The sequence below is a fragment of the Nomascus leucogenys genome, chromosome 10 (assembly GCF_006542625.1).
Source record: "Nomascus leucogenys isolate Asia chromosome 10, Asia_NLE_v1, whole genome shotgun sequence".
Lineage (NCBI taxonomy): Eukaryota > Metazoa > Chordata > Mammalia > Primates > Hylobatidae > Nomascus > Nomascus leucogenys.
In genome coordinates, this window is record NC_044390.1 from 67,674,698 (window position 1) to 67,746,786 (window position 72,089).

The 72,089-nt window shown below is 38.4% G+C and overlaps 1 protein-coding gene and 1 pseudogene across 3 annotated transcripts; both read left to right on the forward strand.

Moving 5' to 3' along the window:
• Positions 1-520: 520 nt before the first annotated feature.
• Positions 521-55,251, forward strand: GAS2L3 (growth arrest specific 2 like 3). 3 transcript variants are annotated; one of them, XM_012509866.2, is made up of 10 exons: positions 521-622; positions 18,701-18,813; positions 21,839-21,886; positions 27,357-27,525; positions 28,627-28,742; positions 38,910-39,051; positions 44,673-44,736; positions 45,381-45,519; positions 49,235-49,342; positions 50,515-55,251. In XM_012509866.2, exons 3-10 carry the CDS (start codon positions 21,869-21,871, stop codon positions 51,841-51,843), a joined length of 2,085 nt encoding a protein of 694 aa, XP_012365320.2. In that variant the 5' UTR covers positions 521-622; positions 18,701-18,813; positions 21,839-21,868; the 3' UTR covers positions 51,844-55,251. The 3 variants fall into 3 exon arrangements, with proteins under 3 accessions (XP_012365320.2, XP_030677124.1, XP_003269955.2); XM_030821264.1 differs by lacking the exon at positions 18,701-18,813 and adding an exon at positions 19,338-19,413; XM_003269907.4 differs by lacking the exon at positions 18,701-18,813.
• Positions 5,460-7,038, forward strand: LOC101177651 (annotated as a pseudogene).
• Positions 55,252-72,089: the final 16,838 nt, after the last annotated feature.

Genomic DNA, 72,089 nt, shown 5'->3' on the forward strand with positions numbered 1-72,089 from the left:
CTGAGAAGAGGGGCCTCTCTCTGAAAGATTTCTGCTGAGGACCCCATTCCTGCTGGGTTCCAGGCTGTGTCTCTGGAAACCATGGCGCCCTCAGGTCAGCCAGCTCCCGAGTGGATGTGGGATTGGGAGCGGCTCTTAACAGACCAGGATAAAACTCAGGGAAGCGCCTTCAGCTGCACCGCAACATTCCAGGACGCTCAGAAGCAATTTTTACAGGCGAGGTTCATTCACCTCTCAGGCCTCTGGGAACAACAGGACGGGCTGTGGCTTTCGAACTGGCTGTCGCTGAAGGGCCAGATCGGAGGACCTGCACTGACTGAACCACTTCGCCTTTCAGTGAACAGAGGGACTTGGCCACCGAAGCTCCGAGACGCCCAGAGGCGCAGCGCTGGACGCTCTGACAGGCGAGCGCTCACGGGTCGCGTGCTTCCCGGCAGCCTGGGGGCGGGGCCTCAGACCACGCCCCCGCCTTATGATTGGTCCCTTCGAAACAGGCGGCGGCGAGCGGCTACTGACCCTGAGGCCCGGGCGGCGGCGGCGGCGGTTGGTCAGGGGCGCGTCGGCCCCGCACAGATTGAGCCGAGTTGTCGCCCCGCTGGGAGAAGTGACCCTCCTGCGCCTGGTGAGTACTTCCCTGTTTGCCTTCTCTTTTCCTGGCGAACTTTTACTCGCTATCTCGGGGCCTCCGCGCCTCAGCCTGAGGGCTTCAGGAGCCCCCAGCGCTCAGAGGCCCCGAAGTGGAGGTTTGTTGGGTCCCCGAACTGCGGGAGCCAGGACGCTCTGCGATTGTCTGGCTGCCGCAGTCGCGTGCTCTGATTGGCCCCTGGGGCCGTCAAGGTGACGTTGCGCCTGCCTTCACCTGTCCACCCAAGTGCGGAGAGAGGGGCGACAGGTGTGCGGGGCGGTTGGGGCTGCTGGTGTGGGCGAGCTCAGCTGGGGAGGAGGGATCCAGCCGCTTCCCGCCCTGCTTTAAATCCAGAGCGGTATCAGAGCCCGAAGCTACTGTAGGGTCTCCAGGGGCACCCTCATCCCTAAGCGCCTAGCACTTAGAGGGTCCCTTTTTTTCTGCTCATCATCCTCAGAAAGAATTGATGAAGTCTCTGGCCTTGCAAAGAGAGAGACAGACAGTTATTCTTGCCCTCTAGCAAGGTTTATAGGCTCTTTCCTGTTTTTTCTCCCAGTCCATGCAGGGTCTAGAACGCCCACATGTGCGGAACTGGGGAATAGAGCTGGAGACCCTGCGCGATGCCTTCCGCCCACAGCCCTCAGTTTGGAGGACTGCCCGGGGAGAGGCTGGGAAAAGAAAGGGAAGGCTTGTAGAGTGCCTTGGAAGTCAGAGGAAAGTTTTGGAGGGCGTGCTCCTCTATGCAGTCACCCCTGGTTCCTTTCCTAATCTTTTCACACCGAGGGATTGAATGTTGTAAATTTAGAGTGCTTTGTGGCATGGCATGGTGGAATAGCTGATTCCCAGGCATTACTAAGAGATGATTTTAGGTCAGAGCCTGGGTTTTGCTTAGCTTGTGTGGAGAGCAAAAAACAAACAAACAACAACAACAACAACAACAAAACCGCTTTGTGAATTGCTATCTGATCACCTGTCTTGGAACTTAAATGATTAGAAATTGAAATTCTCACCACCTCAGATTCCCTTTGGGAACAGATTGGAATTGTTTCAAATGACAAGTGGAAACTCTAGTGATCTGGTGTAGAGCCTGATACCTGTTGTCTGACTCATCTGTTTCAAAATCTCATTAGAAACCAACTGTCATTGAACAGTAGGTGTTTGCTATCTGACATTATTGAATTAGAAGTAGTAATTTTTTTTTTTTTTTAGCGTGACAGAGTTGCTAAGAATGGGGACTCTGAAATCAGACTTCATTGGATATCTGACTTTAGACACATTATTTAATCCTTGTAAGCCTAAATTTCCTAGTCTGTGAAAGAAGGTTAATAATAGTTCCTACTTTATTGAGAGGATTGTTGTAAAGATTAAATGAAATTCCACGTAACTAATTTAGCACAGTGCCTGATACATAGCTATTATTATTTCTCTGCTGTTTAACTTGCACAAAAAGTTTTGAGCTGTCCCCAAAGGGTGGGGAGAGGTAGAAGGTGAAGGCAATACCAGAGATAGGGATAATTATTGTTCATTGACTAAATTATACATGTAAAGCATTTAAAACAGTATCTGACACACCATAAACACGTGCATTACTATTTATCAAACACATCATTATATACCAGGTATTGTTTTCTTTACTTATATTATTGTTAAACCTCTTAGTAATCCTGAAATGTAGTTCATGTTATCTCTCTTTATTTTATTTTATTTTTTTTTTGAGACAGAGTCTCGCTCTATCGCCCAGGCTGGAGTGCGGTGGCACGATCCCGGCTCACTGCCTCTGCCTCCCGGGTTCAAGCGATTCTCCTGCCTCAGCCTCCCGAGTAGTTGGACTCCAGGCGTGTGCCACTACTCCCAGCTAATTTTTGTATTTTGGTAGACACGGGGTTTCACCATGTTGGCCAGGGTGCTCTCGATCTCTTGACGTCGTGTTCCGCCCGACTCGGCCTCCCTAAGCTCTGGGATTACAGGCGTGAGTCACCGCGCCTGGCCGTTATCTCTGTTTTATAGCGGACAAAACTGAAGCTCAAAGAAGGGAAATCACTTACTAGGGTTCACCTGGAATTCAGTGCAGGCTTTTTTCTGTGTTACACATCTTTATATTCCTAACATTAAGTAACTTTCCTGCACTGGATTGTCAGTGTGACCCAGATTAATTTCTGCCGTGGGTATGGGTTTATTTTGAATACATTATGAATTTTAAAATAATGAGAAATAACTTGTGATGATAAATCAAAATGTGTGACAAAAGGATAGTGTCAACAAAATGCATGCTATTAGTAAAAAACCAATGATATTTTGGAGTTTTCATGTTTGGAGAATGGCCACTTCAGAAATGATGTTCCTAATTTATATTTTGATAAATAGAAATGATGTTTGGAGAATTGGTTATTTCAAAAGTAGTATCTCCTCATTTATATTTTCTCATTTATTTTTCGTTTGTTCACTATGTTTTTACTAAGCTACTCTTCCTTTTTTTTTTCCTATCAATTTAAGTTTGGAGATAATAGGAAAGGTTCAGTTATTTGGATAGATTACTAAAGAGCTTGCTGTTGATGAGGAAAGTAAGAGATTAAACTTAATTTGTATTCTTATGTTTTACTTTCTCACAGCAACGTGTGTGTATTTTACTTCTTATTGTTGCTTTTCATACTTTGATATTAGATATACCACTACATATCTAATGAGTCATACAATGGACATAGAATGATATTAGATATACCTTTACATATCTAATGAGTCATGCAATGGACATAGAATCTGAGAGAATAGGAAACTTGAGTCTGTTGGCCAATTTGTCTCACACTGAGTTTCTTAATTTTTAATTAGAGTTTAGTTGTCATAGAGAAATGCTTCAGAAGTAATGTTTATGAGATACAGACCATAATTATAACTGTATTTCTTTAGTGTTTCTCTTAAAAACTAGAAAGTGTTTTCATTTGATTACATTGTTACAGAGTAGGTAGGGTATTTTGGTTAACAGAAAGCCACCATGTATTTCATAAGCTTGTTACAAATTTGCAAAGAACTAGAATGTAATAAAATGCAGCAGCTTACTAAATGTAATGTCATCTTTGCCTCTGTAAGCATCCTAGAATTTATAGTATTATGACCATCAGTCATGTGCTGGATATTGCTGAAGTGGTGACTCATAGAGACTTCTGCTTACTGTCATACAACGTAAACCTTTCTCTAAGAAAGTATAATATTAGCTATGGTGAAGGGCTCACTTTATATAGATAGTTAGCTGTTGAAAAAAATGTTTTATGTTCAGCATGTCTTCTTTGTTACACACACACAGAATTTAGAAAAGCACTGTGATCCCAGTAACATTACATATACTGTTCTACAGGTTGCTTTTGTTCACATAACAAAATAGACATCTTTTCATATCAGTGCATATAGCTCTATGTTATTCTTTGAAGTGGTTAAATGAGTCTACTGTATGAATGTCCCAGTAGTTACTTGAGCAGTTCCCTGTTCATGGATAGTTAGATATTGTTCTTATATTTTTTATGTTAGTGTTTATGTATGTTCCATACATTCTTTTAATCTATCATGTGTAAAGGCAAACTGATCTTAAGTTCATTAAAAAAATTGTATACCACAAAATTTTTGACAAACTAAAAATTATATCTAATATAAAATTAAGTTATTCAGGTTGGATCTCTGCCAAACATTTCAAAAGGAAAATTTAAAATAAAAAAAGATTCTCAACAAAGTCTCTATATTTTTCAAATAACATGTAATGTTTTATTAAACTGTAAAAATTTTATTTTTCTCTTAAAACTCTTTTATCTGCAACAGAAGCATCTGTTGCATTTAGGAGTAATTCTAGTACTAATTTTAACTCTGATTTCTATAGTGACATAGAAGAAATGAAGACTGTTAACCACCTTAAGGATCTTATTTTTAAAAGTATAGAGTGCAGCAAAATAGAAGCATGTAATATTGCTATATCCCTAAATTGGGAGATGATTCAGGGAAGACTTTGGAGGAATAGAATCTGGACAGGTAGGGGTGAGTCTGGAAAAGAGGTGCAAGAAGAGCATAGCTGGATCAGCAAGTGCGAAGACCTAGAGGTGAAAGCATGGCACTCAGAAGGATCTTTAACAAGTTCACTAAGGCTGACGTGTAAGAGTCAAGAGACAGGGCTGGTGGGGATCCTACAAACCTTTGTTAGCTTGGTTAAGGAGTTTGGGCTTTATCCTGAAAACACTGGACAACCATTAAGGGTTTTAGCAGGGTAGTAGTAAAATGTCCTTGGATCAGAGTTGTGAAAAATCATTCTGGCTGTGGTTCATGAAGAACAGGGTTGCAAGGCTGGATAAAAGGTGACTGTTTCAGTAAACCTGGAGAAAGATGACGGTGGCTTGAACTAGAGGAGTGGCTGTAGGTATTGAGAAAATTTAGAGGTAGAAGCAGCAAGATATGGTCGCTGTTCTGGCTGAGGAAAGATGGGGCAGGTAGAGGTGTGAGAGAGGAGGGAATTAAGAATGTCCTGGTAACTTAGTGAATTTTAATGGTGTTCGCCTGAGATGGTAAACACAGGCAGCCTCGGTAAACATATAAATGAATGAATGGATGGATGAATGATAGATGTACAAAGGCAGGACCATTTGATGAGGAGGAGGATGATAGTAAATACATAGCACTTGCAGTAGGTTTAACCTATCAGTTTTTTTCTTCTTTTGCATGCTTTATATAGCTGGTGCTCCTTTCTTCATTATTTCAACAGATTAGGTTTGCTGCATCTTCTAATTGTATATCATATTTTGGATACATATTACTTTCTCTAGGTCAAACGTCTTGGCAAATCTTCCTTTCTTCACGTAAGATGTGTATTGGCGGCAGCCGCGGTAGGTCCAGACACAGGTGGCCATGGAACTCGCTGGTAATAGAGGACACATCTCTTAACTGGGTTGCTCTAAGAACTGATGCCTAAACCATCTCAGCGTGGTGTATAAAGGAGAAGGTGGGCATGGCCAGCCTCCCTCAGCTACACTCTCTCGGGTTAGCCCTGGAAGTCTTTACACGCATAGAACCCGTACCCACAATGTATGTATGGCATCTGACTTTTTCTACCCAAATATGGGAGGTGTGGAAAGCCACATTTACCAGCTGCCTCAGTGCCTGATTGGAGAGTGTCATCCGTGCTTATGGAAATCGAAAAGGCATCCATTACCTCACTAATGACCTCAAAGTCTATTACTTGCCTCTGAAAGTCATGTATAACCAGTCTATGGCTAGGACCCTCTTTCACAGTCTGCCATTGCTCAAGTACATATTTGTTCAGGAGACAGTCACAATAATCCATTCACATAGTTCATTTTCTGCCATGGCCCATGATGTTCTCTTCCATGCCAAGACAATGGGGCTTCAAACAGTCTTAACAGACCATTCCCTTTCTGGATTTGCTAAGTCCGTTCAGTGCTTACAAACAAACTTCTAACTGTGTCTGTTTGTGACACAAGCCATATCATTTGCATTTCTTATACTAGTAAGGAAAATACCATACTACGAGCAGCACTGATTCCTGAAATAGTGTCTGTCATTTCTAATGCTGTAGATCCCACTGACTTCACTCCAGACCCATTTAGAAGGCATGATAGTGTAACTGTTGTTGTCAGCAGACTTGTTTACAGAAAAGGAACCAATTTGCTTAGTGGTATTATACCCAAACTCTTGTCAGAAATATTCAGATTTAAATTTCATAATTGGAGGAGAGGGACCAAAGAGAATCATTTTGCAAGAAGTTCCGGAAAGATACCGGTTGCACGACAGGGTGCATCTTTTGGGAGCTTTACAACACAAGAATATTAGGAGTGTCTTAGTTCAAGGACGTATTTTTCTTAATACCTCCCTTACTGAAGCATTCTGCATGGCAATTGTGGAGGCAGCCAGCTGTGGTTTACAGCTTGTAAGTACCAGGGTTGGTGGAATTCCTGAGGTGCTTCCAGAAAATCTTACTATTTTATGAGAAACTTCAGTAAAATCTTTGTGTGAGGGATTGGAAAAAGCTATTTTCCAACTGAAGTCAGGGGCATTGCTGGCTCCAGAAAATATCCATAACATAGTAAAGACTTTCTACACCTGGAGGAATGTTGTGGCGAGAACTGAAAAAGTGTATGACCGAGTATCGGTGGAATCTGTGTTGCCAATGGACAAACAACTGGACAGACTTATTTCTCACTGTGGACCAGTAACAGGCTACATCTTTGCTTTGTTGTCTGTTTTCAACTTCCTCTTCCTCATTTTCTTGAGATGGATGACTCCAGATTCTATCATTGATACTGGAATAGATGCCACTGGGCCAAGGGGTGCCTGGACTCATATATGTTCTCACAGTAAAAGGGGGTGAGAATATTAAGATATCTAAAACCAGGAAGAAGAGAGCCTACATTGTAAGATTTTAAACAATTTGTAATAGTTGTATTAAGACTATGGAAAATAACCTTGCTTTTTGGGGGCTTTTGTTTTTTATTAGTTTTTTTATAAGTTAATTTAGTAAGTTATGCTACTTCTGTATCATTCAATGTTTTCTTTTGAGGAAAGATAAAAACTTAGGCAATTCCTGAGTGTAGAAACCTTGCACTTATTTAAAATTTAGAAGAGAACATTTAAACCATTCAGGTATGAAGTTTTTCAGACTACTGAAATCCCTGTAGCAGAGATGTTTTAACATTATATTTTGAGAGCTTTGGGCGCTGAAGGGCCAAATGTTTTCTGGGCATTTTTTTGGCCAGTTTTTAATGTTAGACATTAAAATATTTTAATGTTTATGTTTTAATATTTAATGTTTAAATGTTTAATGTTTTAATGTTTAATGTTTTAATGTTAGACCATTAGTTAGACACTCACTAGATGTTTACAAGTTTTCTTTAGGGAAGTATAACAACTATATGAACTATTTTAAGTCATGTTTATATACATTTATTAGAAATCTAAGTCATGCCTTTAAACATTTATTAGGTTCATTCAGTAGGTGTTAACATATAATTAACAGGTTCCTTGAGTAAGATAGTCCATCAGTTACCAGCACATTTTGAGCACCTGCTATATGTGGAATGTTGAACTAGATGCTTCCTACTGTTAAGGACCAGAAACGCATTCACTCTTTATCATTCAAATGGCTTATTTCATCATAGTCATGGTTGATATAAATAGCCAACATGCCAAAAATGCTCATGCCAGTTAATGCCAGGAAAAAAATCACCGACATACTACTAGTACTTCTTTGATCCTGTTCTATGCATTCTCCTAGGTAGAGCCTTCATCTTCAGTTGTGTTGATGAAGATATTTTTTGCTTTTTAAATACTAGGGACTGATATCACTCTTGATAGTGCAGAGAAACCCTCCATAATTAAGTTTTCTGTAAAAGCCTTCATGTTTTCTGAGCAGAATGTATGAGGTGTGCCATCCCAAAGCCAGCTGCTATCCTGTCCTTTTAATGTAAGTCACTCTCCTTTGCTGTGGCCTCGCTGATGTTTGATAAGTATTGTCAGTGTGCAAAAGGCTTTATTTCAGAATGTTTTATTTATAGCAAACCAAGTCCGAAAGTTTTAAGAACACAGTCTTTGTGGGTGGATGTTATTAACTGTAATTGTTGTTGCCCAGAGCCATGGATTTTTTAACCCCAAATTATCCACATGGTGTGTATTATTCTTTGAACTTTTAAGGTTTTTGTGAGAAAAGGACTGTGAAATCAAAACAAGGAGGCACTTGTGGTTGGTGCACTAGATAGATTCTGTCAGTATTGTGATTCTGTATAGGATTTTAAAAAAATGACAAAATTCCCAAAACTTACTACTTTTTAAAAAGTAACATGTCTATTAACTGGTTGTACTGATATAAAAAGAAATATATTTGTGTTTTGTTTGCACTAAAATGCAAAAGCAAGAGTCCAATTTTTAATATCTAGAAGTTAAGGAGTTCTTTTGCTGGAGAAAAATGGACTGATCTAAACCATTCATTCTTACTGAGATTTTTATGCATAGGAACTCACATATAAACATGAAATAACCACTGCCAATATTCATGGTAAAGTGAGAAACTATAACATTTGGATTTTATTTATTTTACTCAACAGGTTTTAAAGGCACACTACGATTTTTTCCTTAATTTTTAAAAATTGTCATTTAATTCTTAAATTGTTATTTATTTGAGATGGAAATGAGATTTAAAGTTAGTTGCCTTTGCATGTAAAATATATAACTTGCAAATTAAAATATTTTTCTTTTTTTTTTTTAAAGAAACAAGTGGAAGTAAATTTGTTTTACATAAATCTTAATTTTCAACTTTCCTAGATACTGTCACGTGTGCCCATGTGAAGAGACCACCAAACAGGCTTTGTGTGAGCAATAAAGCTTTTCAATCACCTGGATGCAGGCAGACTGAGTCTGAAAAAGGAGTCAGCAAAGGGAGATAAGGGTGGGGCAGTTTTATAGGATTTGGGTAGGTAGCGGAAAATTACAGTCAAAGGTGGTTTTTCCCTTGCGGGGCGGGGGCCGGGGTTACAAGGTGCTTGGTGGGGAACTTCTGAGACTCATTGTCCAGGAGAAGGAATGTCACAAGGTCAATTGATAAATTAGGGTGGGGCAGGCACAAATCACATTGGTGGAATGTCATCAGTTAAGCCAGGAACTGGCTATTTTCACTTCTTTTGTGGTTCTTCAGTTGCCTCAGGCCATCTGGATGTATACGTGCAGGTCACAGGGGATACATGATGGCTTAGCTTGGGCTCAGAGGCCTGGCAGATACCTTAATTGTAACTGTCAGTGTTGCACTGGTCAGTATTTGGAAACACATTGTTCTACCCTGCTACTTACATTGATTTGAAAGTTAATTTACAGTGATGAGGAATTTATGAAAAATTTATTTCTTTTGATGTTTCAAAACGTTGCCCATGACAAACTGATTTGTTAAAACATGCTACATGTCCAAAAATAAAGACCAGAATGACGAAAAAACCCAGATGTCTATTAGCTTCTAGTTACGGCTATAACAAATTACCACAAGTTTAGTGGTTTAAGATGACACAAATTCATTATCTTACAGTTTAGCAGTCAGAACTCAGGGTCTTTCAGTGCTAAAAGGTGCTGACAGGGTTGTGCTGTGTTTGCAGCCTCCAAGGGAGAGTTCTTTTCCTTTCCCAGTTTCCACTGACACCTGCATATTCCTTGGCTCCCTCCTCCATCTTCACAGCCTGCAGCGTAGCACCTCAGATCTCCCTTTGACGCTCTTCCATCATGACTTCTCCTCCTGTCTCTTTGCAGCTGTCCTCACATCACCTTCAGTGACTCTGACCTTTCTGCATCCCTCTTGTTTTTCTTTACCCCCAAGAGAGGGTTCTTGGATCTCATGCAAGAAAGAATTCGGGACAAGTCCATAGAGTAAAGCAAAAGAAAATTTATTAAGAAAGTAAAGGAATAAAGAATGGCTACTCCATAAGCAGAGCAGCTCTGCATCCCTCTTACAGAAACTCCTGGGACTGCATTGGGTCCACTAGGAAAATCTCCCACCTCAAGATCCTTAATTAATCTGAAAGGTCCCATTTGCTTTGTAAGGTCCCATTTGCTTTGTAAGGTCACATATTCACAGGTTCTGAGGATTAGGATTTAGACAACTTTGAGAGCCATCATGGAGTTTATTTAAGATGTAAAAATGTTTATGTCCGCTGGGGCAGTCATATGAACTCCTGAGTAGCTCATTTATCAGAATTCTTGCCCCTTGGCAGAGCTGTTGTCCTGTTAACTTGGAACCTCTACCTACACAGCAACCTTAGTCTTGTCTTGTCTTGTCTTGTCTTGTCTTGTCTTGTCTTGTCTTTTCTTTTCTTTTCTTTTCTTTTCTTTTCTTTTCTTTCTCTTTCCTTCCTTTTTGAAACAGAGTCTCACTCTGTCACCCAGGCTGGGGTGCAGTGGTGTGACCTTGGCTCACTGCAACCTCTGCCTCCCGGGTTCAAGCGATTCTCCTGTCTCAGCCTCCCTAGTAGCTGGGACTACAGGCGTGTGCCACCGTGCTGACTAATTCTTTTGTATTTTTAGTACAGACGGGGCTTCACTGTGTTAGCCAGGATGGTCTTGATCTCCTGATCTCATGATCCACCTGCCTTGGCCTCTCAAAGTGCTGGGATTACAGGCATGAGCCACTGCGCCCGGCCGTCATTTTTTTTCCTAGTAATTCCTCTGGTATATCAGGCAGCTCACTTGACCTGCAAGTACCTTGACCGTAATCACTGTGCATATTTTACCTGGAACATGTTGGGTGAGAGGCAAAATTATGTATCAATTCAGGTCACGTAAATAATATTAAGAAATAATAAATGATATCAAAAAAGGTCCCCCGGCAGATGCCATTCATTATGTGGCTGCTTCTAAACTTTACTGTCACATTTCATCTATAGCAGAAACATTGTGGAGAAGGGAGACAATCAGTTTTTCCTAGGGGTTTTCACATTTCTCCTACAAAAACTGTTTTCCTAAACTCCAGGCTTGAATACTTCTATCAACACTATTTCCAGTAGCAATCCAGGAAAACTTATGCTTGGCTAAGCAGTGTACAGGAATAGCTCAAAATAGTAAAAGGCACCATACAGGCAAGTAATAGGGAGAAATGTGAATACAAGGGCTGAAGATATAATCAGAATTAATTCAGGCCAATCAGGAACGGCTACTAGAAAGAGATGAATCAAAAATGTTACAAGCCTAGATTAGTTAAGATCATGAAGCAACTCTCCAACTGTTTCTTCTCTGTCTCCTTTGCTGACTCCTTTGAAGTGTAAATGTTGGATTTTCACAGGTCTTGTTCTTAGACCCTTGTCACTTCTTTCTCCATTTCCCTCAGATGATTTCATTCTTTCCAATGGCTTTAACTCCCAAGTATTTGATGACAATTTTTATCTCCTCCTCAATTTTTTTCTTAGTTCTAGATTCATATTTCCAACTGCCTACCTGACATTCCTACTTGAATGTCTTTTTTTTTTTTGAGACAGAGATCATTCTGTCACTCAGGCTGCAGTGCAGTGGTACAATCTAGGTTCACTGCAACCTCCACCTCCCAGGTTCAAGCAATTCTTCTCCCTCAGCCTCCCGAGTAGCTGGGACTATGGGTGCCACTGCCACGCCCAGCTAAATTTTGTATTTTTAGTAGAGACAGGGTTTCATCATGTTGCCCAGGATGGTCTTGATTTCTTGACCTCGTGATCCGCCCGCCTTGGCCTCCCAAAGTGCTGGGATTACAAGCGTAAGCCACCATGCCCGGCCTCTACTTGAATGGTTTTTTTTTTTTTTTGAGACAGAGTCTTGCTCTGTTGCCTAGGCTGGAGTGCAGTGGCGCAATCTTGGCTCACTGCAAGCTCTGCCTCCCGGGTTCACTCCATTCTCCTGCCTGAGCCTCCCAAGTAGCTGGGACTACAGGTGCCTGCCACCACACCCGGCTAATTTTGTTTGGTATTTTTAGTAGAGATGGGGTTTCACTGTGTTAGCCAGGATGGTCTCAATCTCCTGCCCTCGTGATCTGCCCACCTCGGCCTCCCAAAGTGCTGGGATTACAGGCATGAGCCACCGCGCCCGGCCGTACTTGAATGTTTTTAAAGGTTTCCTGAAACAAACATAACCAAAACACAGCACTCCTTTTTCTTCCCCCCAAGATGGAGTCTTGAGTCTTGCTCTGTCACCCAGGTTGGAGTGCAGTGTAGCAATCTTGGCTCACTGCAACCTCTGCCTCCTGGGTTCAAGCAATTCTCCTGCCTCAGCCTCCCAAGTAGCTGGGATTACAGGTGCCCACCACCACACCTGGCTAATTTTTGTATTTTTAGTAGAGATGGGGTTTCACCATGTTGGCCAGGCTGCTCTTGAACTCCTGACCTCATGATCCACCCGCCTCGGCCTCCCAAAGTGCTGAGATTACAGGCGTGAGCCACCACGCCCAGCCAACACAGCACTCTTGACCCATGTGTGCTGTGTGTCCTGCTTCAGTTTGTTCATCACCCTCATCTCAGTAAATGCTGCCTCTGTCTCTGCTCAAATTCCCTAAGCCTGAAACAGTAGTTGTTCTTGATACTCTGCACTTATGTTCCTCCCCATCATCTCTGACAATTGTCAAATCCGTTTGTTCTTAACTCCAAATATATGTCAGATCCATCTCCTTCTTTCCAGTGGAGAGTGTTAGATTCTAGCTCAGTCACCATTGTTTGTCACTGAACTACTGCAGTGGACTCTTCCCTCTTCCACACTACTCTCCCATCTCATTTCTTATACAGTGTTTCTTTGGCTCTCACCATTTCTACCCCTACTTGTTTCTCCTTTTCTCACTGTTTCCCCTAGTTCTTTTTCCTACATCTTCATCCACTTTTCCCCCCATTTCTCTGTTAAATACGTCACTGTTTCACTCCACTATTTCTCTCTCTTCCTTAGATTTCCTTTAAAACTGTGAATTAGATCATGTCACTACTCACTTAGTTAAAATTCATTAGGGGCTTCCATTGCATTTAGGATAATATCTAGTGGGGGACTTCAATAAACCACTGACAGCACTAGACAGGTCATCAAGACAGAAAATCAACCAAGAAACAATGGATTTAAACTATACCTTGGGACAAATGGACTTAACACATATATACAGAACATTTCATCCAACAACAGCAGACAGAATACACATTCTGTTCGACAGCGCATGGAACTTTCTCCAAGATAGACCATATAATAGGGCATAAAACAAGCCTCAATAAATTTAAGAAAATTGAAATTATATCAAGCACTCTCTCAGACCACAGTGGAATAAAACTAGAAATCAACTCCAAAAGGAACCTTCAAAACTATGCAAACACATAGAAACTCAATAGCCTGCTCCTGAATGAGCACTGGGTCAAAAACGAAATCAAGATGGAAATTTAAATGTTATTTGAACTGAACGACAGTAGTGACACAACCTATCAAAACCTCTAGGATACAGCAAAGGTGTTGCTAAGAGGAAAGTTCATTGCCCTAAACGTGTATATCAAAATGACTGAAAGAGCACAAACTAATACTCTAAGGTCACACCTCAAGGAACTAGAGAAACAAGAACAAACCAAACCCAAACCCAGCAGAAGAAAGGAAATAACCAAGATCATAGCAGAACTAAATGAAATTGAAACAAAAAAATACAAAAGTTAAATGAAACAAAAAGCTGGTTATTTGAAAAGATAAATAAAATTAATAGACCATTGGCAAGATTAATGAAGAAAAGAAGAGAAAAAATCCAAATAACCTCACTAAGAAACAAAACAGGAGATGTTACAACTGACAACACTGAAATATAAAAGATCATTCAAGGCTACTATGAACACCTCTATGCACATAAACTAGAAAACCTAGAAGAGATGGATACATTACTGGAAAAATACAATCCTCCTAGCTTAAAACAGGAAGAACAGACCAGTAACAAACAGTGAGATTGAAATGGTAATTAAGAAATTACCAACAAAAAAGAAGCCAAGGACCAGATAGATTCACAGCAGAACTTTACCAGACATTCAAAGAAGAATTGGTATCAATCCTTTTGACACAATTCCACAAGATAGAGAAAGAAGGAACCCTCCCCAACTCATTCTATGAAGCCAGCATCACCCTAATACCAAAATCCAGGAAAGGACATAACCAAAAAAGAAAACTACAGACAAATATCCTTGATGAACATAGATGCTAAAATCTTTGTAATTGACAAAATACTAGCTAACCAAATCCAACAACATATCAAAAAGATAAACCACCATGATCAAGTGGGTTTCATACCAGGGATGCAGGGATGGTTTAACATATGCAAGTCAGTAAATGTGATAGAGCACATAAACAGAGTTAAAAGCAAAAATCACATGATCATTTCAGTAGATGGAGAAAAAGCATTAGGCAAAATCCAGCATCCTTTATGATTAAAACTCTCAGCAAAATTGGCATACAAGGGGCATACCTTAATATAATAAAAGCCATCTATGGACAAACCCACATCCAGCGTAATGCTGAATGGGGAAAAGTTGAAAGCATTCCCCCTGAGAACTGGAACAAGACAAGGATGCCCACTCTGACCATTCCTCTTTGACCTAGTACTGGAATTCCTACCCAGAGCAGTGAGACAAGAGAAAGAAATAAAGGGCATCCAGGCCGGATGCGGTGGCTCAAGCCTGTAATCCCAGCACTTAGGGAGGCCGAGGTGGGTGGATCACAGGGTCAGGAGATTGAGACCATCCTGGCTAACATGGTGAAACCCCATTTCTACTAAAAATACAAAAAATTAGCCACGCGTGGTGGCGGGCGCCTGTAGTCCCAGCTACTTGGGAGGCTGAGGCAGGAGAATGGCGTGAACCCAGGAGGCAGAGCTTGCAGTGAGCTGGGATCGTGCCACTGAACTCCAGCCTGGGTGACAGAGCGAGACTCCATCTCAAAAATAAATAAATAAATAAATAAATAAATAAAGGGCATGCAAATCGGTAAAGAGGAAGTCAAACTGTTACTGATTGCTGACGATATGATTGTTTACCTTGAAAACCCTAAGGACTCCTCCAGAAAGCTCTTAGAACAGATAAAATATTGGGGGAAGCCGCCCCCAATATTTCAACGTTAGGTTCTTTCTATTTTCCATAAGTGTCGGCTGGCTGAGAAATAGAGAGAGACAGTACAAAGAGAAGAATTTTACAGTTGGGCTGCCAGGGGTGACATCACATATGGGTAGGACCGTGATGCCCGCCTGAGTCTCAGACCAGCAAGTTTTTATTAAGGGTTTCAAAAGGGGAGGGAGTGTAAGAACAAGGAGTAGGTACAAAGATCACATGCTTCAAAGGGCAAAAAGCAGAACTACTAATAAGGGTCTATCTATGATCAGCGGTGCACGTATTGTCTTGATAAACATCTTAACAGAAAACAGGGTTTGAGAGCAGAGAACTGGTCTGACCACAAATTTACCAGGGCGGAGTTTTTTCCCACCCTAGGAAGCCTGAGGGTTCTGCAGGAGACCAGGACATATCTCAGTCCTTATCTCAACCACATAAGACAGACATTCCCAGAGCAGCCATTTATAGACCTCCCCCCAGGAATGCATTTCTTTCCCAGGGTATTAATATTAATATTCCTTGCTAGGAAAATAATTCAGCGATATCTTTCCTACTTGCACATCCATTTATAGGCTCTCTGCAAGAAGAAAAATATGGCTCTTTTTGCCTGACCCCACAGGCAGTCAGACCTTATGGTTGTCTTCCCTTGTTCCATAAAAATTGCTGTTATTCTGTTCTTTTCAAGGTGCACTAATTTCATATTGTTCAAAAACACATTTTACAATCAATTTGTACAGTTAACACAATTATCACAGTAGTCCTGAGGTGATGTAAATCTTCAGCTTATGAAGATAACAGGATTATCTTCATAAAGTAAAGACAGGCATAAGGAATTATAAAAGTATTATTTGAGAACTGATAAATGTCCATATTAATATGAAATCTTCACAATTTATGTTCCTCTGCTGTGGCTCCAGCCAGTCCCTCTGTTTGGGGTCCCTGACTTCCAGCAACAATAAAAGAATTCAGCAAGGTTTCTGGATACAAGCTTAGTGTACACAAATCAGTAGCTTCTCTATACACCAACACCAACAGCAACCAAACAGAGAATCAAATCAAGAACTCAACCCCTTTTATAATAGCTGCAAAAAAAAAAAAAAAAAAAAAAAAACGAATATACCTAACCAAGGAGTCAGAGACCTCTACAAGGAAAACTACAAAACACTGCTGAAACAAATCATAGACAACACGAACAAATGGAAATACATCCCATGCTCATGGATGGGTGGAATCAATATTGTGAAAATGACCATACTGCCAAAAGCAATCTATAAACTCAACACAATCCCCATCGAAATACCACCATCATTCTTCACAGAATTAGAAAAAACAATTCTAAAATTCATATGGAACCAAAAAAGAGCCCACATAGCCAAAGCAAGACTAAGCAAAAAAGAACAAATCTGGAGGCATCACACTACCTGATTTCAAACTATACTGTAAGGCCATAGTCACCAAAACAGCATGGTACAGCTACAAAAATAGGCACATAGGAAATGGAACAGAATAGAGAACCCAGAAATAAACCCAAATACTTAGAGCCATACGATCTTTGACAAAGCAAACAAAAACAAAGTGGGGGAAAGGACACACTTTTCAACAAATGGTGCTGGGATAATTGGCTAGCCACATGTAGGATCCTCATCTCTCACCTTAGACAAAAATCAACTCAAGATGGATTAAGGATTTAAACCTAAGACCTGAAACTATAACAATTCTAGAATATAACATTGGGAAAACTCTTCTAGACATGGGCTTAGGCAAGGATTTAATGACCAAGAACCCAAAAGCAAATGCAATAAAACAAAGATAAATAGCTGGAACCTAATTAAACTAAGGAGCTTTTAGTTTGTATGTCAAAAGGAACAGTCAGCAGAGTAAACAGACAACCCACAGAGTGAGAGAAAATTTTCATAAGCTATACATCTGACAAAGGACTAATATCCAGAATCTACAACAAACTCAAACAAGTCAGTAAGAAAAACCCAAACAATCTCATCAAAAACTGGGCTAAGGACATGAATAGACAATTCTCAAAAGAAGATATACAAATGGCCAATAAAGATAAGAAAAAATGCTCAACATCACTAATGATCAGGTAAATGCAAATGAAAACCACAATGCGATACCACCTCACTCCTGCAAGAATGGCCATAATCAAAAAATCAAAAAACAATAGATGTTGGCATGGATGCGGTGAACAAGGAACACTTCTACACTGCTGGTGGAAATGTAAACTAGTACAGATGCTATGGAAAACAGTGTGGAGATTCCTTAAAGAACTAAAAGTAGAACTACCTTTTGATCCAGCAATCCCACTACTGGGTATCTACCCAGAGGAAAAGAAGTCATTCGAAAAAGATACTTGCACATGCATGTTTATAGCACCATGATTCACAATTGCAAAATCATGGAAACAACCCAAATACCCATGAATAAATGAGTACAGAAACTGTGCGTGTGCTCCCCCCCATATAAATATAATACATATATGATGGAATATTATGCAGCTGTAAAAAGGAATGAACAGCATTTGCAGTGACCTGGATGAGATTGAATACTATTATTCTAAGTGAAGTAACTCAGGAATGGAAAACCAGACATTGTGTGTTCTCACTGATATGTGGGAGCTATGCTATGAGGACACAAATGCATAAGAATGATGCAATGGACTTTGGGGACTTGGGGGGAAGAGTGGGAGGGGGGTGAGGGATAGAAGACTATAAATATGGTGCAGTGTATACTGCTCGGGTGATGGATGCACCAAAATCTCACAAATCACCACTAAAGAACTTACTCATGTAACCAAATAACACCTGTACCCCAATAGCTTATAGAAAAATAAAAAAATAAAAAATAAAATTATGTATTCTTTTAGGTATTTGCTATTTTCAGTCTTCTCAACTGCTGGTATATTAGCTCCATAAGGGCAGAAACATGTCTTTTATGTTCATCACTGTGTCTCTTGCCTATGGCGTCTAGTTCGGTAAAGGAGGTGAATGAATAAATAAGTGTATACCACATGAAAAAAGATTACAGCGCAAACAGTTAAATAGCCCCAGAAATAAGTATAACTTTTAGAGAGGACATTGAGGAGACAGGTTGGAGGGAATGAAGGGTCTATGTTAAATAAATTCCTAAATATTTATTCTAGCAAAGTGAGTTGTCAATCACACATTTTTATCTGAGTGTCCTGCCAATTATGATGTGGGTATTTTAAAGCTTTTACTCTCATTTATAACTATATTTATTTTTGTGTTAGTAAAAGAAGCTTTCCAAATTATGCCTAATGATATCTGAGTATTACTAGCTTTGTTTTCTTATCTTTTTAATTAGATAAATTATATCACATGAACTACAATTATGTCTCATCACCATATTCATAATTAATTTGTTAAGTGCTATCTATGTATCTGGTACTTTATACATATCGTCTCATTTAATTTTTACAGCAGCCATAAGAAGGAAATGGTCATATCTCATTTTACAGATCAGAACTCAGAGAAATTAACTACTCCAAAGTCATATAGCCAGTATTTTCTGGAGGTGGAATTCAAATCAGATGTGTTCAATACCTTCTACTACCCCATTGCTGTCTTTATGGTGAGTTATTTTAGTATACATTAAGAAATACATGAAATATGATTGGTATAGATATAGTATTTCTATTTTCTTTATTAGGCAGCTAGGAAACATTTAACTCAAAATTTTAAAGTGAAGAAACTTTTTTTTCTGAGTAAATCAGAAAGGATGTATTCTTCAACTATTTTTCTAAATGAAGCATTAAAAAAGGATGAAATATTTTGACATACAGAAAGGCGTACAGACTAGTATAATAACACCTTTGTTCTTACCACTTATCTTGAAATAAAATCTTACTGGTACAGTTGAAAGGCCCTTGTGCATTCCTCCCCAGGGTCATTTTCCTCTCTCTTCCTCAGTAGTAACCGCAATCTCAACTTGATCCTATCCTTGCAGCTTGGGTATCTTGGCGATAATCTGGTGGCTGAGTGCTGAATGGATGTGTGGCATAATGGCAATTAATGTTATTCTTTTTCCCGAAGAAACTTACCTTATTTCTTTGCTTTTTTTTTTGTTTGTTTGCTACTCTTCCTGGTTGACTTCAGATTTGTAACAGATGGAGCCATGACATTTTGAATTCTCCCCATCATACTGTATAACGTGAGAAAGGATTGAAAATGTGTAAGTTTCAGAGCCTGTATCTTTGGGACAAAGGATCGGTTCAGTAGTTGGTGTTCTTAATCCCATTATGATCTGAAGTCAAATTAGAATGAAGAGCCTTAATGCAAATAATCTTGAGTACCTCATGACTTTTTAAAAATTCTTAAAGATGAGTGGGTTGGGCTCAAATTCTGGTCAAATTTCAGGTGGATGAGCACATTCTGTGTTTCCAACATTTTCCTCGGATTTTAAAAGTTAAGTATAGTATTCCTAACTTTGTATGATCTATGCATAAGAGTGTCTTGTGAAAGATTCCCAACAGGTTTAGAGTGTAGTTTAGACTTGGTTACATGAGAGGTTTTCCCTCACTCTCGCCAAATCTAAGGGAAAAGACTTCCTCAAGTTGGCAAAGAACTGAAATAGACTACTTCAAAAAGACAGACAAAAACAAAAAATAAGGACAATATGTTGCTAATTAAGATGCAAAATGAAATGTTACTGGTTCAGTGTAACTGATTTATATGAAACAAATAGAGATTTTTAGGGAATGATAGAAAAGAGGAAAATAGGTAATAAAATGAAGGAGAAGCAAGAATTGTGATTGTGATACATATTGAGGACTGGGGCTAAAAAGCTACTCTTGGGAATAAATGCCTGAGACACAAAAATATCTTGGAAAGATGATAGTGAATGACTAGAAAATACCAAAGACTGGCTCTTAGTATCTGTTACATAGTGAGTACTCATTACGTAATTGATGATTGATAAAATCTCATCAATGAAAAGCACATGTTCATGTATATTATAGCTTTTCATGTATGAAGATACAGAATAACTTATCTGCATACTATTTTATTAAAGAATTTCTTTTTTAAAGTTAATCCAGATGGTTATATTTTTGCAATCTTAAAAGTAGTTTTTTCTGTTATGCAAGAAGAATGATTTTAAAAATGTATGTGAAGACTCTTGCTAAAGTTCAAGTGACCAAATATTGTACATAAATTCTTTATTTCTTTCATAAAACTAATTTTGTTGAATTTTCCATAAAAAGTGCAACGACTAAACATTCTTGTGATAGCTTCTTTGTGAATGTGTCACTGTTCTTGATTTGCACACGACTTATAATTTAGGCTTTCTTTTGTTTTGGGCTGGCAGCTCCAACTGTTAAAGCTCTTGTCTGATTATGTGGAACTCCATTTTAATAGGAGCAGCTTCTTTGCTGCATTTTTAAAAAATGGTCTCGGAAGCTTCTTACTTCCGAGAAGTGGATCTTTGTTGCGGACAAAGGATTATTTATGCTAAAGGAAAATGTATTCCCCACTGAATTAGCTCGTGGGAAGCATAACAAGCTCATTAGGAATGCTCACTTGTACTTTGGCCTTTTGCTGTGGTGAAGAGAAGGGAAAATGACATCAAAAAGGACATTCTGTTGTCTTTTGCCTTCCTGCAAAGAAAATGTGTTATACTATTAGGCTTTTCAGTATGGTTTAGCTCAGGTTCAACTTTGGTACTAGAAGAAATGTTCCTGAAAGGAAAGTGGTATGTATAGTTGACACTGTGCATGAGGTATGTCTGATATAACTTAGAGGAAAAAATAACTTTTTCTTGGAAAGTAATAGCATTATAACTTTGTAATTATTGTATATTTTTTCTTAAAATATTTTAAAAGTGGTTTATAATAAAAATAGACTAGCTTATTATGCTGCTATGAGCAATAAAAAATCCTAGGTTTTTACAGTCTATACTGTTGAATGTTTTTAAACTCTTTGCTTTTATCCCTTTGAAAATATAGGAAAGAATTGCATTTACCTAATTCAATAAATTAAAGTATTTTTTTCCATGTAGATTTCAAGAATACTACTTTGGAGCTAAAATTGCTGTTTCTTTTTTGTCTTTGGAAAATTATTATGGGGAGGCATTGAGCATTTTGGTTCACAGTTAAAATTGATGTTTATCTTTATTAGCAGAATAAGCTTATAGTCAAGTTTGTGAATTTATGCAAAGTCCATATGACCTGTTAGGATTTTGATGACAATCAGATAAAAGATACTTGACTTTCAATATCAGTTGTTGTAATATTTATATTTACATTAGGTTCACAGGGGAAAATAAAATTCTGGGAGACTTTTATATGAGCTAAGTTTTGTTGTTGATTTTTTTTCAAAACTGTCCAGATGGTTCAAGAATTACTTTGATGCTAATGCCAAAAAATACATATTATATTAAAGTCTGTTTCAGGTTTTCCTTTTTCAAATGAGTAGTCCTTTATGAAGTAAAAAGCAAGGAGTGATACGAATTCTCTTATACTCAGACTATTCTAACTAGAAGAAAAAGTTTTGCGTTTGCAGTCGAGTAAACACATTCCTAAATCTTGTAATTTGGGGGTTTGGGGGAGTAGCAAAACTGCCAGTGTTAACTGTATGTTAATATTTTGTTCTTTTCTCAGAAAAGAAATTTCATTTCAATATAGGTGACTATGCAGCCTGCAATTCAAGTAAGTTTTTTTCTGGGAAACAATATTTAAATTATGAGATTAATATAATTGAGCTGTAATAATTAGCAAAGATAAAATTATCACAAAGTGTTCTTATTGTGCTAGTTTTTTTTAAGCATCACGTTTTAATAACAGAAATACTATATTTTGACTTTCTAGTTCTCAAAAACTTTCAATTCTAAGCTTTTGTTTATACTGAATATTTGTAAAATTCAAAAATACCTTAGGGTTATCTCTTCTCAGCCTTTTGGCTAAGATCAAGTGTAAAAATATCTTAGGGTTGGTAGGTCTGTCTTATTTATACCACTGTGGGAAAAGAGGTGGAATATTTTGTGGTTTTCCGCTCATTACAATTTAGTATGTATTTACAGTTAAAAGAGCTTTTAGTGAAAACAAATATATGTTTTTAAATTTCATATAGTTGTTCATGTGCTCTATAAATGCCTGTATATGACTGGCCATTAAAATTTTAAAGAGTGGGTTTGTGTGTGTGTGTGTGTGTGTGTGTGTGTGTGTGTGTGTGTGTGTGGAGGGATGCAAGCTGGGTGTAATGAGACAATCAGAATAGCCTTATATTTGAATGATTTCCAGAGTTGGTGTTTGCTATATTATTCTTATTTTTTATGTTTTCTTTCTTTTGTATAAATAGAACATGATTGAATATTAACTTAAAAGTCACATTGAAGGTCTGCCTGGAAAGAAGCAAGCAACTGATAATAAAATTTGCTTTGGGAAGTAAAAACTTGCATCAATTAGATTTCAGTTCTGATCCTAGTTCTGTCCCTTTGATTCTGAGATTCTGGCAAGTTATCTTACTTCTGAGTCTCTGCTTCCTTACCTCTGTGGTGAGGATAATAGTGATTAATTTGCAGGGTAGTTGTGAGGAATCAATGAGATAATATGTGCAAATGGCCTGCTAGAATATATATTGCCTGTAAGCACGTCAGAAGTTTGGTTGTATCCTTGGTATGATAAAACTTTCCACATACAAACCTAGAGATAGTACCTGTGTCATAAAAGTCAGTTAGTCTTCCCTTCCCCTCCTCCTCCTTCTCTTCTCTCCTTTCCTCTTATCAATATAACAGTGGATGACAGCCTAGAGAAGATAATTTTTCAAATGGTTAAGAACAGCCCTGCATGTGACCCTGTTGTCCACCTTCCTATACTCTGCAGCTATAATCTCCTACTCTGCTAATACAGTTCCATCATGCTTTTCCTTTTGGGACTGGGGAGTCCATGACTGTCTCCCAGAAGGTCTTATTCTTCCCTTTTGGTTCCTCTCACATCCACTTGCATATGCTCAGAACTCTGTTTTTACTCAAAATCATTTTTGACCTGATTACTTCTATTCATCCCCTTTTTATCCAAGTCTGAGGAATGTCATTAGCTTCTTATCAATTATATTTTCTTGATTCCTTATAGAGTGTTTTTTATTGTTGCCGCATTGCCCATGTTTTTTCTTATTTCTACACTAATGGCCATTTATATCCTCTTAACATGGTAGACTCTTTCATAGTTTGTCTAATGGTTTCAAAAATCTTCTCTGATCCAGATTCTAAGATCTGTCTTTATTGATTTTTTTTTCCCAAGACTATCCTCTCTTCACATGTCCCATGGAGGTTTTTGCTGCTGAATGTGAGGACTTCCCAGGATTTCCACCTCTTTCTCTGCCAATTATATTAGACAGTTACTTGGTTATTAAGTGCCTTGCAGAGAGGAGACATCCAGTGAATAGCTGTTATTGATTGATGTCTTACTAATTTAATACTTTAAGATATTTCTTGCCATTCATCTGTGTCGTTCATTCTGATTAATAAACATATAGTATAAAAGCCAACGGACAATAGTTCTTAACCTTTCTGGGGTCATAGTCCCATTTGAAAATCTGACAAAGGCTATGAAATCACTCTGTGAAAAGGCCCATTTGTACATAGGCATAAAATTTTGCCTAAATGTAAGCAAGTACCTAAGTTAATCTGTAGAGTACCCATGAATTAAATATCTCTTAATGACAATATGACAGCTTTCAGCATGTTTGAGAACAATCTTCATACATGCAGTTTTTGTTAATATCTAACTTTTAATACTAATTTCTACTGACTAGCCCAGGTTATTACTAAAGTCGTTTGCTTGCAATAATAGGAAAATCCAACATGTACTCTTCTCTGTAATGTGACAAGAAGTAAAAGTGACTTTTTTTTTAAATGTTAGCTTCTCCATTTTCATACACGATTTAAAAAAAACCACCCTCTTAATTTATGCTATTCTTTCCTTGACAAACATTTACATCTGTGCTGCTTTTTTTCAGCTCAACCAGATGGTTAATGGACAAATAACATATTCCATTGACTGTCAAATACAATTGATTGTAAGATACATTTTGATTTTGATGGTACAAAGAGTCATTTGCTAATATCTGTTCCTCAATTATTGAACGAATATGTTTGAATACTATGTGCTAAGCATTACCTTGAGTCCCACGATTATAATAGAAATAAGATATGCTTATAAAGGGAAGAATTAGTAAAGCGTTACTGTACTTCCTTGGAAATAATTTTAAGAGAATTCAGGGAAATAAATAACATCGTTTTCCTATTCATAGGATCCTCATATATTTAGGAATTCATTTCCCAATCCCTACCCTAATTCCTGAAGTAAATGTCCCTTAAATAACTTGCATTTCTTTTTTGTCTTTGACAGGTTTTTTAATTTACTTTTATTTTATTTTTTATTTTTTATTAGATTTCCCTACCCCTGCATGCCTCTTGAGTTTATTCATTTTCTTTGTTTGCTTTCGGGTTAAAAAAAAAAAAAACTTGTTTATTTCTCATCATAGAAGATTGGAAGTAGTTTCCCCCCCTTCCTGCCACCAGTTTGTTGCAATACCTATGGTATTGCTGTAGATTTTGATCTGGTATAGTAAGACTTGCCTCAAATGAACCTCAGTAAGCTTAATATATTTTAAGGGGAAAATGGTCTATATTTAAAAATCAAGAAAGGGCTAGATTCACTTGGTATTTGTTTTACTTACAGTTCTTTTTTAAAAGTTTGGTTTTTTTTTTTTTTTTTTTTTTAATTTTGAAGCCATCACAGACTACAGAGTAGTTAAATGTAGTACAGAGAAATTTGTTTGCCTGAGCCATTTGAGAGGAAGTGGCGACTCTAGTGCACTATTACCTCTGAATATTTTAGTGTGTATTTCTCAAAAACGAGGACATCTTCCTATACAACCACAATGAAATAATCAGAATCAGGATATTAATGCTGCTGCAGTACTACCATTTAATACGCAAGCCACTTTCAAGTGTTGCCAGTTGTCTCAGTAATAACCAGCTCAAATTTATGTGTTGCATTTAATTTTCATGTCTCTTTAGTCTTCATTAGGCTGGAACAGTATCTCAGTCTTTGCTTGTCTTTAATTACCTTGATACTTTTGAATATTCCAGACCACTTATTTTGTAGAATGTCCCTCAATTTGGATTTGCTTGATGTTTTTTCATGACTAAACTGAGGTTATGCATCTTGGGCAGGAATTTTTCTCATTGCGTCCTATCAGGTGGCATATGATTTTGATTTGTCCCATTATTGATGGAGTTCACCTCCGTTATTTGGTTCAGATGCTGTCTGTCAGGTTTCTGAACTGTAAAATTACTCCTTTTCCCTTCGTAGTATTTTGTATGCAGGTACTTTGAAACTATGTAAAAATCCCATTCTTGTCAAAATTTTGGTGTATTCGTTTATATCTGTGTTAACTTATAGTTTCCTGTTTTATTCAGTGTGGTATAATCCATTTCTGTCATTTATCTCAATGCTTAAATTGCCCTCAGTTCAGCCAGTAGAAGTCCCTTCATGCTGGCTTATGTGTCCTTTTGGCATTCTTCGAGAGTTTCTTTACTTTCAGATAAGAGATACTTGAATTCAACACCAAAGGATTCATTCTTGCTTCTCTCATTCCATATTTGTACCTGCCTTCAGTGAGAAGATTGGCTCCCATTTGATAAATCCTAATGTGTGTTACCATTCTCTCATTGTTGCTGCCACCCACACCCTGGGTAGATGCTCAGCTCACTTGGACTCTGACACTCTGTATTGGGACGTTCCCCCTTTGCACCTGTTAGATGCCCTCTTTATCCTACTCAGGGTCTGACATCTTGCACAGGGCTGTCCCCATACCTGGATGCCCACTCACCTCACTCATGCTCTGACTGTCCATTCCGAGCCACCCCACTCTTGGAATCTCCTATGCATTCCCTTAGGCTCTAATAATATTCCTAAGTTGTTCAGTAAGGAGAAGGACAAGAGATATTTATATCTGTTTTAAAAAGTGACTTCATAATGACATGATTACTTCTTTTACAATCTGAAGAATTGATACAGCCTTTTCTATAAATAATCTTACATTAAAGAATCTCTAATCATATTTCAAAATTTTGCAAGTGTCGATTATAACATCTATACAATTATAAAATTTATAGAGTGTCAGTTTTTATTCTAAACTGTCAGTTGGCCAGGTAGTATTTCATGCTTTGTGGGCCAGTAGGCAAAACTGAGATACTATGCAGTTACTTATATAACAGCCATTTTAAAATGTACAAACCATTCTTAGCTTCTGGGCTTACAAAATAGGTGAGACAAGATTTTCCCCAGGGACTATAGTTTGCCACCCACTTGTTTTAAACTAAAGTACTTAGAAACTTTTTTAAAGATAACACTGTTACTATGATTTGAAATTTACAAAATGCCATTTATGCTTCATTCATTCAACAAATGTTTATTGAGTCTCTGCTATCTGCTAGGCCCAATGCCAGATGCTACAAAGGTGTGTTTTATAAGGCAGGAATCACTAACCCATCCTACAGCTAAGATGTTAAGACTCTGGCCAAGTAACTTGTTAAACTTACTCAGCTAACAAGTGAAGGAAAAATATTATTTGTTGAATTGTACCCTCTTGGCTCAATAGTAGAATCCATTTATTAATTAGGGGTTTTCTTACATTTACCACAGTATTGAATATTGAAAATGTCTTGGCTGGGCACAGTGGCTCATGCCTATAATCCCAGCACTTTGGGAGTCTGAGGTGGAAGGATCACTTGAGCCCGGTAGTTCAAGACCAGCCTGGGCAACATAGGGTGACCACATCTCTGCAATACATAAAATTAAAAACTTAGCTGGGTGTGGTGGCATGTGCCTGTGCTCTCAGCTACTCGGGAGGCTGAGGTGGGAGGATTGCTTGAGTCTGGGAGTCGAGGCTGCAGTGAACCATAATCACATCACTGCACTCTAGCCTGGGCAGCAGAATAGGACTAATACTTTGCTTCTAATTTATATATTTGCTGTGAGCTACAACAGCTTTTTATATGTGTCTATTATGTATGATTTATGCTTCATCATTTAAATATTGATGTGGATTATGATGACTTTTAGCAAAGGTTTTATTCATTCAGTTGATTGATTTTTTTTTTTTCTTTAGGTATGGTTTGGAGAAGATCTGCCTCTAAGTCCTCGGAGTCCTCTGACTCCCAGACACGGACCAGGATTGGCTAATGTTTGTCAGTATGATGAGTGGATAGCTGTGAGGCATGAAGCCACTTTGTTGCCCATGCAAGAAGATCTGTCAATCTGGTTATCTGGTTTATTAGGTGAGGCTTGAAACAATACCCAAAATTGTATTATCTTATTCAATATGCATTTATTGAGAGCCTTACTCTTTGTCAAGGAGTGATTGTTACAGATGCTGGGGATACTCTAGTGAATGAAATATTCAGTGCCCTTGCTCTCACCAAGGTTACGTTTCAGCTGGGGAAATAGTCTGATTCACCTTGAACCTTGGGTCTTGAATAGTAGGAAATTTGCGATTTAACTGAAGAGGTCAGTAAGCTTTGAATAATGAACATTTTCACTGTTAATATTAAAATCATCTTTAAAAATTGTATCGGTCTAATTTTTTTTTTTTACTGATTTCCTCCCACCTTGACCCACCTTAGTCTTGCATAAGCCATGAACTTTGAGTGAAACTTACACTGTAGGTTAAATGATTACAATTTCTGAGGCATTGAAGGATAGAGCCATATGAAACCTAGGAAGAAATGTCAGGTTGGAGAATGTCTGGCATCATATTTTTTACTCTATTAGAGAATATGATGAATGCTTTAAACTTTCTCCCCAGAAAAATTTTACTTTAAATAATTTTATGTAGAATTCTCAAGTTTTCATGAAAAAGAATATCTTAAAAGATATAGCCCTTCCAAGATAATTAAATACCAAATACCCACTGTAGTTGTCTATTATCAGTTTGATGGATAATGTTTAGCGTTTATTATGTAATAATAATGTTTTTAAAGAAGACATTCTAGAAGTAAAAAGTTAGTATTCCCTGGGTATTTGTTATGGTATTGTCTTTAATTTTAAAATTGCAACCAAGTCCATCTTATTTATTGAGACTGTTTTTCTTGTGCAAGGAATATTAATATGCAGTGAATTTATTTCATTTTAAATGAAATAAAATCGATGTCAGTTTTCTTTATTTTTTCTGTACTTCTACATTACAGATATTTTTGTTTCAGTATCATTAACTGGCCATTATTTGTTATTTTAACTGTACCTTCTAAGAGTAAGTATTTAGAGTCTGATCTGATATTTTTCTAGTGTTTTGCTGTAATCTGATTCTATGTAATTAATTTTAACCATATTGTTTGAGTTTTTCTTTCTAGAAGAATCTTAACTTTGAAATATATTTTTAGGTATTAAAGTTAAGGCAGAAAAATTATTGGAAGAACTTGATAATGGAGTACTATTATGTCAACTGATCGATGTTCTTCAAAACATGGTGAAAACATGCAATTCTGAAGAATCAGGGGTAAGTAAATGTTTGACAGTATTGATTTTATGTCTTGGTACATATTAATTTATGTACATTTCTTATCTCTAGAAGGTTGTAAACTTCCATGCCAACTGCCTATGAGATGTTAAATAATTTACTTAACCCTTTTCAAAATCTGGAAAAATGTTCTCTTTCATAAAATGAGATTAGCAGTTACCTTAGGATTTATTTGTGAGAGTTCAATCAAATTAAATGAATGAATGTATAGATGGTGTCTAACATAGTGCTTGATGCATAGTAGATCCAGCTCTTCTTGAGAACATTAACATAACTTCCTTGTAGAACTGTTGTGAGGGTTAAATGGGAAAAGAGCTTGTGATGGTTCCTGGCACACAAGTAGCAGCTGCTATTATTATTATTTTCTTCTTTATACATTCTCCATATATTGCTTTGGTAAATTTTATAAATATTTATTGGATAAATAATAAATTTTTTAGACAGTTTTCATTCATTAACCCTGAAGTCATGATTTGAAGTAGATAAGGTTTCCTGTCTTTTCATCAAATGTAGGTATTCTCAAGAGTTTGGAGTCTGGAAATTTACACACAGTTGGTGGAAATATAAAGGAGTATCATCATTCTGGGGGACAGTGGATGATATGTGTGTGTATATATATATATGTATATCACTGAAAATAAAGTATATCTTGTAAAAAATATTTTGTGAGTACATATACTAGGTGTATATACTTATGGGGTACCTGAGATACTTTGATACAGGCATGCAATAAGTAATAATCACATCATGGAAAATAGGATATCCATTCCCTCAAGCATTTATTCTTTGTTTTTACAAGCAATCCAATTGTACTCCTTTAGTTATTTTTAAATGTACAATTAAACTATTATTGACTGTAGTCACCCTGTTGTGCTATCAAATACTAGGTCTTAATAATTCTTTCTAACTATATTTTTTGCACCCTTAACCATCTCCACTTCCCCCCACCTCCCATAACTCTTCCCAGCCTCTGCTAACCATCCTTCTGCTATCTCCATGAGTTCAATTGTTTTGATTTTTAGCACCCACAAATAATTGAGAACATTTGGTGATTTTCTTTCTTGCCTAATGTATCTCACTTAACATAATGACCTACAGTTCCATCCATGTTGTTACAAATGACAGGATCTCAGTCTTTTTAATAGCTCAGTGGTACTCCATTGTATATATATGCCACATTTTCTTTACCTAGTCGTCTGTTGATGGACTTTTAGGTTGATTCCAAATCTTGGTTATTGAGAACAGTGCTTCAGAAAACATGGGAGTGCAGATAGTCTCTTTAATATACTGATTTCCTTTCTGTTGGGTATATACCCAGTGGGTTGTTGGGTCATATGGTAGCTCTATGTTTAGTTTTCTGAGGAACCTCCAAACTGTTCGCCATAGTGGCTGTAGTGATTTATATTACCACCAGCAGTGTATGAGGGTTCCCTTTTCTCCACATCTTTGCCAGCATTTGTTATTGCTTGTCTTCTGGATAAAAGCCATTTTAATTGGGGTGAGATATCTCATTGTAGTTTTGATTTGCATTTCTCTGATGATCAGTGATGTTGAGCACCTTTTCATATACCTGTTTGCCATTTGTGTGTCTTTTGAGAAATGTCTATTCAAATTTTTTGCCCATTTTTAAATTGGATGATTAGATTTTATCCTACAGAGTTGTTTGAGCTCCTTATATATTCTACTTATTAATCCTTTGTCAGATGGATTGTTTGCAAATATTTTATCCCATTCTTTGGGTTGTTTTTCAATGTGTTGTTTCCTTTACAGTGCAGAAGCTTTTTAACTTGATATGATTCTATTTTTGATTTGGTTGCTTCTGCTTTTGGGGTATTACTCACGAAGTTTTTGCCCAGACCAATATCCTGGAGAGTTTTCCCAATGTTTTCTTGTAGCAGTTGCATAGTATGAGGTCTTAGATTTAAGTCTTTAATCCATTTTTATTTCATTTTTATATATGGTGAGAGATAGGGGTCAAGTTTCATTCTTCTGCATGTGAATACCCAGTTTTCCCAGCAGATTTTATCGAAGAGACTGTCCTTTCTCCAATCTATGTTCTTAGCACCTTTGTTATAAGTGAGTTCACTGTAGTTATCTGGATTTATTTCTGGGTTTTCTTTTCTGTTCCATTGGTCTGTGTCTCTTTTTATGCCAGTACCATACTGTTTTGGTTGAAGTTAGGTAATGTGATTCCTCCAATTTTGTTCTTTTTGCTCAAGATAGCTTTGATTATTCTCGGTCTTTTGTGATTCCATATAAATTTTAGGATCTTTTTTCCATTTCTATGAAGAACGTCATTGGTATTTTGATAAGGATTGCATTGAATCTGTAGATTGCTTTGAGTAGTATAGCCATTTTAACAATATTGATTCTTTCAATCCATGCACATGGAATATTTTTCCATTTTTTGGTGTCCTCTTCAATTTTTCGTTAGTGTTTTGTTTATCGTAGAGATATTTCACTTCTTAGCTTAAGTTAATTCCTAGGTATTTAATTTTATTTGTGACTGTTGTAAATGGGATTACTTTTTATTTCCTTCTCAGATTGTTGGCACAAAAATGCTACAGATTTTTGTATGTTGATTTTGTGTCCTGAAACTTTATTGAATTTGTTTATCAGCTCTAATAGTTTTTTTGTGTGTGGGGTCTTTAGGTTTTTCTAAATATAAGATTGTATCATCTGCAAACAAGAATATTTGACATCCTCCTTTCCAGTTTGGATGCAAAATCTTTCTTTCTCTTGTCTGATTACTCTAGCTAGGACTTCCAGAACTGGGTTGAATGACAATGATGAAAGTGGGCATCCTTGTTGTGGTCCAGACCTTAGAGGAAAGGCTTTCAGTTTTTCCCCATTTGGTATGATACTAGCTGTGGGTCTGTCATCATATGGCTTTTATTATGCTGAGGTGTGTTCCTTCTATACCCAGTTTCTTTAGGGTTTTTATCACAAAGGGATTTAAATTTTATCAAATGCTTTTTCAACATCAGTTGAAATGATATATATGTTTTTTATACTTCATTCTGTTGATAAGATGTATCACACTGATTTATTTGCATATGTTGAAACATCTTTGCATCCCTGGGATAAATCCCAGTTGGTCATGATGAGTAATCTTTTAAATGTATTGTTGAATTCAGTTTGCTAGTATTTTGTTGAGGATTTTTGCAGCAACATTCTTCAGAGATATTGGTCCGTTGTCTTCATTTTTTGATATATCTTTGTCTGGTTTTGGTGTAATACTGGCCTCATCAAATGAGTTTGGAAGTAATCCCTCCTCTGCTGCTTTTCAGAATAGTTTGAGTAGGATTGCTATTAATTCTTCTTTAAATGTTTAACCCAAAGAACACTAGGGCTTCAGCAGTGAAGCCCTCGGGTCCCAGGCTTTTCTTCACTGGGAGGCTTTTTATTACGGCTTTGATCTTGCTAACTTGTTATTGGTCTGTTCAGGTTTCGTTGTCATACAGTTGCTCAGTATGATCCTTTAAATTTCTGTGGTATCAGTTGTAATGTCTCCTTTTTCATCTCTGATTTTATTTGGGTCTTCTCTCTTTTTTTCTTAGTCTGACTTAAGGTCTGTCAATTTTATTTATCCTTTCAAAAAACCAACTTTAAGTTTTGTTTATCTTTTGGTATTGTTTTTGTCATTTCAATTTTATTTATTTCTGCTGGTTTTGATTATTTCTTTTCTTGTACTAATTTCAAGTTGATTTGCATTTGCTTTTTAGGTCTTTAAGATGCATTGTTAGGTTATTTATTTTAAGTTTTTCTTCTTTTTTGATGTGGACACTTACAGCTATAAATTTCCCTCTTAATACTGCTTTCACTGTATCCCATAGGTTTTGGTATTTGTGTTTTCATTATTATGTTTTTCAAGAAAAATTTTCAGTTTTCTTCTTAATTTCCTCATTGACCCACTGGTCAGTCATTCAGGAACATATTGTTTAATTTCCATGTGTTTATATTGTTTCTGAAATTACTCTTGTTATGGATTTCCAGTTTTATTCCATTATGGTCAGAGAAGATGCTTTATGTTATTTCAGGTTTTTTTTAACGTTTTAGGACTTGTTTTGTGACCTAACATATGATCTATGCTTGAGAATGATCCATCTGCTGAGGAGAATAAAGCAGCTGCTGAATGAGATGTTCTGTAAATATCTATTAGGTCCATTTGTTCTATAGTGAAGATTAAGTCTGATGTGTCTTTTTTGATTTTCTGTCTCCGGAAGATCTGACCAATGCTGAAAGTGGGGTGTTGGGAGTCTATCTCTCTCTTTAGCTGTAATAATATTTGCTTTATTTAGCTGAGTGTTCTAGCATTGGGTGCGTATATATTTACAATTTTTATATCCTCTTGCTGAATTGACCTCTTTGTCATTGTATAATGACCTTCTTTGTCTCTTCTTATGGGTTTTGTCTTAGAATTCATTTTGTCTTATATAAATATAGCTACTCCTGTTCTTTTTCGGTTTCCCATTGGCATGGAATATCTTTTTCCATCCCTATATTTTCAGTCTATATGTGTCTTTATAGGTGAAGAGTGTTTCTTGGAGGCAACAGATAGTTGGGTCTTGCTTTTTCATCCATTCAGCTACCCTGTGTCTTTTGATTGGAGAATTTAGTCTATTTACATTCAGTGTTATAACTGATAAATAAGGACTTACTCCTGCCATTTTGTTGTTTTCTGGTTGTTTTTTGGTCGGCTCCTTCTTTCCTTCCTTCCTGTCTTTCTTTTAGTGAAGGTGATTTTCTCTGGTGGTATGCTTTAATTTCTTACTTTTTATTTTTATTTTTTGTGTATCTGTTGTATGTTTTTTGATTTGAGGTTACCATGAGACTTGCAAATAATATAACCCATTATTTTAAACTGATTGCATAAGCAAATGAACTATTAATAGCAAAAAGAAAACTAATAAAAACTCTAACTTCATCCCCTTGCTTTTTAATTTTTGTTGTTTTTCTTTATGTCTTATTATACTATGTCTTGAAAAGTTGTAGTTATTAATTTTGATTGGTTCATTGCTTAGTCTTTCTACTTTAATATAATATTTTACATACCATAATTACAGTGTTAACAGTATTTTGTGTTTTCCTGTGTACTATTACTAGTGAATTTTGTATTTTCAGATGATTTCTTATTGCTCATTAAAAGGCAAAAGATTTATATGCTCTGAAGAGAAACCAGAGTATTCTTATTGCTCATTAACATCCTTTTCTTTCAGACTGAAGAACTCACTTCAGCATTTCTTGTAGGATGGTCTGGTGTGGATGAAATCCCTCAGTTTTTGTTGTCTGGGAAAGTCTCTATTTCTCTTTCATGCTTAAAGGATATTTTCACTGGATATACTATTCTAGGGTAAAAGGTTTTTTCCTTCAGCACTTTAAATGCCATGTCACTCTCTCTTGGCCTGTAAGGTTTCCACTGAAAAATTTGCTGCCAGACATACTGGAGCTCCATTGTATATTATCTGTTTCTTTTCTATTGCTGCTTTTAGGATCCTTTCTTTATCCTTGACCTTTGGGAGTTTATTAAATGTCTTGAGGTAGTGTTCTTTGGGTTAAATCTGCTAGTGTTTTATAACCTTCTTGTACTTGAATATTGGTATCTTTCTCTAGGTTTGGGAAGTTCTGTGATAATACCCCTTTGAATAAACTTTCTATCCCCATCTCTCTCTCTGCCTCCTCTTTAAGGCCACTAACTCTTAGGTTTAGCCTTTTGAGGCTATTTTCTAGATCCTTTAGGTATGCTTCGTTGTTTTTTATCTTTTCTTTTGTCTCCTCTGTATTTTCCAGTAGGCTTCCTTGAAGCTCAGTAATTCTTTCTTCTGCTTGATCAGTTCTGCTATTAAGAGACCCTGATGCATTCTTCAGTATGTCAATTGCATTTCTCAACTCTAGAATTTCTACTTGATTCTTTTAAATAATTTCAGTCTCTTCGTTAAATTTGTCTGATAGTATTCTTTCTCTATGTTATCTTGAATTTATTTGAGTTTCCAAAACACAGCTATTTTCAATTCTCTGTCTGAAAGGTCACATATCTCTGTTTCTTCAGGATTGGTCCCTGGTACCTTACTTATTTGGTGAGGTCATGTTTTCCTGAATGGTCTTGATGCTTGTAAGTGTTCATCAGTGTCTAGGCATTGAAGAGTTAGGCATTTATTGTAGTCTTTGCAGTCTGGGCTTGTTGTGTCCATTGTTCTTGGGAAGGCTTTTCAGGTATTCGAAGGGACTTGGGCCCCAAACCCAATAATGCCGTGGTTCTCGCAGACTTATAGAGGTACCGCCTTAGTGATCTTGGATAAGGTCTGGAAGAATTCTCTGGATTACCAGATAGAGATTCTTGTGTGTGCATGTGGGTTTTTTTTTCCTTACTTTATCCCAAATGAATGGAGTATCTCCCTTTGTGCTGGGCCTCCTGGATCTGGGGATGGGGGGACACAAGTGCCCCTGTGGCCACCACCACTGAGACTGCACTGTTTCACACCTGAAGCCAGCACAGCACTGGGTCTCGCCCAAGACCTGCTGTAACCACCACTTGCCTACCACCTAAGTTCACTCAAGGCCCTAGGGCTCTATTATCAGCAGGTGTCACAGCTAGCCAGGTTTGTGTCCCTCCCTTCAGAGTCATATTCCCCCAGGCCCTGTTGGGTCCAGAGATGCTGTCTGGGAGTGAGATTTAAGTCTTTTTTTTTTTTTTTTTTTTGAAACGGAGTCTCGCTCTGTCGCCCAGGCTGGAGTGCAGTGGTGCGATCTCATCTCACTGCAAGCTCCACCTCCCGGGTTCACGCCATTCTCCTGCCTCAGCCTCCCGTGCAGCTGGGACTACAGGCACCCACCACCGCGCTCGGCTAATTTTTTTTTGTATTTTTAGTAGAGACGGGGTTTCACCATGGTCTCGGTCTCCTGACCTCGTGATCCGCCCGCCTCGGCCTCCCAAGGTGCTGGGATTACAGGCTTGAGCCACCGCACCCAGCCTGAAGTCTTAAACCTTAGGAATTTACCTGATGTTTTGTTTTACTGCAGCAAAGCCAGCACTCAGACCACAAGCCAAAATCCTTCCCACTCTTTCTTCCTCTTTTTATGGGCAGAGGAACCTCTCCCTGTGGCTACTACCACCACGGGCCCATGTGGGTTTCTGCCAGGCCACTGCTAATAGAACCCAAGGGCTCTTTAGTCAGCTTGTGGTGAATGCTGCCAGGCCTGGGACTTACCCTTCAGGGCAGTGGCCTGCCCTCTGGCCCAGGCCAGTTCCAGAAATGCTGACGAAGAGCCTAGGCCGGAAGCTGGGGACCCCTCAGAGCTTGCTTGGTGCTCTACCCCACCGTGGCTGAGTTGGTCCCTAAGGCACAAGACAGAGTCTGCCTTACTTTTCCCCCTGTCTTTCTCAAACAGGAGGAGTCTTTCATTGTAGGCACCAATACTGGGAATGTATTCAGTCCCACCTGAAGCTAGCATGTCTCAGAGCCCAACACCCATGGCGTATTACCTGGGTATCACTGCTGGTTTCTTCACCAGGGATTCTTTACTCAGCAGGTGATGAATCCTGCCAGGTCACTACTGTGACAAGGCAGCACTGAGTTCAGTGTAAATCCTCCAGTTGCTGCGCTGTCTCCCAAGTGCACAGCTTTCTCTGCACCTTGTGGCTGCTGCCAGTGGATGGGGGAGGGGTGGTGCAAGCACACACTTAGCCACCCTGGTTGATGTCTCAGTAGGTCATATGCTCCTCCCCTCTGGTCCACTGGCTCTGAGTCCAGCTCAGCACTGGGCTTGCCTAGGACTTGGAATTCTTGTGGCCTAGACTGCCCCTCCGTTCACTTAGGTCCCCAGAGCACTCCAGTTTGTGGTACCAAGGCTTGTCTGAACTCAAGCTCTGATTACTATAATGGGTGAGTCCCCTCTAGCTGGGGTTGGTCCAAATGCTTTCTCTATGGGCAGACGTCAGGTATTAAAGCCTGGTTCTGCCTTCTGCTGAACCAGAACAGCAGTGAATTCAATGTAAAGCCTCAAAATCACTGTGCTCTCCCTCTCCCAAATACACAGGTACTCTGTGCCATGTGGTTGCTACCGGAAGATGGAGGAAGGGGTGGGCAGTTTCAGACTGTCTTTCCTGCCCTCTTCAATGTCTCTCTCAGTGATACGAAATTAAAATCAGATTGCTCATTTGATTTTTGATTCTTGTAATGGTGCTTTTTGTGTGTAGCTAGTTGTTAAAATTTGATGTTCCTATGGGTAAGACGAATGGTGTAGGTTAGTATGGGGCTATCTTGCTCTGCCCCCTAAAGCACATCTTTTGATACATAGTTCTACTTGTAGCAGTTTATTCTGAGAAGATAATCAGAAGTTTGTGAAAGTGATAGTACAAAAATTAGGAACAACCTAAATGTTCATCAATAGAGAAATTGTTAAAATTTAATTATGGTAACCAGACACATTGGAATATTATACATTCATTAGAAACAATTTTTTAAATATGTTATTTTGAACCCCAGATGATGTCTACAACCTGTCATTTCGTGTATATGCACACACACACACACAAATCAAATTGAAGAATGGTTTATGTGACATTTTGTAGATACAAATATGTGTATAGTTGTGCATAGAGATGTCTTGTCAAAATGTGGGTGAGAGGATTTCAGTTGATACTTTGTATTTTGCTATTGGTTTGATTTTTTTTTTTTGCAATGATTGTCTATTCTGTATTCAATCAGTAAAAAAAACTCCTAAGGTTATTTTAGTTTTGGAAATAAATAGTAACAGGAAGGATATACAAGGAACTGGTAATAGTGGTTAACTCTAGGGAGAGAGAGGAACTGGGGGTAGGTGAGAAAAAGACTTAATATCCTACTGTACCTACTGCATTAACAAAGATCATATTCATGAATTGCTTATTCAAGTAAAAATTTAAACCAAACCAAAACAAAAAAATCTCTTAGTCTCAGCAGAATTATCTAAATACTCGTGGAGCAAGTAGTAAAAAAAAATTAGGATTCTGTGAAACTTAGATCATCAGTTTTCAAAGAACTTTAATTAAGAAGGAACAACTACTTCCTTATTTGATAGTCTCCTCAAGAAACTCAGAACCATCTTTATGAATCTGCATGGAAGGAAGTAAGCAAAAATGGGTGTCTGTGATTTTTTTTTTTTTTTTTTTTGAGAAAGAGTCTTGCTCTGTTGCCCAGGCTGGAGTACAGTGGCACGATCATAGCTTACTGCGTCCTGGAACTGCTGGGCTCAAGTGATCCTCTCACCTCAGCCTCCTGAGCAGCTGGGACTTTAGCTACGTGCAACCACATCTGGCTAATATTAAAAATAATATTTTGTAGAGATGAGGTCATACTATGTTTCCCAGGCTGGTCTTGAACTCCTAGCCTCAAGCAATCCTTCTGCTTCAGCCTCCCAAAGTGCTGGGGTTACAAATGAGTCATCATACTCATCTCTTAACTTTTAACATAGCAAGAATTTGAGGTTTATATTGAACTATGTGTAGAGAGACATGCCATTGAGATGTGCTTTGCAATTATTAGGCTGTCAGTTTTTATTTTAATTAAGATTCTTGCGTCATTTTAAAAAGAAAGAGGTGAGAGATGTTTGACCCTACTGCTAATTTTGACCAAATCTTTTTTCTAGGAATCATTTTCTGGAATATACTTTAAAGCAGCAGTCCCCAATCTTTTTGGCACCAGGTACCAGTTTCATGGAAGACAGTTTTTCCACAGATTTGGGCGGGGGTGGTTCTGGTATGAAACTGCTCCACCTCAGATCATCAGCCATTAGATTCTCATAAGGAGCACACAGCCTAGATCTCTTGCATGTGCAGTTCACAATAGGGTTCGAGCTTGAATCTAATACCGTCGCTAATCTGACAGGCAGAGCTCAGGTGGTAACGCTTGCTTAGCCACTGCTCACCTCCTGCTGTGCGGCCTGATTGCTAACAGGCCATGGACCGGTACCAGTCTGTGACCCAGGGGTTGGGGACCTCTGCTTTAAAGTAAAATAAAATAGTTTTCAAAACTATCTTTTTTCTCTAAAGTTGTGTACTTTTTGGTTACAGGTGATGGATTGAACATTTATTTAGTAATATCAAAATGAATGTTCAATGAAAATATCCTTGATACATTTTTGAAATTATTCTTTTGTCTTTTCCAGAATTTTCCAATGAGAAAAGTGCCCTGTAAGAAAGATGCTGCATCAGGTTCATTCTTTGCTCGGGACAATACCGCAAACTTCCTTCACTGGTGTAGGGACATTGGGGTTGATGAAACTTACCTCTTTGAATCCGAAGGTTTAGGTAAGTGATGTTGTTGTCATTCTTGTTTTTAATGCTTACTAGGATGCTTTAATATCCTTCACCTCTAATTTTTCTTTCCAAATAAGGACTCAAATGCCTCATCTCATTTTCCTAGAAAAATGTATAATTTGAATATATGTACAACTATTGGAGAATCAGATACTAAATCAAATATATTAACCTTTTCACTTAAAGATTTTATGTGTCTAGAATGCCCTAAAATTCTAAATTCCTAAATGAGTTGGCTACAGGAAGGTTCTGGACTAATGCTTTAGTAATTAATATTTTCGTTAAGAATTACTCTACCAAGCCCAAAAAGTAGTAACTTCCCTTTAACGGGATAATTATGGAAATGACAGAAAGCCTAATAATGTGTTATCATGGTGTTTAGCTTTACCTTACAAACAACAGCTGCCAACTTGATTATCTAATGGATTAATATTTTTGACAATTCATTTTGAGAAGTCATGCTCTGTTGAAGAATTATTGCTGTATTTTCTCATTTCCTTGAAGTCAACAGAAGCATCTGTGCAGTGACTAAAGCGGTAGCTATTTAAGTTTTATACTATATTTGAAAGCATTTATATGTGTGTACATACACACACACCCACCCCCCACCCCCAGACATTGAATTCATAATGTGATAAGTGCAGCAGCGTACCAAGGGCAGGGCTGTGGGAGTTGTCTGCCCTGGTAGAAGTTTTATCACTGACATAGTTTAGGATTGCTGGTTTGTGGTGATAGTAAAAAGCAAACTGACTTTTTGTTGGTTGTATTATTATTTTAAAATTCTCTACTGACAGTACACACCCTTATTGCCCTCACACAGGGTAAGCGGCCTCCTGTTTGCTCTGCATCTGGGCACCCCTATCCAGTGTAGAGCAAGCATGGGATGCTATTTTATCCCTCTGTTTGCACCTTGCTTTAGATCCAGATGGGCTGATCATTATTGACAGTGTAGTTGATGTAATGGCACATCTACTTTCTAGAGATCAAAACAAAGTGGAAATGCTTTGAATTCTGTAGTTTCTAGTTTATTATTTCTAAAAGGACATAAGATTGTTGTATATTTCTCATTTTCAGTAGAAGGGATCTTCTCACTCTCCTGAAGGTCAGTATAGGACTAAGTAAAGCACTGCCAATACCAGTATTCATTTTGGGGCGTTGAACCGATAAGCTAATATTTTTACTCTCCAGAGGTCTCAAAGATGAGCCTCTTAATTTTTTACACTTTGCTACTAGCAACTCAAAGCTATTTTATGAAACAAATATACTATTTTAAGGAACTTAGAAAGTATTTAGAAAAACAAATTTAGTAAAAATTTTAGGATAAATTCCTCTGTTGGTATGAATTTTAAACTCAAATGTAGGCTTTTTATTGCTTTGAAAGAGTATACTTTGTGCTTGGGGTGTATAATAGATGCTATTCATAAATCAAAGAACAATTACCATTTCTTTTTTTTTTTTTTTTTTTTTGAGATGGAGTCTCGCTGTGTCGCCCAGGCTGGAGTACAGTGGCGCGATCTCAGCTCACTGCAAGCTACACCTCCTGGGTTCACGCCATTCTCCTACCTCAGCCTCCAGAGTAGCTGGGACTACAGGCGCCTGCCACCACGCCCGGCTAATTTTTTGTATTTTTAGTAGAGGCTGGGCTTCACCGTGTTAGGCAGGGTGGTCTCAATCTCCTGACCTCATGATCTGCCAGCCTCAGCCTCCCAAAGTGCTGAGATTACAGGCGTGAGCCACCAAGCCCGGCCAACAATTACTATTTCTATTGAGGGAATCAGGGCACATGCAATTAATGCCCATATTGCACATGATTAGGTTAGGATTCAGAAGTTTCCTAGAGTTTCTAACTTTAAGGACTGGAACAGAAAGGTAGATGATCCACAACTACTATATCATTGCATTTAGCATGTGTTCCGTGATCAGGCCTTTTTAAAAATTGTTTTAAGGATCTCTGTTTACCTTTATGTTGCATTGCCTTTTACATTTATTTTTATTTTAAAAATTGTATTAAAATGCACGTAAAGTTTACTATCTTAGGCTGGGTGCATTGGCTCACACCTGTAATCCCAGCACTTTGGGAGGCTGAGGCGGGTGGATCACCTGAGGTCAGAAGTTTGAGACCAGCCTGGGCAACATGGCGAAACCCCGTCTCTACTAAAAATACAAAAATTAGCTGGGCATGGTGGTACACGCCTGTAGTCCCAGGTACTCAGGAGGCGGAGGCAGGAGAATTACTTGAACCTGGGAGGCAGAGGTTGCAGTGAGCCAAGATCACGCCGCTGCACTCCAGACTGGGTGAAAGAGTGAGACTCATAAAAAAAAAAAATTACTGTCTTAACCATGTAACCATTTTTAAGTGTATTAGGTTTCTTTTGTAGTAGCATAAAAATTGAGATATGCTGTACATAATCTAAAATTCATAATTTTAAAATGTACATTTCAGTGGTTTTTAGTATATCACCATGTTGTACAATCATTACTACTATCTAATTTCAGAACATTTCTGGAAAATCTGTACCTATTAGCAATTAGTCCCAGTTATTCTCTTACCCCATGCCAAGGCAAACTCTATTCTCTGTCTCTATGGATTTGCATATTCTGGATGTTTCATATAAATGGAATCATACAATATGTGGCCTTTTGTGTCTGTTTCTTTTACTTAGCACAGTGGTTCATTTATGTTGTAGCATGTAACAGTACTTAGTTCCTTTTTATGGTAGACTAATATTCCATCGTATAGATATGCCATATTTTTTTAAGCCATTCATCAGCTAGTGGGCATTTGGATTGTTTCCACTCTTTGGCTATTATGAATAATGTTGCTGTGAACATTTGTGTACAAAGTTTGAAGTAAACATATTTCTTAATTCTCTCAGATATATACCTAAGAGTGGAATTTCTAGGTCATATGGTAATAATTCTGTTTATCTTTTTGAGGAGCTGTTTTCAAAGTGGCTGCACCATTTTACATTTCCACCAGCAGTGCCCAAGTGTTCCAATTTCTCCACATCTTTGTCAATACTTGTTATTTTCCTGTTTTTGTTTTTATTATAACCATCCTAGTGGGTGTAAAGTAGTATTTTGTTGTGGTTTTGATTTGCATTTCCCTAAGGATATTGAACAACTTTTTATATGCTTGTTAACCACTTGTATAAATTCTTTGGAGACTATCTCTTCAAATCCTTTGCCTGTTTTAAAAATTGGGTCATTTACCCTTTTTGTCAACTTGCAAGAATTCTTTATATATTCTAGATACTAGGCCATATTAGATAGGATTTGTAAATATTTTCTCCTAGCCTTTGGGTTATTGTTTTACTTACTTTATAGTGTCCTTTGATATACGAAAGTTTTAAATTTTGGTGATGTTTAATTTATCTATTTTTTTTTTTTTGCTTTGTCCATACTTTTGGTCATCTAAAAATCCATTGCCTAATTAAAGTCATACATATTTTTAACCTATATTTTTTTCTGTAAATGTTACAGTTTGTGCCTCTTACGTTTAGGCCATTGATCTATTTTAAGTTAATTTTTGTATATGGTGGGAGGCAGGGGTTCAAATTCATTCTTTTGCATGTGGATGTCCAGTTGTGCCAACACCATTTGTTGAAAAGCCTGTTCTCTCCTTACTGAATTGTCTTAGCATCTTGTTGAAATTGATTGTACATAAATGTATGGGTTTATTTCTGGACACTCATTTCCATTCCATTGGTCTGTACATCCATCCCTATGCCAGAGATACACTGTCTTGATTATTGTAGCTTATAGTAAGTTTTGAAATTGGGAGGTGTGAGTCTCCAACTTTGTTCTTTTTCTAGATTGTTAGGCTTTTCTGTGCCCTTTGGAATCCCATATTAATTTGATCATCAGCTTTTCCATTTCTGGAAAAAAAAAGGGCTGTTGTAATTTTGATAAGGATTACACTGAATCTGTAGGTCAATTGGGGGAATGTTGCTATCTTAACAAGTTGTCTTTCCAATCCATGAACATGAGATGTCTTTATTTATAATCTTTTAAAATCTCATTCAACAGTGTTTTGTAGTTTTCAGTGTACAAGTATTACAATTCTGTGATTAGGTTTACTTCTAAGTACTTTGTTCTTTTCGAAGCCATTTCAAATGGAATTATTTTCGTTTCATTTTCAGACTGTTCATTTCTAGTGTATGCAACTAATTTTTGTGTATTGATATTATCTCTCACAACTTTGCTGAACTTATTAGCTCTAACAGTTATGTTGTAGATTCTTCAGGGTTTTCTTCTATACATACGATTATGTTACCTGTTTTTTGTTTTTTTGTTTGTTTGTTTGTTTTTGTTTTTGTTGCTTTGTTCTTTGAGACAGGGTCTCACTCTGTCACCCAGGACTGGAGTATAGTGGCATGATAATAGCTCACTGTAGTCTTGAACTCATGGATTCAGTTCATCCTCCTGCCTCAGCCTCTTGAGTATCTGGGATTACAAGTGTGCACCACCATGCCTAGCTAATTAAAAAAAAAAAAAAAAACTGTAGAAACAGGGTCTCACTTTGTTGCCCAGGCTGGTCTCAAACTCCTAGCCTCAAGCGATCTTCCTCCCTCAGTCTGTCCCAAAGTGCTAGGATTATAGGTGTGAGCCACCATGTCTGGCCTATGTTATCTGTTAATAGAGGTAGTTTTCCTTCTTCCTTTCTAGTCTAGATATGATTTATTTATTTTTCTTGCATAAATGCCATGGCTACCTCCTCCAATACAATGCTGAATAGAAATAATAAGAGTGGACATCCTTGTCTTTTCCTGGTCTTGAGAGGGAGACTTACAGTCTTTTACCTTTAAGAATGATAATGGCTGTGGGTTTTTCCTAGATGCCCTTTATCAGATTGAGAAACTTTCTTTTTTTTCCTAGTTTGTTCAGTCTTTTTTTTTTTTTAATCATGAAATGGTTGGATTTTGTGAAAAACTTCTTTGTCTCTTGAGATAATTGGGTTTTTTTCTTTATTCTGCTAATAGTATATTGCATTGGTTGATTTTCTTATATTGAACTATTTCTGCATAAATCCACTTGCATGGTATATAATCTTTTTATATGCTGCCAGATTTGGTTTGCCAGTATTTAATTGAGGATTTTTGTATCTATATTCATAAGACATACTGGGTTTTAGTTTTCTTATGATGTCTTCATTTGGCTACCTTTGGTATCAGGGTAACGCTGTCATCCTAGAATGGGTTAGGAAGTACTTTCTCCTCTTTGTAAGAGTTTGAGAAAGGTATTAACACATAATTCAATGCTAAAGATAGCTTAAAGTAAAATTGAGGTACTAGATATCTTTTAATGGTATCTCTTGTTGAAAGATCTGAAACATAAGCAGTGTTACTACGCCCTCAATTTTTTAGACTTTAAATACTGTGCAAATAAAGGTCCCTGGTAATTTTTCATTCTGTTCTTGTTAGCTGTTTTTTTAAACTAATTTGTCGAAGATAATAAGGAGAAAAAATAAAAGTGTTTTTTCTTCATTTTTCCTAAACAAGTAAACCTGCTGTCTTCATTATTCTTTTTTATTTAACTCTCTTCTTCCATGCCAGAAATATGTTTCCGTACTTAATTTTGCTGTATAAAATAAGTGGTTTTATTTTCCACAGTTTTGCACAAAGATCCAAGACAGGTGTATCTTTGTCTTCTTGAGATTGGTCGAATTGTGTCAAGGTATGTATTCCACAATATTTCAGAATTTCAGTGTTATAAACATTTTAAATCTACTGAATTTTAGTTTAGAACACTATTTTCTATAAATAAAAAATGCTTTAAATTAACTATTTTCCTATTTTATCTTTTTGTTTCTTTATCAACTTCGTTCTGTTTGCATGAGCATATGTAAACATCCGAGTTCTCAATATAGCTTGTCTTCTTTTACTGTTAAACTATGGGAGTGGTTACTTAAATTTTTTAGATTAAGGATAGGGTAAGAGCATGTAGTCTAAGGCAGTTCAAGTCAAAGCAAGTCTTCTGAATACAGAGAGGATCTGGCAGAAGGCAAGGAGTGGTGTCCCCCATACCTACTTCAGTTCTATCTTTACTCAGCAGCTGATTTGAAAGCCGCCACCTTTCAGGATCCCAGGTAGAATATTGGGAGCATCCTGCAACCCAAATATGTGCTATGATGTGAGGATTGTAATATAGATATTTTACAATCTATGAGACATGAAAAAGCATTTTCAAATATCCCAGTGAAACAATTGGTAGAAGAGGATCATATAGACTTTACTTCAGAAAGAAAGTCTATCTTGATATGCAGGCAAGTGCCTGGGTCAACTTTGCTTGAATGATCAGATCTCCTGGTTGGTTTTCAGATATGGGGTTGAGCCACCAGTGTTAGTAAAACTTGAGAAAGAAATTGAGTTAGAAGAGACTTTGCTTAATACTTCTGGGCCTGAAGATTCCATCAGCATTCCAAAATCGTGCTGTCAGCATGAAGAGCTACACGAAGCTGTAAGTAGTTGCCACATTTTCTTTTGAACATAATACCTTGAAGTCTCATAGTTTTAAGCACTTCTGGTTTGCTACAGGTGATGCTATTTTTAAAAGCAAGTGTTTCTTATTCAGAATATAAACCAGTACTATTCTCCATTCTCTGATGAATTCAGGGCATTATATTTTAAAGGCGATTTGTTACTGCTTGTGTATGATGAGGAATAAATGTAGTTGAGGAGTGGTGGGGCAAATAGATTGGAACTCATCTTGAAGAGCACTATAGGCCACAAGAATTCATTGATTCTTTTTTTAGTCTGGCAGTATTGTAATCTGATTTGCAAATTATAAGGAATATTCTCACGGTCAGGTAGAGGTTATCTTGGTTTTGTGGTAATAATCCAGGCATGAGATGAGAGCTTGAACTTGAGCAGCAGTAATGGGGATGGAGCAAAAGGAACAAATATAAGACATATTTAGGAGGTATTGTTAGGAGAATTGACAGGAATTAGTGAGTGTTTGTGTGAGAGAGAGAATCTAGGGTGATTTCCAAGGTTTCTCTAAGTAGGTGGTATATTGATACTTGCAGAATATAGGAGGAGGAAAAGTTGTGAGGGAGGATTGATGGTTTTTTTTTTTTTTTGAGCATTCTCTCCTCCAGAATATATCCAAACTTGTTAGAGGATAGGTTACAACTGGACAGTCTTCTTAACTTTATCTGTTCATTAGGTAGAAGTTAATAGAGTTGCTCTTCCTTGGGTTGTGGGTCTTCTGCAGTGACTGCAGTGTGAACAATGAAGGTGAACTGAGCATGAACATTTTCTGCTTAGACTGTTGTTTGGACTGTAGCATTTTGTAAAAGGGTTAAATGTACAAAATTAAGAAATAATGAATAAATCATTACTAATAAACATTTTAAAAGTATTGCTTTGATTGTTTTGTTTAATGTAATGAAAGTCTATAGTAAAACTATCAGATAACCTTGCAAGACAGATTAAGAACATGTCAGAATGAATAACTCTTTTATCTGGCCAAAATATCTACCTACATTATGCAATTGATGTGTGTGTGTGTGTATATATATATATATAATGATTGTCAATATCAATATGGGAAACAAAGAATGCAGTAGGTAGAAAATAAAATTTAAATCTCATATAACCTTAAAGAATGATAAATAAAAAGGAAACATTGGAAAAATATTTTTATCAAGTGGAAAATACAGTGTGTTCATTTCCCTATTATATAAAGACCTTACACAATTTGATAAGAAAAACATTGCAGTAAGTAAATGGGTGAGGTCTGTGTTCACACAAGAAGAAAGTGCAGTGTCGAAACTTGCTGATAATCAAGGAAATCAGATTAAAACAGCTATGAAATACCATTTGCCCCATTAGCAAGATCTTTTAAAATTATTAAACCTGGTGCTTTTAAATTCTAGTAAACTGTACTTAGGGTTTACTATTGGCAATGGAAAATGATGTAAACTTTTGAAAAAGAAATGGACAAATTTAAGAGCTACAAAAATATTACTTTGTCATTTTTATTGTAGTTGAAGAGGGAAAAAGTGGCATAAATGAAAGTGTTTATTGCATTAGGACTTAGAATGGTGAAAAAGTAAATACCCTCAAATAGGGCAATGGTTTGGCAAATTAGGATTCATAATCTTAACATGATAATCATTGTGATCATTGTGAAGAATAATGTAGCAACAAGAAAAATGTTTATTTTGTGTAAAATATGTATATATAGACAAACTGTATAGAAATAAGAATGAAAATAATAGTAATATAGTACCTTTGTAGATTGTTTTTATTTCCTTAGCTATTTCCTTCAGTAATATAATGTAAATTATGTAATAAAATCAGAAGAAATCATTTCTTACCTATAGCTCTTATTTCTTTTAGGCTCATGCCTTGTTCTGATTGTGGGTTAGTGCTGATTTGTACTGCTCAATATAAGTGAGATTCAGGTATCTTAAATAAGGAAAAGATACGACATCTTATGTCTGCATTCCTGTTATGAAAACTAAAAAGAAACATTTCTCTAAATATATGTGTGCTATATGAATACATTCAATGTCTACCTGTAAATATGTGATCTACAGATATCTTGGAAAATAAGGAACAGTTATTATCTGATTCATGATTTAAAGTCCTGTTACAAAATATACAACAGCAATTCTATATACTTAGGAAATTTTTACAGACAGAAAGTGGTGACTAAAAGATATATCTCCTTTCAGATTACTTTGGTTAACTAATGTATCAACATGGTTCTAATAACTGTAAGCCCTTTCCCAGAGTTCAGTTTATTTTTCACCATTTTATGCACATGGTGTGTATGTTTGTATCAACGTATATGCACATGTGCACGTGTGCATGTGAACAAAATAAACTTGATTGGGTGACTTATGAAAATCAGTTCTGTTTGTTTATATGCACATTATTTTGTTAAATAAATGATATAGGAAAATAAATTCTGGACCTTTCTTACCAGGCCCTAGTGAATCCACAAGTGTTCATTTGATTTAGGTAGATATTTAAGACAATCATATAAATTTCTATTGGCGCTCAGCTAAATTAGGCCTATCTAAAGAGACTCTCTTTAATATCATGCCTAAGTTTAGTTATATGAGTTCGTTTTGATAAATTGTGTGTGGCAGTAATTGAGAAAAACATTCATGACCTTCCTTTTTCAAAAATGTAATTTTAGGAAAAGCCAAATATTTTCCACAGTGGTTGATGTGTGACTTTTTTCAATCATAGGTATTTCAACAAATATCTTCATTTAATATCTTTCCATTTCCATGTTTTAAATGTAGAATTCTTAAATTTGTTTTTATATTTACTGCAGTTCTACCATTAAAAATATTTATAATAATACAAAATTCTATAAGCTTCTTGACTGGTGGAAGTAGGGTTCCCCCATGCCAACTCCTATTTCCTTAGCAGGCTATTGAAACAGAGCATTTTTAGAGAAATGCATCTTGGATTGAAAATTTTAAGAATTTTATCCAGTCTTGACAGAATAGATGTGAATATGTTTCTGCCAATTTTAATAATAAATTTGAGCAAATCTAGATATTTCCCCCACAATATTAGTTTAGTACACTGTTAAGGGACAAGTGAAAATTCCTACTTAGCCTTTACTGTTGGCCTGTCTCTGATTTGACATGTATTATTAACTCAGGGCTTAAAATAAATTCAAGCTTAATAACAAACTCATATGTTTCTTAAAACTCAACAAATGTGTTAATTGACCTCACTGTGTTATATGTTTGAAGATGAAGGGTGGTGGGAAGGGAGGGTGGGAGAGAGAGAGAGAGAGAGAGAAAGAAAAAGAGGGTAGAGAGAGAGAGAAAGAAAAAGAGAGAGAGAGAGAGAGAGATACCGAGAGAGAGACAGACAGACACCAGCTAGGCTGTTTGGATCTGAAACCTGGCTCTGCTACTTACTAGCTGTATGATCTCAGGCAAGTTTAACCTCTCTTTGGTAAAATTGGGGAAAATAAGAATTTTACCACAAAGTCATTTTGGGAAGATTGTGGCTTTTTTATGTTAGATTAGCAATGTCTAATCTCAATATTTGTTAATAAGCACAGGAGAAGCGATTAAATCATTGAACCTAGAATTTTTGTCTTTGAGTTTGGTTTTCCTTAGCTATCAAATAATGTTACACTTTAAACAAAATGCTTTTTGTAACAAGCACTAAATTTTACTTGTTCGTCATCTTAGGTTAAACATATTGCTGAGGACCCTCCTTGTAGTTGTTCTCATCGATTTTCTATTGAGTATTTATCTGAAGGACGGTACCGACTAGGGGATAAAATACTCTTTATAAGAGTAAGTCCATTATTTACACTTTATTTACACATAAATACTGTTTTGAAATTGGATTTATTGCTTTACTAACCTTTTGCTCTCCTTTTACTTTTAAAAACATTGGAAAAGATGCTATTAATGGAAGGATTTCACTGTACAGGGAAAATGGAGTAATTTCTTTCATGAGTATATAATGAGTTTAGGTAAACACTCATCACACAGCAAACAACTAACTTCAGGATAGCTAAGATTATTTTGACAGTGAGTATAATAGGGGAAAAATCCTTGTATACCTCAAGGGACGTATTTCTCAAATTTTCTTAGAAAAAGGAATAATTTTCCATCATAAGAAGAAAAACTAAAACATGTAATAAGATTGAGTATCTATAGTAAAAAAAAAAAAAAAAGAAAAGAAAAAAAGAAAGAAATGTAGAGTTTATAATAATACAAGCCTTGGGCATTAAACGAAAATATTTTTCTCACTGACACAGAATCAGTATGTATACCAGTATGCTGATATATATGTTCATTTCCTTCCTTTGTCCCATCTACAGTTGATTAATTGTTCCTTTTGCTGCTAAGGAGATTGAAATATCACCTGTTCATCATTCTTTCCACTTCTCATACAGAAGCTGTCTTATTTCCAGTTTAGGAAAATAATATAAAAGTATTTAAAAACATAATTTCACCATCCATATTTTCTTCTATTTCACATATTATTACCTCCTCAGCCCCACCTAGCTCATACAGAAACATTTGCATGCATTTTCTTTTAAATAGCTTTATGTTTTAAGGCAGTATGATGTGGCAGTGCACAGAGCATAGGACTTAGAGTTAAAATTTGTGGGTAATCTCATACAGTTGTGCAGATTTGCTTACTGAATGGACAGGGCCCTAAAACCCAACTTGAGATATATTGGCAGAGCCAGGACGTCTTATGTTTAGGATGCAAGTTATATGTAAATACCTTCCTTACAAATTGGAAGATTTTGTATCATTAGTTGCATAATTCAGTGTGAGTTAAATTTATTATATTAATAATACAAGAAAGAAACTGTCAATTTGTAGTGAGGCTGTTGGCAAATGCTCTGAATTTTATAGATCACAGACATCACATATTGTAACTGCTAATGAATTGTAACTATAAACCTCACAGTATTACAGCTTTACTTTTTATTTTCCTTTGGGGGCAGATGCTTCATGGAAAACATGTCATGGTTCGCGTTGGTGGAGGTTGGGATACTCTTCAAGGATTTTTGCTTAAGTATGACCCCTGTCGAATATTACAGTTTGCCACACTAGAACAAAAAATTTTAGCATTTCAAAAAGGAGTTTCTAATGAAAGTGTACCTGATTCGCCTGCCAGAACACCTCAGCCTCCTGAAATGAATCCTTTGTCAGCAGTTAACATGTTTCAGAAACAAAATTCAAAACCCAGCATGCCAGTTAGTATTCCAAAAAGCAAAGAAAAACAGGGACGTCCACCAGGTGCATTGGTGCCAGCATCTTCACTGAAAGGAGGTAATCTGGGCTCTATGTCAGTCCGTTCTAAATTGCCAAATTCTCCCGCAGCATCTTCTCATCCCAAGCTCAAGTCTTCAAAAGGCATAACAAAGAAACCGCAGGCTCCTTCAAACAATGCATCATCTTCACTTGCTTCGTTAAATCCAGTAGGTAAAAACACTTCTTCACCAGCTTTACCAAGAACTGCACCTTGTATATCTGAGTCACCGAGAAAATGTATTTCATCCCCCAATACCCCTAAGGCCAAGGTTATTCCAGCCCAGAATTCAGCAGATCTGCCTGAGTCCACACTTTTGCCAAATAAGTGTTCTGGAAAAACTCAACCTAAGTATTTGAAACATAATCATATTTCTTCCAGAGATAATGCAGTATCTCACTTAGCTGCACATTCAAATTCATCCTCAAAGTGTCCCAAGCTACCTAAAGCAAATATACCTGTAAGACCTAAACCTTCTTTCCAGTCCTCTGCAAAAATGACAAAACCCAGTTCCAAAACCATAGCCACGGGTCTAGGAACACAGTCTCAACCATCCGATGGAGCCCCACAAGCAAGGCCAGTCCCAGCACAGAAACTTAAATCGGCCTTGAATTTAAATCAGCCAGTTTCTGTGTCCTCAGTTTCTCCTGTAAAAGCTACACAGAAATCAAAAGATAAGAATATAGTTTCAGTTACCAAAATGCAGCCTCAGAATAAAAGTACATTTCAGAAGACAGGACCTAGCTCCTCGAAGTCTCCTGGCCGTACCCCACTGTCCATCGTGAGCCTTCCCCAGTCTTCTACCAAAACACAAACTGCACCGAAGTCAGCACAGACTGTCGCTAAGAGCCAGCATTCAACTAAAGGGCATCCCAAAAGTGGCAAAACCCCAGCTTCAACCAGGAAGCCACCCTCATCTGTTAAGGATGCAGATAGTGGAGATAAAAAACCTACTGCAAAGAAAAAGGAAGACGATGACCATTATTTTGTCATGACTGGAAGTAAGAAACCTAGAAAATAAATACATAGTCATTATAAAAAAAGAGAAAAGGGAGAATGAATGTGTTAGCTTCACATCTTAAAAGTTTCTCCTATTTGTGTCTGTCTAATGATAGGTGCAGACACTAAGGATAGTGAGGATGGAGGCTGGGATGAGGAAAGGGTTCATCAGAATTCACATATCTGAATTCACCAGAAGGAGCCCTTCTGAAGCAAACAGTTGTAAAATCACTGCAAGGTTTTTATTAATAATAGACATGTATATGATTTTCAGTCTTTAGCATCTTTGTTGACATCTGCCTTTTGCAGGAAATGTAAAAGTTATTTAACACTACAAGAATTTTAACAATAGTTGCTCTATTTTTGAATATGTATTAAATATGGAGTTCATATACTGCTGATATCAATGGTGGTGCTCTTACTATTAGTTAATTGCATTTTGGTTAAAAAAAAAAAAAAAGCAATGGTTTGGCACTTGTCCTACAAAAGGCACCTAATTTAATTTTCTGATCAGGATTGCCTGATCCAACAATACTAAGTCATGGCTGCTGCTGACTAGCTTGGCATTACTCTGTGTTAGGTAGAATTCTTATTATTTATTTTTTTTAAGCTTTCCAAATCGGAAGGAACTGATTGTTTCACGTGGCTGATATTTACATTGGTAATATTTTGTCACCAATATTTTTGGTTAAAAAAAATCCAACAAATTAACTTACTGAAATATAAACAAATTTTGTAAACAATTTTTTATATTATCTATAAAAACTTAAGACACCTTATGTTTCACATGTTGTGCAATGTGACAGGGGAAACTGATTTAGTAGCTTTTAGCATATTAAAAATAATTTTTTATAATGTAATTTCCTGTGAGTGCAGACCTGACATTTTACATTAAAATAATGTGAAACATCTGAATTATGTTTTAACAACTTTAAAATTAAGATGATATTAAAATAATTTTAGAGTTATGCTATGTAAAAATTCTATCATGAAATTATTTTTCTCTAGATATCACAATACGGATTTTAATTAATTTCTTCCAATTAGGTTACTTTTCTTTAATAAAGTTATGCTGCCTTCAGTTTTCCAATGGCAAGTAGACAAGATATGTTCAAGGTTTTCTGCACTGTAGGCACACACTCTCAAGAAGCATATCCCGATCATGTAAGGACTGCATAAACTCCATCAACCTAAGGTGATACTTGTAAATAATTTATTTTTAAGGGATGGTGACTATTTAAAAATTATTAATGAACTTTGAGAAGTTTTAAGAGTGCTTTTAATAGCTTCACAGTATTGTCAATTATCATAGGTTATTCAGTATTCAGGTTTGTGTTTCTCTGTTTTAAACTAAAATGTGTTTTCTAAAGAAAAAAATAATAGTTTACACAAATGTACAATCATAGAATAAGCATTTTAAGCTGGCGACTAGTGTTCTATAGATTACAAAGCAAGAAAACTTTCTATGATGATAAGTGATCTTTTGCCTGAAGAGTACAGATAAAATCAAAGATGTGTGCAGGCTAGTTTTTGGAAGAATTGATGCTTCTCTTCTTTAAAGAGACAGTCACCAATTACTTGGTTTAGCTCGACTATTGACTTGGGCATTGAGAGAGATGATATATACATCTTTGGAAAGTGAAGTCAATGTTCAAGAGGTGATGAAGCTTTACTTTTTAGTGATCAGAAATATTTAGTGCATATTTTCAGACAGGAAGAATTTTATCATCAAGTATTCCCTTATAAAACCAAGTAACACTTATTTATCAGTAACTTTTAGAACTTAAAAGAAAGCAAAAAGTAAATGGAATTGTATGTAGTCAACCTATGAATCCTAGTAGATTTTACAATATGTAATTTATGTTGTTTACAGTATATAAACACTAAGTTTTGTGTCGAATGTGATCAGGAATAAAAGTATCCCACAGGCATCTGACACAAATTCCAGAATTAGCCAAAGAATTGTTTATTTGAGGCCAGGCAATCCCAGCATTTTGGGAAGCCAAGTTGGGCAGATCACGAAGTCAGGAGTTCGAAATCAGCCTGACCAACATGGTGAAACCTCTTCTCTACTAAAAATACAAAATTAGCCGGGCATGGTGGCACATGCCTATAATCTCAGCTACTCAGGAGGCTGAGGCAGGAGGATCGCTTGAACCCGGGAGGTGGAGGTTGCAGTGAGCCAAGATTGTGCCACTGCACTCCAGCCTGGGCAACAGAGTGAGATCCTGTCTCAAAAAAAGAAAAGAAAGGAAAAAGGTGTATTTGAATAATTGGAAGTCAGTTTATACATTACTATTTTTCAGTAGTAGGGAATTTCTCCGATTACATTCATGTTGAATGAATTTTTATTTGTATATAGCTTACCCTTCCAAAATAAAAGTGGTTTTTTTTTTTACGTTGTTTTGTTTTGTTTTGTTTTGTTTTTTTCTTTTTTGAGACAGAGTTTCACTCTTGTTGCCCAGACTGGAGTGCGGTGGCACAATCTCGGCTCACTGCAACCTCTGCCTCCTGGGTTCAAGTGATTCTCCTGCCTCAGCCTCCTGAGTGGTTGGGATTACAGGCATCCACTACCAGGCCCGGCTAATTTTTTTGTATTTTCAGTAGAGATGGGGGTTTCACCACATCGGCCAGGCTGATCTCAAACTCCTGACCTCAGGTGATCCACCTGCCTCCGCCTCCCAAAGCGCTGGGATTACAGGCATGAGCCATCACGCCCAGCGAAAAGTTTTGTTTGAATAAACAGTATCTGAAAGACAATTCGTTTCTTCAGATGTATTTTGAAATTCTCCTAAAGAGTTAGTGTTTCTACTCATTTTCACAATTTAAAAACAGCATTTACATTGTTGAAGTTGGGAGAACTTTCCATCTCTTCTTAATAACAGTGCAAGATTTTATAAATTCTTTTTTGTGTTTAATGAAACGAGTATTAAGCTTAAATTACTGAAGTACCTGGGAGAAGTAATGATGTGTACTTTCAAAAAAATGGAAAATGCTTTTATTTTATTTGCTATAATTTGTTAACACGACTGATGTGTAAAATTAAACTTCGGAGCACAATGAAATGCTGATTATTTTTACCTTGTTTGGGCTTAAAGTAGGTATTTAAGGTTTATGTCTTCAAAATGCCTTGGTAAATTAGATGACCTCTAACTTTACTGTCCATATGGAGTTTGCCATTCTTTATGGATAAGAGAATTTAAGGAAAAGTCACTGTTTTTCTTCAGTCTTTTTATATCTATCTGATTTAAAATCTGTTGCTTTATTAAAAGGCTTCAACAACAGGTTGTTAGGATGTATTCTTACATCCAGATTCACATAATGACCCCATTTTAATCCAAATTTGTGTATATTCTTTTCTTATGCCAGCAGTATTTGTACCCAATTTTAACTTATGTTTGTTTCTTGAGTATTAAAATTTAAACATATATACCAAGGTCTCAGTTTGCTTTTTTGGTGTATTCTGAATACAGTCTGATCACTTAATTTATGTTGGAAATTGCATATAGGAAGCATTCATAATTTGAGAAGAATGCTATTTAAAATGCCTTCTTTATATTTGTGGAATTTATTTCACTGCACCCAGGAGATTATAAGGCCTTGTCATTAATCAACAGTATTTGTTCCTCAAGTTGCTGTATATGCTGGATGTTTTTCCAGAAAGACCAGACTCACATGTAATAATCTTTGAGATAATAGAGATAATTTGTTGGTTATCAAGGTAGAATTCTATAGGTCATACAAGCATTGTGTTCACCAAAGATGACTGATAGCAGGAATTTCCAGTTTTCAATTCCTGTAATCCTGCTTTAATTTCACACTTTGATACAGTGAGTATATTCTTGCATACTCATCTTTTTCCTATACTCATGACCAGAGGAATTATAAAAAGCAAATTCCATATATATTTCCTGTGACATTTCCAAAAGAGGAAACAAAAACAACATAGACAAAATTTTAATTGTATTTTCCTAACCCTTTGTGAATGTAAAATTTTATAACCTAAAATTCATTTTATGAAATTTTGGGTAACATTGGGAAAATATTTATTTATTTATTTATTTATTTATTTATATATTTATTTTTTGAGACGGAGTCTCGCTCTGTCATCCAGGCTGGAGTGCAATGACACGATCTCGGCTCACTGCAACCTCTGCCTCCCAGGTTCAAGCGATTCTCCTGTCTCAGCCTCTCTAGTAGCTGGGAATACAGGCGTGTGCCATCACGCCCGGCTAATTTTTTGCATTTTAGTAGAGACGGGGTTTCACCATGCTGCCCAGGCTGGTCTCGAACTCCTGAGCTCAAACAATCCACCCACCTTGGCCTCCCAAAGTGCCAGGATTACAGGCGTGAGCCACTGCGCCCAGCCCAGGAAAATATTTAAAATGTGCCAGTAAGTTTGAAAATATAAAGGCACACATTTTATTAAATTTAAGCTGTTTTCTTAACACTGTTTTGTTCTTGTAGAAAAACACAGTAAGACTTGAGGAAATAATACATGCAAAGATTTAGTTATAAGGATGTTAATTATAGAATATTAATATTGGTATGGCCATAAAATAAGTCATTAAAAACATTGTAGACAATGACTTATCTTAAAATTAGTACATGTGGTGATGAAGTGGTTTGTTTTGAGAGACTGCAGTGATAAAACATTATGTAATATTTCTTCTGCATTCAGCCAGGAATAGCACAGCACTTGTTGCATGGCATATGGGCTCAATAAATGTTATCTATTATAATTAACCTCTTGTGGGTAGTCTTTTAGGGTTTCATATGATACATTTATTTAATATTTTCTTAAATTAGGTAAATTATTTCACAAATTATATTGGAATGAACAAATAGAATAGAATGAATTAGAGTTGTGTATGACTGTTGAGGACTTCTAGTAGTGAAATGTGGCAGTGTTAAAACTCTAGTATCTACTCAAACCATCATTTATTAATACCTACTGATTTCTATTCTGGGAGATAGAGGAATAAGACAATCATATTCAAGAACCTTAGGTTTATATAGCACTTTGCAAGTCACAAAATACTTGTAATTACATAACATGCAATCTTTCCAACAATTCCATGAGATGGGTATTATCGTTAGAATGTAAGCACCAGGAAGGTAAGAATTACATCTGTTTTGTTTACCACTGCTCCCAAAGCCCAAACCAGTCCCTGGCACTTGGTAGGCGTTCAGTAACTATTTGTCAATACATGAATGAACTCCCTTTTTACAGATGAGGAAACTAAGACTCAAGAAAGTTGTTAGTCAATATAAAAATACCTGCTGGGTTAGATTAATAGGATTTTATTTAAAGGATGATTTTTTAAAACTTTTTATACTTTTCCACAAAATGTTGAGTTGTTCTCCATGTTAATATCCAGAAATAGGACTTATGTAGCATCTTTAAAAAAACATCTGGAATATCATCTCTTGCTTTTTCTTTATTTCTTAGAAAAATCTTTTTTTAAATTACACTTTATTAGATATTGTAAACTTGAAGATTTAGAGATTAGCATATTCTTTTATTTTCTAGTTTAATATTTATAAATCACTGTGTACAAAGCTTTGTTCTTGGAACAATGAATTATTGCATTCAGTCCCAGGACAATACAATAAAGGTGCTCTGCAAATATTTGGTGGATAAATGAATGAGAAAAAAAGTTAAATCTAGCACAAAATGCTTATGCAGTATTGGCAATTAAATTTTCTGACAATGCAGTAGAAATAGACATTGATCAAAGTTACTGTAAGTAACCCTAGAACCTCCTTTAAAAGAAAAAACATTTAAAAATAAGTGATTGTCTTCTGAGTGAGCAGGTTTCATATGCTTCTCCCAAAAGAGAAAAAAAATGTAAATTTCTTTCACATAGCCTTGAAGATGTAATACAAAGTTGTATTATGTAGATCCCTTTAATAATTCATTGCACCATGCTAGACATGCCAGAATCCAATAATTAATGGTTGAAGAATAGGCTAACCTGTGGTGTGTATTGGAAGGGAAGTGAAATGTGACATTTAAAATTTTTATTTTAATCCCAAGCACTGAAATTAAATGAAGAAAGTGTCTTCAAACAGCAATTTGCAGTAGTTTCTGTTTACCCTAAGCATCAGAAAAAGCATCTTTTGAAGTGTGAGTGCATGAAGCCCCAGGACTCCTTACAGGTAAGGGAAAAAAAAATCAACCCTGCTGAGAATTATAGGCTTTGAAATCTGTCAGGCTCAATGGGGAAGTTAAGGGAGAATAGTTTGGAATCCTAAGAGGAGATACCAGTAGATAGGTGCCAGGCATTGTTCCTTTGACTTTACCCATTATTTTCCCCCATCCCAACTCTTCACCTGGCACACAGTTACCCTTCGTGTCTCAGCTTAAATATCATTTGCTCAGAAGACTCCAGACCCTCCAACCTTACGTTTTTTTGATCATTGCATTGCATCTAACACTGTAATTTCCCATTTACTTATCTAAATCTCTCACCAAACCTAGAGTGGGAACTCTGTCTCACTTGTTCACAGTTGCACCCCCTGTATTTAGCACAGAGCCCAGATGTTTGTGGAAGAAAGGAAGGAGGGAAGGAAATATCCTTTTACTGATACAAATAAGCCATCAATATGTGTAAAGAGAACCTCTAGCTTGATTTTGTTGACCCACTTGCAGTGCAGGGATTTTTCCTGAGAAAATGGCATGGTAGAGTTTGAAGAAGCCCGCAGACATAACCTGTTTCAGAGAGGAGAGGAGGGAGGAGGAAAAGAGGGCAGTTATGAGAGGCCTTAAAGTTACGGATTTCTTTTGTTCCATTGACATCTAGAGATTGTAGTATTTTTACAGAAGAAAGATGCCGGAAACGTCCCAATTTATTGTCTAGGTTTTTTTTTTTTTATTTTAAGATATTTATTTTCAGGGTTGTGAGAGGCTACTCAGAGCATAACACTAACAGACTAGCAAGTGTCCTGCCGCCACCCAAGTTAATCTTCACAGGGAACAGAGGAGGAAACTCAGTCTGTTAGTTTCAATTCTTTAAAATCAATCTCTGAGCAGCAGAATGAAGTCAAAATAATCGAGATAGTCATCTCAGGGCATGATGGTAATCATCCCAGGTGCTAGCCCCTTCAACGGGTCCTCGATGTACTGAGTCTAGCACAGTAGATTCCTTTTATTGTCTGTATTTATGATTGGTTCTAAAGCAGTCTACTTGGCCACAATGCAGTGAGACATCATTCATTTGCTCATTTAGCAAACAAGCTCTCCGAGCACCTACTCTGATATCAAGTGTCTACTCAGACACTAAGTTAGGTGCTAGGGATATCACAATAAGCCTAATTACTGCTCTTAAAGCGATTACAATCTTCATTCCAGGATTGTCTTTTTTTTTTTTTTAATGTGATGTTCTTTTTGACTATAGCCCACTCACTTCTTTCTTTGTGATATATTTTACTCACGGGATAAAATACCTCCATGAGAACAGCTTGTGTTTTCCCACATTGCTTCAGATTGGGAGCCCGTAAAAATTAAAAAAGAAAAAAAACCTGATATTTGTGTCTTAGCCTCAAGAACAAGAGTCATTACTCAGAAAATACAATAGTGAGAATCAAGTCCTAAACAAGTGAATGAAAACATGAAATCTGAGCTTTCTCTGGGTAAGCCATTAGTTTAAAAATTAACTCACCTCTCTAATACAAGGATGCTTTTCTAATTCTCTAAAGTATTTCCTGTGACACTAGGGATCGATTCCACACTGCTCCCTCCACTAAGCTCTTCTCCAGTCTTAATAAGTAAACCGTGATAACAGAGATGAAATCTCAAACCAGCTTCCTGTGTGATGGGCTAGTCTCCCTATAGCCATTTCAATTATGTAAGAGGAGCACAGCTTTGAGTGGGTGCTCCCCGTGATTTGACATTTGTGTCTTGTCCCGCTGCCCCAGCAGATGACAGAGGAAACTTGTTCTGTAAAATACATTGCTATGAATCACAGAACACCTTCCAGGCCTTTGCATCCTCCTGGCTGGACTGTAGCCCAAGAGACCCAAAGACATTCTGGAAGATCTGGTGTGTTTACTTCAGCTCTTATGGTTGCAAAAACAGAGAGTCACTTTAGCTTTCTTGAATAATGTGTTGGTTTATGAATACATGTAACCAAAAGGATAACGAGAATCTGGTAGCAACCCAGAAATATATGCACACTGAGTCTCACAGAAGCTGGAATTAGAATCATTCAGAAGTGTAGGAAACTCTAGAGACAGGTAATTTTGTAGCAGGACAAGGTGCAGACAAAACCCCTCAGACACAAAGTTAAAGAAGGAAGGGCTTTATTCGACTGGGAGCTTTGGCAAGACTCACGTCTCCAACAACTGAGCTCCCTGAGTGAGCAATTCCTGTCCCTTTTAAGGGCTCACAACTCTAAGGGGATCCGCGTGAGAGGGTTGTGATCAATTGAGCAAGCAGGGGGTACGTGACTGGGGGCTGCATGCATTAGCAATTAGAACGAACAGAACAGGTCAGGGGTTGATCTTTAACTACCAGGACCAGGATGTGGTGCCAGGCTGTCTGCTTGTGGATTTCATTTCTGCCTTTTAGTTTTTACTTCTTCTTTCTTTGGAGGCAGAAATTGGGCATAAGACAATATGAGGGGTGGTCTCCTCCCTTATTCCCCACCTTTGAGAATCTCACTCAATAGTGGGAGTTCTCACTTTCATTCTTGCCACCATGTCTTCTTGCAAGACAGATGGATAGTGATTCATATAGTACACGTGTGCTGAAGCATTTTGGTGAACTAAATTAGTGATGAAGCTTTTTATCATTTGAAGAAGTACAGGTAGCAAACAAGGGAGCAGTAAGCAGGTTCCTATTACTATTATAATTCCTATTATAAGGGTTTTAAATCCTCCTAGCACTGGGAACCATTTTCCAAACATGGCCCCAGGATCAAATCCATGCCACACTTGCATGGGCGCATGTGTCAGTTTTGTCATATCTCTAACTATGTCTTCAACTACTTGCCCTTGATCATCTATGAGTAGACAGCAATTAGTAAGGTTAAATTTCCACAGACCCCCTCCTTCAACTGCCAGCAAGTAGTCAAGAGCCAACTACTTTGATAGATAGCATTTCTCATCTGAGTTTCTTGCTGGGCCAGAATAGTCAAGGCTCTGCCGGTTTAATTAGTGATTATTTCTAAGACAGCTTGTAACCATATGATTTGGTTAATCATGTAAATGAGGGTCCGGTATCCCCACGAGCCATCTTGTGCCCAAGTAGCAGGCTCATAATATTGCATGATTCTCTCAGGAGGCCATTCATCATCTTTCCAATTTCCTATAGCTATGCTTCCTTTTTCGCGGGAAGCATAGACAGGGCAAGCTCAGGAGTTTGCCTGTCTTTATGGACAGTAAGAAGAAAGATGGTTTAATAGTGCCAATAACGCAACTGTCTGCCCACTGGTCAGGTAATTTGGTGTAAGCTCTATGCCCACATATCCAGTATAATCCAGTGGGGGCCGTCCAGTCCCAGTGGGACTTCGGGCAGATCCACACAGTTTTCAACTTTGGGAATTTACTAAATGGATTTCTCTGTGTGATTTGAACTCCACTAAGTGACTGTTTTTGTGGTACTATTATACAGTTTCTGTCCTAGACAACTAAGTCATCCTACGGGGTGAGTGAATTCTTTTCCTTCTCTAGCTATGTAATATTGTCCAGTAATTGAGGCTTTTAGGACCCAGAAATTATCAGGGTGATTCTTTTGAGCCAGCAATTCATCAGGAACTGGGTTTGTAGGTACTAATTCTCAGGCTTCCCATGGCCATTGATCTCCTATTACAGTTTCTCCACATACATAAGATGAAGTGACATTGAAGACTGGGCTATATGCTCGGCTAATTGCAAAAACAAATTTCTTGTTTTTCCTGGAATTTCTGGCTCTGGCGCATTTAGTTCATCATAGAACGTTTGAAACACTGGCTTAGGAGAGCATTTGTAAACTTCTCCTCGAACTAAGATATTTACTCAAGGATCCAGTCTGGCCCTGTCGATTCCTAAGGTCACATGCTCCCCTTTTTTCCAGTGAGGGTCAAGGGGATTGGTTATTACTAGCTCTAAGGGGTTACATTGTCCCTTAGTACAGGAAGGGCCATTTTTTCCTTTCTGAAGGTGGGCTGGATCCTTTTCATTTTTTATCTAAGTGGCCTAAATGACACAAGACCAGTATCCACATTCATTTCCACACAGTCCTAATTTATGACAAATGTACTTATTTTTGGTCATATAGCCTTTTTCCTAACTAAAAGAGCCACATCCCCTTCCTAACTTATTGCTATTAATGACAGCACAGGCATCAAATTTCAAGATTATGGGTTTGGTTACCCCTTTTTCTTCTGTTCTGGCTAATACTTCACTTGTATCATTTATGAGTCCCCACCAGTCTTCAGTCCTTAATCTTATTTCAAAAACTGTGGACATGGGAGGCTCAGAGGGGTCATAACACACATCTGGCTGGTCGTTTCGTTTCCTGGGCTACATACCTTGTAGTGAGTGTCATTATATAAACATGTTCCCTTTAAAGTTCCTAGGCATTCACAGTAACTATAGAACAGAAAGATTGTTTTAACTTGTTGCCCTACCTTGGCAACCTGATGTATACACTGAGAGCAGTCCTCCATGTGGGGAAAATCAGTGGAAGTTTTTACCATGCAAGTCCAAATTATAAGGAAAATGAGTCTCATGATGATCCTCCTCATGCTTCGGCTGTGCGTAGACCAGTCAGCTTCTGGGTGTGACTGAAGCAGGGCTTGTCGTCCTCCTCAGAGTCACTTTGCAGGGGTTGTCCAGGCTTGGTTTTGCCTCCCATGTTTCAGTGGCTGCAGGTTTCACACAGCTGTGGCAGATCTAGGCTGGGATTCCTTCTACCTTTACAGCCATGGGGGTGGTCAGGATGACAGTCTGAGGTCCTTTCCACCATGGCCCCAAAGGGGCTACGTTCTAGTCCTTGATCCACATGCGATCACCTGGAGAGAAAGGGTGAACTGGGGAAAATAAGCTGATGGGACATCTCTCATTTACCCAAGTCGAGATTGTTTGTGTAATTTTTCCTAAAGCCTGTTGCTGTAATTCAATTTCACCTAACTCTCGGGGAGTGCCTGGAAGACCCCGTAGTATGGGAGGAGGCCAATGATACAGTATTTCATAAGGGGAATATCCTGTTTTCTTAGAAGGAGTGCATCTAATTTTAAGCAATACCATAGGAAGGGCCTGTAACCACTTTAATCCTGTTTCCTGACATACTTTCCCTAAACTATTTTTGATAGTCCGATTCATTCGCTCCACTTTTCCGGAACTCTGAGGTCGGTAGGCGGCATGTAGCTTCCAAGTGATTCCTAATGCCTTTGCTGTCTTCTGTACCAAGTCAGCCACAAACGCCAGCCCATTATCTGAGCCGATTCATAACGGCAGTCCAAACCTAGGAATAAGATCTTGGAGAAGCACACGGGTTACCTCATAGGCCTTTTCAGTTCGTGTTGGATAAGCCTCTACCTACCCAGAGTAAGTACACACAAGAACCAACAAATACTTGTTACCTCTACATTTCGGCATTTCTGTGAAGTCCACCTGAAGATCCTCAAAAGGAGCCACTCCATCAGCTTGTATGCCGGGCGGAACAGCGGGGCCTTGCCTCGCATTGTGCTGTTGGCAAGTAATGCACCGTTGTGCTACTGCTTTGGCAAGGGCTGGCAAGTGTGAGATGTAGAAGTACCGGCCTAACAATTTTTCAAGTGACTCTTGACCTAGATGACTGGTTTCATGCATGGCCAATACAACTGTGGCTCCCATCAACTGCGGCACAGCTACTCTCCCATCTGGCAGTCTGATCCATCCTCCTTTTATTACTTGCCCCCTTCTGCGTAGAAGAAGTCTTTTTCTTCCCTAGAATAGGTAGGTACCAGGTCAGGTGTTTGAGGGAGTAAGGGGGCTGCTACCGATGCCCGGTAAGGGGTAGATGCTGCTTTTGGAGCTTCTGAATCGGCTCGAGAGTTTCCTAAGGCCACTGAGGTGGAGGCTCGCTGGTGTCCCCTGCAGTGCATGACTGCCACCTTCTGAGGTTTCCACACTGCCTCTAGTAATTGTAGAATTTCTTGTTGATATTTTACGTTCTTTCCCCCAGAGTTTAACAGGCCCTTTTCCTTATATAATGCTCCATGAACTTGGAGAGTTAGAAAGGCACATCAAGAGTCAGTGCAGATGTCTACAGTCTTACCTTCACTGAGTTCTAGCGCCCGAGTTAAAGCAATGAGCTCAGCCTTCTGGGCTGAAGTGCCCTGTGGCAACGGTTTGGCTTCAATGACAGCATCCAAAGTTACCACCACATATCCTACACATCTTTCCCCTTGTGGGTTGATGAACCTGCTCCCGTCCACGTATAACTCCTAGTCTACTGATGCCCATGGCTGGTCCTGAAGGTCAGGTCTGCTAGAATAAACTGAGTCCAACACCTCTACACAGTTATGCTTGACTGGGCTCTCTGATATTGGGAGCAGGGTGGTGGGATTTAGGGTGTTACAGACTTTAGTGGTTATGTGGGGATTTTCACACAGCAAGCTTTGGTACTTGGTTAATCTAGCATTTGTTAGCCAATGATGTCCTTTGGTATTCATCAAAGTAACCACAGCATGGGGGGCCTTTGTATTCAGGTTTTGCCCAAGGGTTAGTTTATCTGCTTCTTGTGCTAACAGGGCTGTTGCTGCCAGGGCCCTTAGACATGGTGGCCAGACTTTGGAAATCCTATCTAGTTGTTTTGAGAGATAGGTCACTGGCCTTGGCCAGGACCCCACAGTCTGAGTTAAAACTCCAACTGCCATTTTTTCTCTTTCTGACACATAGAGTGTAAAGGGCTTTGTCAAATCTGGTAGTCCTAGGGCTGGGGCCGACATAAGTTTTTCCCCTAACTTACAAAAGGCTTGCTGTTGTAGAGGCCCCCATTCATAGGGCTCCCAGTCACCCCTCTTTGTAACCCCGTACAAAGGTTTGGCTAGCACTGCAAAGTTTGGAATCCATAATCTGCAAAACTTCACAGCTCCTAGGAATTCCCTTACTTGCCTTCTGGTTTTAGGTTCTGGTAGGCTGCAGATGACCTGCTTTCTTTCTGATCCCAGGCTGCGCTCCCCTTTCCGAATAGTGAATCCCAGGTAGCGTAACTGCTGTCTGCAGATCTGAGCTTTCTTCTTGGACACTTTATACCCACAGTCCACCAGGTGCCAAAGCAGGGCATCCATCCCTTTTGTGCACCTGACTGCCATGGAGTGTCCCAGCAGAAGGTCATCCACGTACAGGAGCTAGATGCAGCCTAGGTCTTTAGCAGGAAACTTTTGCAGGTCTCCTGCAGGAAACTTTTACAGGTCTCCAGCCAGAGCCTCCCTGAAGATAGCAGGAGAGTTCTTGAACCCTGGGGAAGTGGGGTCCAAGTGTACTGAGTAGTAATACCTGACTCCGGATCTTCCCACTGAAAGGCATACAGCTTCTGGCTCTCAGGAGCTATTCTGATTCTAAAGAAGGCATCTTTTAAGTCCAGACAGGTAAACCAGCTGTCCTCAGCCGGCAGCAGCCCTAACAATGTGTAAGGGTTAGGAACTGTTGGCTGCCAAGTCACTGTAGCTTGGTTGACCAAGCGCACGTCCTGTACTGGTCGGTAGTCCTTGGACCCTGGCTTAGGGACAGGCAGGAGGGGTGTTCCATGGAGACTGGCAAGGAACTATAATTCCATAGACTTTCAAGCACCTGAGATGAACCTGGATTCCCTCGAGAGCCTCCCTGGGAACCGGATACTGCTTTTGTCTAATTGGTTGGGGCCCAGGCTTAACTTCTATGAGTACGGGGGCTTGGTTGACTGCCAGTCCCAGAGGATGCCCATACTCGAGGCCATCGCTTAGCTAGAGCTGGTTTTATCTCTTGGCCTGGCTCAGTTAGAAAAAGTCTCTATTCTTCTTCCCGGGGGACCGTAAGGGCCATGATAACTCCTGTTCCCAGTAACTTTAGCTGTAAAGAGCCCTGTTTTGTAAAGGAGATGGTGGTTCTTAGCTTGCTAAGCAAGTCTCTTCCCAGCAAGGCCAAGGGACAGTCAGGCATGTACAAGAATTGGTGAACTTTTTCATATCTCCCCACCAAGCAGGTCCGTGGTACACAGAAAGCCTGCTTAGTGGAAACTCCTGTTGCTCTGATTGTATCAATGGTTTTCTTGGATAAGAAGGCAACCTGGGGGTCACTACTGAATGTTCAGCACCAGTATCAACCAAAAACTTAATGTCCTTGACCCCAATTGTAATCCTGACTGTGGGCTCCTTGGGGGTGCTTGAGCCCAGTCCCTTTCAGTCCAGTAGCCCTTCAGCCAGATTGAACAAAGCTCCCTCATCTTTATATGAGGTCTTTTGTTCCAAATCACCTTGCTTTTCCTTCAGTCGGGGACACTTAGCTTTCCAATGTCCTATTTCCTTACAATAGGCACATTGGTTACATTGCAAGCGTGGATGATTAGACTGGGCATTCTTCCCCGAACCCCCCTTTCCCTCTCCTTTCGGGGGAATTCCCCTAATGGCCGCGGTCAGTAAGTCTGTGTTTCACCTGGCCTGGCGTTCGCCTTCCTTATGGCTTTCTCTGCAGCTTGTTGCATCTCTATTCACAAACACTTGATTGGCTATTTCCAGTAACTGTGAGGTATTCATACTCACAAACCCAGCCTGTTTCTGCAATCTTCTTCTGATATCTTCCATGCTTTGACTAACTAAGGCCATGTTAATCATGTGCTGATTTTCAGGGCTATCTGGATCAAAAGGAGTGTACATACGGTAAGCCTCACACAGTCTTTCATAGAATTGCGCTGGACTCTCCTCTTTTCCTTGGATGACCTCAGAAACCTTATTTACATTTGTAGCCTTTTGAGCCCCTTTCTTTAGACCTTCCATTAATGCCTCGCAGTGCCATCTTAGCCTCTCCGTGTCTGGTCCCTCGTTCGGGTCCCACTGGGGGTCTGTTCCTGGCAGCTGAATTCTTATATATTCTTGGGGGTTTTGGTAATCGGCTGGGACGTGCTCCTCTAGCCACTTAGTTGCTGCCTGGAGCACCCTTAGCCTTTCATCTGTATTAAAGAGGTACATGAGCAGCTGGTGGCAATCAGCCCAAGTAGGATTATGAGTCTATATAATAGCTTGGAGCAAGTCAATTAAAGATTGAGGCTTTTCAGTGTAAGATGGAGTATTATTTTTCCAATTGAGGAGGTCAGCAGAGGCAAAATGTTGATACACAAAGGCACGCCTTTCCACCATGTGTCTGTCCTCATCTACCCAAGTACATTGCTGCTCTCTCAGGGGCACTTGTATTCCAGTCTTGGGCCGTAAGCGAGCTGCCAAGGGAGGAGTTTTTCCTGTGGCTTCACTTCCTCTTTTGTCTACTCTGGGTGGTCTAGGAGTGTGGCTATCTGGTGGAGGTGTAGGTGCTGTGGGCTCAGGAGTGGGGAGCCCTTCCTTTTGATAAGGGGTGGGGTACTGCTGGTACCAATTCCTGCCACGATTCTTCTGGTGTTGGGTCTGACAAGACTTTTGGTGCCGACTTCCCTTGGTGGGTGGAGAGAGAACCTTCCTTAACTAACTGTCCCTTTGCTACTAGTACTGCTGCTGCCTGTCCTCTTAACCACTGTGGGGGCGGGGAAGCAGTCCAAAACTAGCTGTAACCAAGAATCTATATATGGGAACTGATCTGGGTGCCCTGGCTTATAGGTTACCCTGTGCCATACCTTCAAGACAAGGGACCTGTCCAGGCTTCCTTCTGATGGCCAACCAACCTCTAATGCTGGCCAGTCTATCTAGCACAAAGTTCTAAGTTTTCCTCGTGTCATAGTAACTCCCTAGTCTCCCTTAAATCCCTTTTTCAAATTTTTCAACATAGTTCCTAGTGGGGTGGGCTTACTTTGTGCCTGACCCATGTTTCCTCAAGACAAAACACGACACTCACACTGCACGCACACCACAAAACAAAGAACAGGTAAAAAGGGCACACACACACTTTTTCAATTTACACCAAACCAGAATCAGAACCAAAATCAGAGTATCAAGAAATCCAAGCCAGGTCAAAACCAAAACCAAAGTATCAAGCAATCCAAGTCAAGTCAAAAACAAAAAAAACCAAAGTGCCAGTATGGGCACGCAGTGGGTGATCAGGCCACGCTTCCACTCAAATGGAGTAGGCAAGTTCCAAAGACTAGTCTTACCAAGTTTCAGATGTCTGGTCTCCAAGTGCTAGTTCCTTCCCAGTGTTCGGCCACTGCATTGATCCTCCATGGGGGCCTGCCATGCACTGCTCTGATGAGGCATTCCACTGGGGCAATTGCCTACCTGGGAGTGCTCTCAGGATCCGTGTCGCTCAAGCTGGCTGGAGTCCCCTGCAGGGATGCTCCACAGGGCAGGCCTAAGCCACCTAAGGGGCTGCCTCAACCATCCATTAATTGCCTCGCTTCCCAGTCAGGGAACCAAGAAATGTGGCAGGACAAGCCACAGACAAAACCCCTCAGACACCAAGTTAAAGAAGGAAAGGCTTTATTCAGCTGGGAGCTTCAGCAAGACTCACGTCTCCAACAACTGAGCTCCCTAAGTGAGCAATTTCTGTCCCTTTTAAGGGCTCACAACCCTAAGGGGGTCTGCATGAGATGGTCGTGATTGATTGAGCAAGCAGCGGGTACATGACTGGGGGCTGCAAGCACTGGTAATTAGAATGGAACAGAACAGAGCAGGGATCTTCACAGTGCTTTTCTTATGCAAATAACCGATTAGGTCAGGGGTCGATCTTTAACTACCAGGCCCAGGGTGTGGTGCCAGGCTGTCTGCTTGTGGATTTCATTTCTGCCTTTTAGTTTTTACTTCTTCTTTCTTTGGAGGCAGAAACTGGGCATAAGACAATATGAGGGGTGGTCTCCTCCCTTAATCTCATCTCCCTTCCTGTAGCCTGAGTTCCCAACTCTTTGCTCTGGTGCTCTGCCATGAATATTCTCTTGCCAATGTCAAAGTTTCTGCTCTGCTTTCTGTGTTTTCTTGTATCTTCACAAAACAAAGAAAACCCTACCAATACCATTTGCCAGTCTAAGGTCTTAAGAGAGAATCTGAATCTCTTAATCACCATTGTGTCTTTTAGGGAGAGCATTTTGCTCTAGCCACTGCCTAGGTCACCAGTCAGCCAATGAACTGGCTACCTTTAGATCACAGACTTTGACCATTAGTGTGTGAATGGGTCACATGGTCTAGAGCATGGCTACCTTAGCACGAGGGTGAGAATAGCTTGGCTTACTTGTCTTAGCAAAAGCTGCAGCCCAGCAGTTTTCCCTAAAAATCTGGGCATGACTGATTTGTGTAGTGCTCTTGGAAAACAAGTCTAGAATTTAGTTGAATTTTGTCTGAGCTACCTAGGGAGGTCCTTTGTATTAAGGAACCATCAATTTCCAGCATTGACCTTTTAGGTCATTGAGACCACTGTGATGGAGATGTGTCCCCTGGACCTGCACAAGTTCAAACCTGTATTTTGGTGGCTAGAAATGTTTAAATATATGAATTTTTCTGAGGATGAGCATCTATAATGTCCTAATCAGCAAAATTGTGTTTTTTTCCTGGATTCTTGAGAATCACCTCCCTAAATGGACTCACAATGGGACTTTCCAAAGCCCTTTTCTGAGTGAGAGATAAAATGTTCTAGAAGTTCACTTCTCAATTTCAAGAGGTGCCATCTCAACCCTTACACTACATTGTCAAAACAAGCTACAACAATGTAATCAGTTCCTTAATACTAGCAGTCAAACCAGTGCTTGGGAATCATGTAAATAAAACAATGGATTAGTTAACTTTTTCTGTTGGTGGTTTTAGTATTTTTTAGACATGGTCTGAGGTGCTCACGGTTTATTTTATGAGACACAATTATTCCTATCCATGAAATTCTGTCTCAACATGACTTCCAATGACTCCTTGAAACGGCTTTTACCTGTCTTGACTCTGTTTTTCCCTCCTAAGAAATTTCTGTTAGATGAAAGGGCACAACTGTATAAGTTGATGATTTTTATTTAACCCCCAAGCTTTGAAGCTGGTAGAAATGTTAAATATATTCACCGCTTACCATGCCCATTTGCTTCCTAGTACAGCAGGACTTTGCTTTTCCTTGCAATTCTTCCTTGTTTAAATAATTGCAAAAAGAAGCCATTCGCAGATTTTACCCCCATATTTAGAGCTTCTTTCTAAACCCTGAAGGGGTTCTGAGATTGCACTTAATTAGAACCCACTTCATGCCAGACACTGTGCTGAGTGCTTTGCATATATTAACTGATTTAATTTTTACCATTTTATAAGATTCTATTATTATAATCCCCATTTTATGGATGAGGAAACTGAGACATTGAGAAACTTTTTCCATTCCTCTGCTTTGAGGAAGGCCTGACTCTAATAAGTCATCTCAAACAAATACTTGATAATGAGCTATTTAGCTTTCTCTAGAAGTGATGCCACTGGGCAGAAAAATATGCCGGTGATGCTGGTCACGAATGACTCAGGTGTGTTGGCCTTGTCCCCAGGGTGCCTGGTTTGTGGCATGCCTGTGTACACAGGGATACACACAGCACTTTGCCTCTCCCAGAGCAGAGCAACCAACTATACCCTCTCTCACATCTTCAATTTCTCTCTTTTCCCAGCTTTTCCTCAGTCCTAAAAACATGCTGAAGTCTTCAATTGCTTTCTTTCTTCTTTTTCTCCCTGCTCCCTCACACCCAAGTTACTGCCATGTATTGGTCAGGCTGGGCTAGGCTTTGTTGCAGAAACAGTAAACCATCTTGGTGCCTTGGGCAATAAAGGTTATGTCTGGCTCATGCTAGATGTCCATCAGGGTCACCTGGGGCTCTGCTCATCGTAGTTGCTCAGAGACCCAGGCTAATGGAAACTTTGTCTTGACGAATGCTTTGGCAATTGATTACCATGGCAGGGAGAAGGGGGAATGGGAACAGTCAACCCCTTCTCTTTGAAAATCGTTTCTTGCTCCTCCCGCCATAGTTTTTCCGATTCTTCTCATGATTCTGTGATCCCTCATTCCTGTTTTCTGAATTTTCTTCCTCCTGTGCCCTTTCCATGTATCTGTTTCCTAAGAACTATCTCTTGGCCCTCTTCTCTCCTAATAGATATCCTCTCTTGGCATTTCTTCCAAACTGTGGTTTCCAGTACCATTTCTGGGTGAATAATTTCCAGATATTTTCAGCTCTATTTCTCTGGGCCCCCATTCCATTGTCAACAGCCATCAGTCTTCAAATCTATCTAAAAAGGAATTTCCATCTCTACCAAATCTACATTTCCTCCTGGCTCTCCTATTTCTGTTAACTCCTCTCGTCTCCCAACATTGAAACTCAAACTATTTTAGAATGTGTCTCAAATCCATCCCCTTCTCTGTTACTGACCACGTTCATGGCCTCACCTCTCTCCTGGAAGACAATAGCTTCCTAATAGCCCTCGACCACACTTTCAACTTTTCTAAATGGTTCAAGGCTGCACATTGTACAACTCTAGGAAGCACCATACACAATGTATTCTAGGGGAATGGCGCCCCCTGGAGTTGTGCAGTGGAGTAGCTCTGCAGACCCCACCCAACTGACCTTACATAGCTCAAGTTGAATCCTGACACTCCACTGCTCAAAAACTTCCTTGGTTTCCCATTCCAACCTGAATGAAGGCCACATGCCTTGGCTCTGTCCCCTACAGGTCACGATGGAAGTCACCCTCCCTCTTCTGAAATTCCACATCTCTCCTATTCCAAGTAGCACTTTCTATCCTGCATTTTAATGATTTAAGAATACTCTTACCTCCTCGATGTGTGAAAATTTACTTACTTGAGGATTTAAATTAGTAAAGATTCATTTGTTGCAAATGATAGGAAAACCCAAGACAAATGGCTTACGTTTAAAAAGATAATGCATTGGCTCACATCAATGAGCCTTGCAGAGAGTACATCCTACTGCTTGAGGCATAGCTGGATGTGGACTTATGTCAGATCCTCAGGGTTCTCTCCCTCTCTTTCCATTTGAGGAAGCTGAAACCACAAAAGGCCTGTCTGGGGCAGCTGGAGCCAAGGATGCCACAGTAATGAGAGTGGAAGGAACATGCTGTCACTTTTCCCTTTTCCTTTCCTCCAGCGGCCCACTGGTGCCTTCCACTGGCTGACCCCGCAGTCTGGGACATGCAGCTATGCGGCTCAGAGCAGAGCAAATCAGGGGAACGA

Bases quoted from the DNA above. Each gene is read 5' to 3' on its own strand.
- GAS2L3 (XM_012509866.2), top strand. The intron at 28,743-38,909 runs GTAAGTAAATGT...TGTCTTTTCCAG, and splicing joins GCAATTCTGAAGAATCAGGG to AATTTTCCAATGAGAAAAGT. The intron at 44,737-45,380 runs GTATGTATTCCA...GTTGGTTTTCAG, and splicing joins ATTGGTCGAATTGTGTCAAG to ATATGGGGTTGAGCCACCAG.